Genomic DNA, 72,089 nt, shown 5'->3' with positions numbered 1-72,089 from the left:
AAAGACAAACCTGCTGGAGACAAACCAGAACCTTGAAGGTTAATCCGCACTGAACAAAACTGCTGTGCACCATCAAACCAACACTTGAGAAAAGAGGACAAGTAAAAAAAGTCGGTTTGATGGTACACAGCAGTTTTGTTCAGCGCGGATTAACCTTCAAGGTTCTGTTATGTCTCCAGCAGATATTTTTTGGGCTTTTCAGTTTTATTGATAAAGAATTTAAAAGTCTTAAATATAAACAACTATCTAAAAACCAAGTATTGACGTGTTAGTACTAGTCTATGCCTGGTTTGTGCATAGAAAGCGAGGAACAGAGGAATGTGAACAAACAAAACTATAAACTAAAAATAAATCTAAACACTTATAAGCTAATAAACAAGGTCTACAAAACACAGATGGATGTAATGAGAGGCTGGGATTCTGGGACAAGGGCTTTCTGGTAGGACACTGCCTAGCCGTGCATAAATAAATCATGGGGAATGTCTTCAGCGTTTGAACTACTTGTGCGCTGTGAATGCTAATGATACTTTCTAGGGGAAACCCATGTTCGCGTGTGGGGTTCCCACCCATTTCCACTCCATCTGAATCTGCAGAGCTGCTGAGGCTAATTACAAGGCAGAAACAGCAAGGTCTTCACTTATGGTAGACGCCGAAAGAATCTGTGGCTGACGTTCTTCTCCAACCTTGGGTCTCTTCTGCGGCAGATTTAAGCATTTCCTGTTTTCGAAAAGCAGGAACACAACCAGAACATCCAAGCTGATGGCTAAAAATAAACCCACTACATTTCTGAGATTATTTTATTCCACGATTGAGGCAAAAACGAATCTTTCAAGTTCTTGGAAGCTTCTTCTTTATGTAGCCCCTCCCGCGACAAAAGATCCAAGTAGCCTTGACATCAGGCCCCTGCTGGACTGCCATCCAGGCAAGTGTTATAAACAGCTGTGAGTTCTAATTCACATTCCTGTAATTTGATTTACTTAGGTTTACCAAAGAAACAAGTAGCAAGATTATAACTTGTACAAAGCACAGCTGTTAAAATCACTAAAATATGTTAAAAGATAGGTGAGGTCCTCATTGCTGAGAGAAGGACATGGGCCTCTGATATCTTTCTGTATCTTATTTAAATTACTGACCTTTATTAATAATCTATATGGGAATGGTGCAAACTATATGAGCAATCATGAAAATTTTATATACTCTGCCTGTACATTACGATGAAAATGGTTTGATTAACACTCCCAGAATACAGAGCTTTCAGAGTGATAACAACTAGAAATATAACACTGAAGAACAGGAGACCAAAAAAGAGAAACTGTAATATTATTATATTCAGCAGGAGTTAACTGGGCAGGAGGAGCTTCTGCCCGTTTAACTCATAAGAATATAAGAACAGCCATACTAGGTCAGACCAATGGTCCATCTAGCCCAGTATCCTGCTTCCAACAATGGCCAATCCAGGTCACAAGTACCTGGCAGAAACCCAAAGAGTAGCGATTCCAGAATCCCAAGCAATAACAAGATTCCAGAACCCCAAAGAGTAGCAAGATTTCAGAATCCCAAGCAATAACAAGATTCCGGAACCCCAAAGAGTAGCAAGATTTCAGAATCCCAAACAATAACAAGATTCCGGAACCTCTAAGAGTAGCAACATTCCATGCTACCAGTCCCAGGAATAGGCAGTGGCTTCCCCATGTCTATCTCAATACCAGACTATGGACTTTTCTAAACCTTTTAAAACCTAGATACGTTAACCGCTGTTACCACATCCTCTAGCAATGAGTTCTAGAGCTTAACTATTTTTGAGTGAAAAAACATTTGGTACTTAACCAGATAGTGTGCTGAATATCATGTCTGTTCACCGCAGCACTATCCAGGGGCTGAACAGAGGCAGAGTTATATTCAGCGCCAGTGCTCAGATAACTATTCAAGCAAGGAGGACTCAGTGGTATAGCCAGATGGCTAATTTAGAATAGGCCATTGGGCTACTCCTCTACAGGAGAGATTCTTTTAGGGGTCCTTTTACAAAGGCACACTAGCGTTTTTAGTGTGTGCTAAATGCTAGATACACCCATATATTCCTATGGGCTTCTCTAGCGTTTAGCGTGCGCTAAAATTGCTACCGCGCCTTTGTTAAAAAAAAAAACCCTTAATGTATAAGCCTTTCAGTAGTATTTTCCTATGGTTTGTTTTTGATCAACTGTATAGTGGATTCTCCAGTAGTGTATTATAATCCGTTGCTATATTTGGGTAGCTAGCAAGTTCAATAAAACATCCAATGGAAGACTCCTGATGCAGGCCATTGAGGCTGAAACACGACTCGTGTTGAGTCACAACTTTTTACACATCTTGATCATCGTCTAGCTTCTACTCTTTTGTCACCTTCGCTGTCTTTGGTGTGTCTTTGAGACTTTCAAGGGTTCCTGTTCTTCTGTTTGTATCGACCATTTTTTCAGTGCCATTTACTGAATCTAGTCCATTGTGTTTTTATATAGTAACATAGTAGATGAAGGCAGATAAAGACCTGTATGGTCCATCTAGTCTGCCCAATAAGATAAACTCATTGCATATTTATTTATTTGTTGCATTTGTATCCCACATTTTCCCACCTATTTGCAGGCTCAATGTGGCTTACATAGTACCGTATTGGCGATCGCCAGTTCCGGTCTAACGGTTACAAAGTGAGTAATGGTATAATAAGGTTCATGTGTACAACACACAATAGTGGATCTTAGAGAGGGGGAGTTATGTTTTGTCCATACGCTCTTTGGTTTCGCTTGTGTTGCAGGGTTTAGGTATTTAGGTTGGGTCGGTAGGGTATACCATTTTGAACAGATTAGTTTTTAGTAATTTCCGGAAGTTTAGGTGGTCATACGTTGTTTTTAAGGCTTTAGGTAATGCATTCCATAGTTGTGTGCTTATGTAGGTGAAGCTGGATGCATAAGTTGATTTGTGTTTGAGTCCTTTGCAGTTTGCGTAATGGAGATTCAGGTATGTTCGTGCTGATTTTGTTGTGTTTCTATTTGGCAGGTCTATGAGGTCTGTCATATACCCCGGGGCTTCGCATATGGTATGAAGTGATGCATACACCGCTGTGATCTTATACAATGCTAAGCGGTATAGCAAGTTTAATAAACAAATCATTAACATCATCCGGTATTTTATAAGAGGCCACAAACATTGCAAAAATGACTACATTATTGGCATTTACATACATTTTTAGTGTCTAAAACTAGGTGGCGTCTTATAAAAATGATCCCCAATGAGTTTACAGTCCACCAGAGGAAACATATGTCATCTCTCTTATAAACCTGAACCATCTTTATTCTTTGTTTGAATTGCAATGAGCCAAGGGTTACACATGCATTTCAAATCAAAACTCTACCACTTCAACACTTTACGAGGACCGTGGCTTAATGTCAATATTAAAAACCTGTTAACATTAAACAAAGAGGTGCTGATTTATACAGCTGATTAGATTAACACTTGGAATTTGGTTTTCACTGCCAGAGTTTGGAATGCCTCTTCTGGGCATGCCTCGATGGGTTCTTTGCCAATTTCTAACCCCAAGGATGGCTTAATTTTGTAGGCATGCAGTTCATCACTGAACCATGCTGAGCCCTTTTAACACCTTATATGGACAAAACGTTCATTTGCAAAAGAGACTAGGATAGTATGATGAGAATTAGTGATAGCAGTAGGTCATATACTTAACACAACCTGAGAACATGATCAAAATGAATCTGATTAAAATAATTATGTAAACATTGTGGGGACATATTAAATTTATTATTTGAAGTTTTTCCTGAAAGCTTTTTTTTATTGCCTGTAAATGTCTATTATTGGATACAAGTGGAATCGTCTTCAGGCGTATTCATATGACTTCATGGTTGGCAATGGAGAGAATGGGTATTGATTTCAAGTAAGACTCTCAATGGACTTTTCCCCCAAAAGATTTGGGAAGTGTATTAGTCAACTCTTTCCTCTAGAGCATGAAGTACTCTACTCAATAAGCAATTTTTGGTTTTGACTTGATTTTGCCATAATGATTGAACCTGTGGCTCTCTTGCTTGCATACTGGCTGCATATTGAGGGTGATTTAAGGTGGGAGGTGGGTCGTTATAGAGGAAAGGTTTGTTTTGTGTATGGAATTTTCTTTTGCTCCTTGCTTGTAGGGTTAAGGCGTGTAGGGAACACAGTGATTTACCCTGATTGTTCCTGTATTTTATATTTGTTTTATCAATAAAAAGATTATATTAAAAAATAAATATTGACTATAGGTCAATAACCTGGCACCACTGGATTAGATATTCAAAAGCATTTTATCCAAGTAGGTTTGGCAGTTAACTAGATAAATGTTGATTTTTAAATTTCCCAGGCTGTTAGATGCATTGCTTTTGGCCCAAATAGCTTGATGTCCAGCCAAAACTTATCTGTTTAAACTGAGGAAGAGTTAGTGGCATGGCAAGGGTGGGTTCAAACTTTAATCATCAGGGATATTCAGCCGCTATTCAGTCAAACATATTTGGATAAGTGAATCACAAATGCAGCAGACCTAATATATCTGAATAAAGCTATCTTATTGAGTAGCCCCCACGCTCTGGAATGTACTCCCTGAAAGGCTTCGCTTAACACAAGACTATATCTCTACTTCAGGAAGCAGGTGGACATTGTAACATAGTAGATGACGGCAGATAAAGACCTGCACGGTCTATCCAGTCTGCCCAACAAGATAAACTCATATGTGTATACCTTACCTTGATTTGTACCTGTCTTTTTCAGGGCACAGACCGTATAAGTCTGCCCAGCACTATCCCCTCCTCCCAACCACCAGCCCCGCCTCCCACCACCGGCTCTGGCACAGACCGTATAAGTCTGCCCAGCACTATTCCCCGCCTCCCAACCACCAGCCCCGCCTCCCACCACCGGCTCTGGCACAGACCGTATAAGTCTGCCCAGCACTATTCCCCGCCTCCCAACCACCAGCCCCGCCTCCCACCACCGGCTCTGGCACAGACCGTATAAGTCTGCCCAGCACTATTCCCCGCCTCCCAACCACCAGCCCCGCCTCCCACCACCGGCTCTGGCACAGACCGTATAAGTCTGCCCAGCACTATTCCCCGCCTCCCAACCACCAGTCCCGCCTCCCACCACTGGCTCTGGCACAGACCGTGTAAGTCTGCCCACCACTATCCTCGCCTCCCAACCACCAACCCCTCTTCCCCCCACCGGCTCCGCCACCCAATTTCGGCTAAGCTCCTGAGGATCCATTCCTTCTGCACAGGATTCCTTTGTGAAAGCTTGGCTCTTCAACCAGGCCTTTAATGGAAGAAGTAAATGACACTGGCTACATGTACTATAGCAGGACATGTTTATCCATTCCTACCCTAGCCAAGATAATGTTTAACACCTTTCTGACCTCATTTGTAACTCTCTTTAACTAGTCCCTTCTTTTCTTACTCCTGTTACTCTATCTTACCTATCTATATGTTCCATCTTTGCTTACACTCTATGTTGTCTATTAAAATGTTTTAGTGAATGTTTTATTGAATTCCTTCAAAAAGGTGGTAAATAAATCCTAATAAATAACTAAATTGTGTATTGTGCTGGCATTGTAATGTAGCATACTAGGCCATACTTTGTATTTTTCTTTGAATATCTTTACTGCTGTAATTGTCTATCGTCAGATCGGTTCAAAGTGGGAAATTCTTACAGCTAGGAGACTCCATTATCAGAGGTATTAACTTAGGAACATCTGCCCGCAACCTCAGAGTCATCTTCAACTCCTCCCTCTCCTTCTCTGCCCATATCCAGCAGACAGCCAAGACCTGTCGCTTCTTTCTCTATAACATCAGCAAAATTCGCACCTTCCTCTCCGAGCACACCACCTAAACTCTCATCCACTCTCTCATCACCTCTCGCCTTGACTACTGCAACCTACTTCTCACTGGTCTCCCTCTTAACCATCTATCCCCCCTTCAATCCATTCAGAACTCTGCTGCACGTCTTATCTTCCGCCTGGACCGATATACTCATATCACCCCTCTCCTCAAGTCACTTCACTGGCTTCCGATCATGTACCGCATATAGTTCAAGCTTCTCCTACTAACCTACAAATGCACTTAATCTGTAGCCCCTCATTACCTCTCTACCCTCATCTCTCCATACGCTCCTACCCGTAACCTTCGCTCACAGAACAAATCCCTCCTCTTAGTACCCTTCTCCACCACCGCCAACTCCAGGCTCCACCCTTTCTGCCTCGCCTCACCCTATGCTTGGAATAAACTCCCTCAGCCCATATGCCAAGCCCCCTCCCTGCCCATCTTCAAATCCTTGCTCAAAGCCCACCTCTTCAATGTCGCTTTCAGCACCTAACCATTGTACCTCTATCCAGGAAATCTAGACTGCCCCAATTTGACTGACTGCACTTTTTGTCCTTTAGATTGTAAGCTCCTTTGAGCAGGGACTGTCCTTCTTTGTTAGATTGTACAGCGCTGCATAACCCTGGTAGTGCTTTAGAAATGTTAAATAGTAGTAGTAGTAGTAGTTCAAGGGATCCAAACTAGTGAAATGCCTTCCAGGATCATCAACTACCAGAAGTACTGACCAAATACTGAATGTGATCCAAGAGGAGAGCAAGGATTTTAAAACTGATGTTGCAATCCACCTGGGGAAAATGACCTGGCCAACAATAACAAGTTTAGAGTACAGAGAGTATTCCAGAAGCTTGAGGAGGGACTGAAATCTTTGGTTCAGACTGTAGCTTTTTCTGAAGTAATTCCTACATGTGGGAAGGGAGAGGAAAAACTATGTACATACATAAGTACATAAGTATTGCCATACTGGGACAGACCAAAGGGTCCATCAAGCCCAACATTCTGTTTCCAACAGTGGCCAATCCAGATCACAAGTACCTGGCAAGATCCCAAAAAAGTGGCTTGAATCTTGGTGTAAGGAAGAAGATTATATATATATATATATATAGGAGGATAGGGTAATACCTGGAAAAATAACAGGCTGTACTGTAATGATGGGCTACATCTTTCTGTGACAGGAAAAATGATCCTTGGGGACAAATTTAGACAATATGTTTCTAGAAATTTAAACTAGAGGGGTGGGGTGACAAAAAAAATGAGAGAATTCAGAAAGTTACCTTTTGGAAATTGTTGCTATTACAGAGACATTGTTCAATGATTCCGATGAATGGGATGTAACCATACTGGGCTATAATGGAGTGGAGGAGTGGCCTAGTGGTTAGAGCACCAGTCTTGCAATCCAGAGGTGGCAGGTTCAAATCCCACTGCTGCTCCTTGTGATCTTGGGCAAGTCACTTAACCCTCCATTGCCTCAGGTACAAACTTAGATTGTGAGCCCTCCTGGGACAGAGAAATATCCAGTGTACCTGAATGTATCTCACCTTGAGCTACTACTGAAAAAAGTGTGAGCAAAATCTAAATTGAAGGATAGGGAGGGCCAGAAAAGAGGAGGAATGGTGCTGTATGTGAAAAATAATATCAGAGCAGAACCCAGGGAAAGGAAGAAGCTCCAGGGAAACTCGGTGAAAGGAAGAAGCTATGTGGATTGTCCTGGAAAGAGACGATGGAACCTGTATCCATATGGGTGTTATCTACAGACCTCCGGCACAAATGGAGAAGCTGAACAAGGATATGATAGAAGATATTCAAAAGCTTGGTATGAAAGGGGAGGTGCTATTGCCAGAAGATTTCAACTTACCTGATGTGGATTGGTTGGAACGTGCAGTCGGCAGAATCGGAAAGAAGTAGAGAGATCGTGGATGCCTGTCAAAGTACCGTGCTCAGTCAAATGGTGACGGAACCCACAAGGGTCAATGCTGGATCTAGTGCTCACAAATGGAAGAAGCGTTTCCAATGTCCGTGTGGGTGCCCACCTTTGTAATAGTGATCATCACACGATATGGTTTGATATAAGAGCAAAAAGTGAAGTGCGGACATACAAAACTCAAAGTATTGGATTTCAGACATACTGATTTTGGTGAAATGGGGGAATAGCTGAAGAAGGAACTGGTGGCATGGATAGGTGTAGGTGAAGTGGAAGAGCAGTGGTCGAAGCTGAAAACTGCTATAAATATGGCAACTGATCTTTACACAAGGAAAGTAAACAAAAACGAGAAAGAGGAAGTCTTTATGGTTCTCCAAACAAGTGGCTGAAAAAAATGAGGGCAAACAGGCTTCATTCAAGAAATACAGAAGAATGCAACAAGAGGATCACAGACAAGATTATCAGATTAAATGCAAAGAAGCAAAAGAGGGAAATATGGCTAGCGAAAGCATGGGCGGAAGAAAAAAATCTCTCAAGATGTTAAGAGAGATGATAAGACCTTTTTCAGATATATTGGGGAAAGGAGAAAAGATAGGAATGGAATTGGTAGACTGAAAGATGCTGAGATTAAGAGTGATAAGGATAAAGCGAATGTGCTAAACAAATACTTCTCCTTGGTGTTCACAAAAGAAAATCCTGGAGAAGGACCCCAGTTGTCTGCCGAGAGAGTATCTGGGAAAGGAAAGGATATTGTGCCTTTCACAGAAGAAAACATTTATAATTAGCTTGAGAAACTGAAAGTGGACAAAGCTATGGGGCCAGATGGGATACATCCCAGGATATTGAGGGAGCTCAGAGAAGTCCTGGCGGGACCTCTTAAAGACTTAATAGATATTTAGTGATGGGAGAAGTTCCTCAGGACTGGAGTAGAGCTGATATGGTTCCTCTTCAGAAATGCAGGGACAGGGAAGAAGTGGGAAGCTACAGTCCGGTAAGCCTCACGTTGGTGGTAGGAAAAATAATGGAGTCACTATTGAAGGAAAGGATAGTTAACTTCCTAGAAACCAACAGGTTGCAGGATCCGAGGCAACATGGCTTCACCAAAGGAAAATCCTGCCAAACGAACCTTATTGACTTCTTTGACTGGGTGACCAAGGAATTGGAAGACGGACGTGTGCTAGATGTAATCTACTTGGATTTCAGCAAAGCCTTTGAGACGGTCCCTCACAGAAGACTCATGAATAAGCTGAGAGGACTGAATATAGGACCCAAAGTGGTGAACTGGATTGGAGACTGGTTGACCGACAGGTGGAAAATGGTAAATGGAATCAGCTAGGAGGAAAAGAAGGTGAGTAGTGGAGTGCCTCAGGGGTTGGTGCTGGGGCCAATTCTGTTTAGTAGATTTGTGAGAAACATTGCTGAAGGGTTAGAAGGAAAAATTTGCCTTTTTGTAGATGAAACGAAGATAGCCAATAGAGTGGATACCCTGGAGGGAGTAGAAACCATGAGAAGGGATCTCCAAAAGTTAGAAGAATGGTCAAGGGTCTGGCAGTTAAAATTTAATTTATACAATAAACCTGGGCTCTATGCTATTACACCGATGAAATCACCAAATACTGTTATCTTCACATCGGTAAATAAATTGTAATATTGATGATCTTCTAAATATCTAAAAATATTGTAATATTAGAAAAGGTTTTAAAAACGTTTTAGTGCTCAGTGTATATAAAATGCATACCACCTGAGGTACGATCACGTACTTATGCACTGTATAATGATACTTCATCTCACCAACCCCCCTACCTCCTTGCATATGTGCAAAACTTTCAATGATATCACTATTTTTCAAATCTGTGCTCTGCACTAGTACTACTATTTTGATTCCTTGATGTATCCAAATACTCTGACTGGAAAATAATGATTTGAAAAGTCACTTAGCTCAAAGATCATCTGGGGTTAGTGTATATCCTATTGTGACAGCGGTGGTTTTGACCTCCTGTGGGTTGTGAAGCTTAACCACAATCTCTCCATATTATAGAATCCTATTTATACCCCCTTCTTATTCTCAACGTGGTGCCACACTTCACCATCCAATGGCGTCTTTAGGAGAACGGTATTCTGAAATGGCAACATATTACATAATTTCTACACTGGCACTCTCTCTCTCTCATATATAGTCCAACATCATTTCCAGCTTCAAAATTATTAAAGCATGAGCTTGAGTACCTTTAACAAAATATATTAATGACTCTGTTTTCAGCTTACTTGAATAGACGTCTGTGAGTCTCCTCTCTGCTATCAAAAAACGCCGACGCATGGTCCATTCTGCAACTTCATCCTCAACTAATTGAACAACCACGGATAACGGATACAAGAACTAGCAATGTGGGAGACGTGGAGAGGCATAATCGAACGTCGCCGGCCAAATAGATCGCCGGCGATCTATGTTGGCGGCGGCGCTACAGCTGGCCGGAACCGTATTATCGAAAAAGATGGCCGGCCATCTTTTTTTTCAATAATACGGTTTAGCCCGGCCAAATGCCGTGGAGTTCGCCGGGTTTGAGATGGCCGGGTTTGTTTTTCAGCGATAATGGAAAGTTATGTCGGCCATCTCAAACCCTAGCCAAATTCAAGGCATTTGGCCGTGGGAGGAGCCAGCATTTTTAGTGCACTGGCCCCCCTGACATGCTAGGACACCAACCAGCCACCCTAGGGGTCACTGCGGTGGACTTCAGAAAAGCTCCCACGTGCATAGCTCCCTTACTTTGGGAGCTGAGCCCCCCAACCCCCCCCCCCCCCAAACCCATTACCCACAAATGTACTGCACCCACTAAAATTGCTCCAGAGACCTGCATACAGCCTCTAGGACTTATTGCTGCTGTATAACTTTGGCACACCAGTTCACACCTGAAGATTAATCTCTCTGAAAAAGTCCTTTCTTGAAATAAACACGTTTACTCACAGTTAACTGCAGATCAGAGGTTGTGCCCCACTGGCAAAGAGTCCCCTGGTACTAAGATTAGCAGTAGGTCAGAGCTGGCACAATGGTGTACAATGCCCTCTTTCAGCACCATTCAAGGTAAGAACTACGTTCTCTAATGTGGGTAACACAGGAAAGGGAACTAAAACTGACTTACAAAAATGGCCACTACCGCATGGACTACAACAGGAAACAAAACAGGGCACACTCTGACCCAGTTAGCAGGGGGGAAAAGCACCATGGGAGTAGAGCCCAGTACCCTACACCCACCACAATGCATTGCTAATGTGACTCTGCAGGGCACCTAACAGAAAAGGTGTCACACTCACCCAAGAGCCACATCGCAACCGGGGAAAGGCTGTCGGAGAATACAACACATTCTGCTGTCATGGAGGTAGGTACGGCATTTGAGGCTGGCATACAGGCTGGCAAAAAAGGTTTTTAGTTTTATTTTTTTAGTTTGGAAGGAGATTGGTGACCACTGGGGGAGTATGGGGAGGTCATCCCCCATTCCCTCCAGTGGTCATCTGGTCAGTTGGGGCACGTTTTTGAGGCTTGGTCGTGAAAATAAAAGGACCAAGTAAAGCCGGTGAAATACTGCTTAACGCCATTTTGTTTTCCCATTATCGGCGAAAGCCGGCCATCTGTTAGCCACGCCCATTCCCACCCATGTCCCGCCTTCGCTAATCTACCAACACGCCCCCTTGAACTTTCGCCGGCGAAGCGATGGGAAAGCGGCGATGCTGTCAAAAATACCGCTTTCGATTATACCGATTTCGCCGCTTTTAAGAAATCGCCGGCCATCTCCCGATTTGTGTCGGAAGATGGCCGGCGATCACTTTCGATTATAAGCTGGTTATTGTCCAAGAGTCGGCAAGAAAGCCAGCCCACTCTAATGAAAGGAGGACACAACATTTGTCATCGGTGTGTGTATTGTCAGTATGCTATAATTACTCAATATTTGACCCATCCAAGAACAGGGAAGGAATTTTATTTACAAGACAGTACTAATTGTGATTCAGATCAAGTGGTGTATGGCATCCAGTGCCCCTGTTCCAAATGGTATATTGGTCAGACTCATCGGAAAATCAAACAGAGAATAGGGGATGCCCCGCATGTGGATCATTGGATCGCTCAGAATCATTTGGAAAATTAATTGCAATTTGTATTATTGACAAGGATTCATTTAAGAAGGAACAACGTTTTATATTTGATTGGACAACGGTGTCCTTCAAAGGCTTAAACAGAGAAACTGAATGGATAGTTTGAATGGATAATCAGCACGACAACCAATCAGAACAGAGGACTTCGGAGGTTGGAAGCAGTAAGAGAGAGTGTAAGAAACTTACTGCTTATGCGTCGGCATTTTTTGATAGCAGAGAGGAACTCCTGTCTTCTCCTCTCTTGGGATTATTTACAGATACACTTTTTACCGACTCCTGTCCATGTCTATCCTGGAGAATAATGTCCCAAAGGCTGTGCTCCTCTCAATTTCACAGGTTCAGACCCCCCCCCCTCCATGGCCTGACCTCCTTTCAAGGTGAACTTTACTTTGGATCCATCCTAGTCCTGCGATGGGCACTCCCTGGCTCCGATCTCTCTACTGCCCACCTGTAGCTCTCCACCTTTCCAGTGGGATTCCCCTTTCTCCTCCAGGTCAGTGGCAGGGGATCACCAGGCAACCATTTTATCTCCTTCTAATCTCTCCCCCCCCCCCCTCACTCTTCAGTCTCAGGACACTATCTCTTTGCATTTTTTTTTTCAAATTACTCCCCCTAGGCTGGGCATCGTCTCACCCAGGGACCTCCCAATCACTCCCCTCAGTGACTCTCTATACTCTCCTAGTAATCTCTAATCTAACAGGGGATTACACTTGGTTTGGATGGCTTCCTAAAGGAAACGTCCATAGACCGTTATTAAAATGGACTTGGGGAAAACCCACTACTTATTTCTGGGATAAGCAGAATAAAATGTTTTGTACTTTTTTGGGATCTTGCCAGGTACTTGTGACCTGGATTGGCCACTGTTGGAAACAGGATGCTGGGCTTGATGGACCTTTGGTCTGTCCCAGTGTGGCAATAGTTATGTACTTACTAGTAAAAAAAAGGCCCGTTTCTGAAGCCAATGAAACGGGCACTAGCAAGGCTTTCCTGTGCCCCCCCCCCACCCGTCGTCGATGTTGGTGAATTGCTCCGCCTCCGCCCTCAACGTCATAACGTTTGACGCGAGGGCGGGGCCCAGAGACTGTGATTTTCGAGGCTTCAGAGCTTCGAACATACGAACCTTGGCTTCAGTGACGTCAGAAGCCAATAGAATGTTGAGGGTGAGTTTTATATATATAGATAACCACTCAGATCTGTAAGTTAGCTTGGGCAGCAAAGAGAATTTTAATACACTGTAAACAGCAATAGATGCTTTGCAATAAGGAATCGTGCTGAAACGTACATTTCCCTCATCCATCCGTCCTCCTTCCCCCTCTTCTTCATCCCTTCCATAAAAGACAAAAACTAAAGTAGTGTGAATTTTCCAATAATTTCCTAACCTTTTAGGGGAGGGCTTCAAAGCCAAAGCAGTCGGTAGCAGAGAACATTTTTCTCTCAGTTCTTTCTGACTGCTTTCCGAACCCTGGGAGTCCTGGGGAACATGAAAGGGAGTCTGTACACAATGAACTTGTTGAAACACAACATTCCCAGCAGATCTGACTTGATTTACGGCCCTGCTATGACATCCCCAAGGGTCCTCCGTCTTGCCCCTTGCCTTTCTTTAATTCTTTTCTCTCAGCTTTATTTCCTAAATGGTATTTACTGCAAAGCAGCTGGCAGCAGATTGCCATTGGATGAAGCCAACAGGGCAAAGAGGCACTGTCCATGTCACAATGAATCCCAATGATGTAAAACAGAATGCAGGGCGAATATGAGCTTAGAAAATAGCTTAGTATTTTTTTTTTCCATGTAAACTAGAACAATGTGGAGCGGAGGAGTAGGCCTAATGGTTAGTGGCCATGGGCCGAGAATCAGAGAAATCAGAGATTCAATTCCCACTGCGGCCCCTTGTGTCCCTGGGCAAGTCACTTAACCCTCCATTGCCCCTGGTACAAAAAAAAAAAAATAAAATAAAAATAAAGATTGTGAGGTGACTAGGGACAGAGGAAATATGTATTGTTGTGCCACAGAAAGACAATATATCAAATGCATGACCCACACTTACACCGTCAAAACAAAGGTGGGGGGAGGGGATGATTAAAGAGAGAGGGGAACTCAGAAAACCATGGGGTAATTACAGAAAGCTTTTTATTTATTTATTTATTTATTGCATTTGTATCCCACATTATCCCACCTCTTTGCAGGCTCAATGTGGCTTACAATTCATTGTGGATATTGGAAATAGAAAATAGAAAATATACATTTGGTTTATAGAGAGATTGGGTTACATGGTGGTGTAGTACATGGTTGTATTACAACAAAAGACGTTATGAGACATTCCTATCTATATTAGAGATTGTGCAGATACACGTGTTGATCTTAGTGATATATCTTTTCAAAGAAATAGGTTTTCAGTAGTTTGCGGAAATTGGCCAGTTCATGGACCGTTTTCAGGTTGCGTGGTAGGGCGTTCCATAACTGCGTGCCCATATAGGAGAAGGTGGACGCATGCAACAACTTGTATTTCAAACCTTTACAATTGGGAGGATGAAGATTGAGGAATTTGCGAGAAGATTTTATTGCGTTAGGGAAGGTAAGATCACTGGTAGAAGAGTAGCCTAATGGTTAGTATAGTGAGCTGAGAACCAGTGGGACTGGATTTGATTCCCCTACAGCTCCTTGTGACCCTGAGCAAGTCACTTAATCTTCCATTGCCCATCTAGAAAAGCTTAGATTTTGATCCCACTAGGAAAAGAGAAAGTACCTGTATGCAGTGGCGTAGCCAAGGGTGGGCCGGGATGGGCCCAGGCCCACCCACTTTGGGCTTAGGCCCACCCAGTAGCAGCACACTTATGATGTGACTGGCAGGGATCCCCAAGCCCCACCAGCTGAAAACTCCCAACAACTGTCCCTCCTGCGTACCTTGTAAATAGCAGATCTTCGCCTCCAGTGAGCAGCGACTGATACATACTGCTCGCTCCGGACCCACAGCCTTCCCTCTGATGTATTCCCACCTATGCAGAAACAGGAAGTTGCATCGGAGGGAAGGCTGTGGGGCCAACATGAGCAGTGTGTATTAGTTGCTGCTCGCCAGTGAAAATCTGCTATTTAAAAGGTATGCGGGGGAGGGGGGATGTTTGAGAGACCATATGGCATGCAGGCCAGAGAGGGCGAGACCATATCACTTGTGGGACAAGGCGGAGTTCTGCCCACACATCTTTGGCCCAGGCCCACCCAAAACTGGGTGTCTGGCTACGCCCCTGCCTGTATGTAATATATGTAACCACAGAAACGTGGTATTTCAAGTACATGACCCTTTAAGTTTATACTGTAGGTATAAATTGCTGTGTATAATGGAAGCCAGCACCCTACCTCCCCCTCCCCCCCAACACCTCATGTCAGAGGGAGCTGCTTGGCTCACTGCACCCTTGCCCCAGCACCCATGGCTAGAGACCAAGCAGCCTTCTATGAAATCTGGGCTTTAAGAGAGTGTGATGGAGTTTGTAGGACATTGCCCCTCAACCTTAAGAAAAGTCCCTCTTTAAGTAGCCTGAGCCACCTTAAAAGTGCAGGTCTCGCCCCAGGCCAGGAGGAAGTAAGCCTGGAGGGGCAGAGTCACAAAAGGAAGGGCCAGGCAGCAGAAGTTAAGAGAGCCCAGGGAGGAAAGACATGAATCCCCACTGTGTGCTGCTGAAGTGCCCATTCAATAATTGGGACCTGGCTGAGGTAAGCCACTGTTACTTTTTGAATTGATTTTGGAAGTCTGTTTTGCGATCTGGCAGGAGCCAGACCTGGAGTCCGGAGAGGAACCGGAAACCTTGTAGGCTGTGTTGGGGTGTGGCAACCCCAGACAGCCATGGCCTGTGTTCGGCCTACTGCCAGAGGCCTGCCTAAGACTCTGTTGCTGGACTGCAGAGGATTTCCCACCCTATATCTCGGGCCCTGTGAATGAACAGGCCCGAGAATCTCTTTAAATAAATACTTCCTTTTGTGTTTCATCCGTTTGTCTGACTGTATTATTTCACTGGTCACGCCCAATTCCTGCTCGGGGTGCCACAGAGAGTAATCTTCATAAAATGCACATAGGTACAAAGGCCACAAGTTTTGCCTGCAGTCTTGGCACCAGTTTTACAATGGAATGTACATACATACTTTATCTTTGAAAACTGCTATGGCTTCTAAGTATGTGCGTTTGGTTCATTAGTGTGCCTTAAAAAATATTCATGGCAATTCTAGAAAGTACACACTAACATTCACATGCCAATTACACACCTAGGGATTCAGCCAGTGGCGATCAGCGTTGTCCAGGCACCGGCATTGAATTTCATAGTTTGCGGAGCAGGCTAATGCATAGACGGTTAAGTGTGATCTTCAGCACTTAACCGACTGTGGTTACTGCCAGTGGCATAGCCCAGGGTGGGCCCAGGCCCACCCACTTTAGGCTCAGGCCCACCCAGTAGCAGCACATCTATGATGTGGCTGGCAGGGATCCCAAAGTCCCACCATCCGAAAACTCCCAACAACTGTCCCTCCTGCATACCTTGTAAATAGCAGATCTTCACCTGCAGTGAGCAGCAACCGATGCATACTGCTCACACCAGCACCACAGCCTTTCCTCTGATGTATTCCTGCCTATGCGGAAACAGGAAGTTGCATCAGAGGGAAGGCTGTGGGGCCAACATGAGCAGTGTGTATTAGTTGCTGCTCGCTGTCGGTGAAAATCTGCTATTTAAAAGGTATGCGGGGGTGGGGGTGGGGGGATGAGATACCATATGGCATGCAGGTGAGAGACCAAATCACCTGTGGGATGGGGCATGGTTCTTCTGCCCACCCATCTTGGGCCCAGGCCCACTGAAAATTGGGTGTCTGGCTACGCCCCTGGTTACCGCATAAAGGGGCTCTTTTACTAAGCTGAGGTAGGGCTATCGCGTGACTGGCGTGCTCCAAATTGACCTTACCACCGGGGTAGCACGGGTGCCCGTCAGTAATTCCGAAGTCGGTGCGCGCAATTGTCCCGCGTAAGAAAATAATTTTAGATTTTCTACCGCAGGGGGGGCGTTTCCGGTGGTAATCTACAGTGCTGACACATTCCCGAGCGTTGCCTGATTAATGCACGAGTAGCGTGTGAGCCCTGGCGGTAAGGGCTCAGGCAGTAAATAGCCACGTGCTACTTTTAATATTAGTGCATGGCTATTTACTGCCCCAAAGGCCTTTTTACCGCAGCTTAGTAAAATGGCCCCAAATAGAGGACTGACATTTATCCTGTCCTATTTATGTGGTTCACCTGGCTGGTTAAGTGCTGAATATCAAACTCTTTACCGGTCAAGTGCCAGAATCTGCCCTGGAACATCCCCCAAATAGCTGGTTTTCAGTTCGGCACTAGCTGATTGTTTTCAGCGGCATTAACCGGTTAAATGCAGCTGACGATTTAACCAGCCAGAAGCCGTTTTAAACTGGTTAAGAATATCAACCGCCTAATTCATTAGAATAATGGCATATATGTGCATAAGTGTGCACATTTTATTTTTATTTATTTAATACATTTGTACCCCACATTTTCCCACTAGTTGTAGGCTCAATGTGGCTTACATAGAACTGGAGGGAAGACTACAGTACGGAAAAGTACAATTAAACCAATGGCGTAGCTACATGGGGCCTGGGCCCCCGTAGATTTGGCTCTGGCCCCCTGCTGATGAGCCCCTTGGACCCCCCTCCCCCCACCAACTCTCCCCCGCCATCGCCGCCCGCCCCGCCGCCGCATCAGATACCGTTTGCTGGCGGGGGTCCTCGAACCCCGCCAGCCAAAGAGAGTCTTCTTCAGCGCCGGAGTAGCGCCTTCGTTCAACGAAGTTCCTGGTGCGATCAGCTGTTTCTGACGCCTTACGTCCTGCACCGTGCATGTAGCCCCATGCAGGACGCAAGGTGTCAGAAACAGCTGATCGCACCAGGAACTTCATTGAACGAAGGCGCTACTCCGGCGCTGAAGAAGACTCTCTTCGGCTGGCGGAGTTCGGGGACCCCCGCCAGCAAACAAGGTATCTGATGTGGCAACGGGGCGGGCGGCGACGGCAGGGGAGGGTTGCTGGCGGGAGGGGGTTCAAGGGGGTCGTCGGCAGGCTGGCAGGGGGGGTCCAATGTGGCGGCAGCGGCTCGGGGGGGGGGGGTGGCTAAACAGTGCCCCCCCACCTCGGACTCTGGCCCCCTTCCCGGTGAGGTCTGGCTACGCCCCTGAATTAAACAATGTAAGAGTACGGTAATAGACAAATAGGTATCATTTAAACAAGTAAGTTAGCAAAAGATAATACAAAGTTACACGTTAATAAGGTCGATGAATCTTGCTGAAAACCAGGAATGGGTGGGTTAGGTTGAGTCAGGAAAGTAAGCCTTCTTGAACAGGATGGTCTTCAATAATTTTCTAAAATTTAGATAGTTCTGGGTTGATTTTACGGATTTGGGTAAAGCATTCCACAGTTGTGTGCCTACGTAGGAGATGATGGAGGCGTAGGTAGATTTATATTTAAGGCCATTACAATCGGGATAATGTAAATTTAGGTAGGATCGGGTGAAACTGGAACTGTTTCTAGCTGGTAGGTCAACCAGATCAAGCATGTATTCGTGAACTACTTGTCTATCAATGATTTATTGATAGACAAGTCAATGCCAATATTACAGCTAAGCGCTATTTCTGACACTCAGGCTGCATTCTTATGCCAGTTCTGTGGTTGATCAGTGCTTGCACCTAAGTTTCAGGCATGTATTATCTCTGTTATTCTAGTACTCTCTAAGGAAAAACAGGCATGTAGGTTCCCTTGTAAAACAGGCTCGTATTTATTTATTTTTATTTTTTTTACACCACCTACCTTCTAGGCAGTTTCCAGTTGAAAATACATAATTACAACAATAAAAAAAACATAGTCAAAAATACATTCACATATAAAATAAATCAATACTACTCCTGCTACCCAAATCAAAGTTGTTGCAAAAAGCTCTGGGGCCGATATTCAGACCACGGGCGTTAGACTGGCTAACTCCTGCGGTCAGTGCTGAACCCGGATATTACTACTACTACTACTTATCATTTCGATAGCACTACTAGACGTACGCAGCGCTGTACACTTGAACATGAAGAGACAGTCCCTGCTCCACAGAGCTTACAATCTAATTAGGACAGACAAACAGGACAAACAAGAGATAAGGGAATATTAAAGTGAGGATGATAAAATAAGGGTTCTCAACAAGTGAATAAGGGTTAGGAGTTAAAAGCAGCATCAAAAAGGTGGGCTTTTAGCTTAGATTTGAAGACGGCCTTAGATGGAGCTTGACATACTGGCTCAGGAAGTCTATTCCAGGCATATGGTGCAGCAAGATAAAAGGAACGGAGTCTGGAGTTAGCGGTGGAGGAGAAGGGTGCAGATAAGAGAGATTTACCCAGTGAACGGAGTTCCCGGGGAGGAGTGTAGGGAGAGATGAGAGTGGAGAGGTACTGAGGAGCTGCAGAGTGAATGCACTTATAAGTCAATAAGAAGAGTTTGAACTGTATGCGGAAACGGTTATTCAGTTTATTTTTGACTGGTTTAAAGATACACGGCTAAGTCAATATTCAGACTTAGTGGGTTATCTTTAAACTAGGCAAAGATATTCCACGTTTTCATGCGGCCAAATAGGGCCATTAAACCGGCTTTTAAAATCAGAGGATAGCCGGTTATATCGGCAAATATAACTTGCTAGCTGCTAACTGGGAATATTCAGTGGGGGGATAGACAGTTATCTCCCGCTGAATATCGGTGGATAGCTGGTTAAGCACTATTTAACCAGCCAGCAGCCGTTCTGGCCAGTTAAATAGCCCTGTCTTCAAAAGCTTCTGAAACAGAGGTACATTGGCAAAAGTGTAGCCAGGTTGAGGGTGCAAGGGGAATGAGAGAGGCCTGCTGATAGCGCCAGCCAGGGGCGTATCTGAAAGTCAGCGGTAGCGGGGGCCAGAGCCAGAGTGAGGGGGCACATTATAGCCCCCCCTGCCGCCGCTGCCGCCATTTTCTACCCCCCCCCCCCTGCTGCCGTTACCTACCTTTGCTGGCGGGGGATCCCAACCCCCGCCAGCAGAGGTCTGCTTCCTCCTGCCGCTTTTAAGTTCTTCTTCGTCCTAGGCTCCGTCACTCCGTGCTGTTCAAAGAAGCTGGCGCTGCTACCTCAATCCACTTTCGGAATCTGACATCACTGCACATTGTACAGAAACAGAGTCTGACGTCCTGCATGTACAATGTGCAGCGACGTCAGACTCCGAAAGTGGATTGAGGTAGCAGCGCCAGCTTCTTTGAACAGCACGGAGTGACGGAGCCTAGGATGAAGAAGAACTTAAAAGCGGCAGGAGGAAGCGGACCTCGGCTGGCGGGGGTTGGGGTCCCCCGCCAGCAAAGGTACCCACAGCAATGGCGGGGAGGGTTGGTGGCGGAAGGGGGTCCCGGGCGAAATCTGCGGGGGCCCAGGCCCCTGTGGCCCCATGTGCCGGCGCTTAATTTAATTGTGACAAATTGTGTCAAAAATAGTATATGTATTTTTACATGTATGGATTTTATATGTATGTGTATGTATATGTATGTATATGTATATATATATATATATATATATGTGTATGTATATATGTATGTATGTATATATATGTATATTTGTATATATATTATAGCATTTCTGCAATACTAATAATAATTTTTTTACAAATTTTTTTTTATAAAAAATGTTTTTATTAATTTTTTAATTCTACATGGAATTTATGTTTATCACACATTTAACGTTCTACATTTATTTTACTTTTGTTCTGCATGTTTGTTATATTACCATTGTTTGGTTTTATTTCATAGACTCCTGAAGAAGGCGTCTGTAGCGCCGAAACACGGCTGTGTTGAGTCGAGTGTATATTTAAATAAAGAGATTGTTCCTATCTACGTCGCCTACTGGTGTTGTTCAAGAGCCTACTCCTCCTACTCCCCCTTTCCTCAGTGTCAAGAATAGGCGCCATTGCTGTCGGAAGTCCATTTGGGGGAGTGGCCGCTCCCCTGGCAACCCACCTAGCTACACCTCTGTACATTTAGCACACAGACGTCTCAAACCTGGAAGTTCATTCCACATCAAAACCCGCTGCCACTGAAAAAGTCGAGGCTCTCCTTTTAGCATAGGGTGACCTTACCACCAAATCCAATGATAACCAGTTATAGAATTAACCCAGTATTCTAGGTACCTAAAGTGGCACATGCAGATTTGGCAGTGTGGCCAAACTGCACGCGCAACCTAATTGGTTTAATGGGCCAATTGGCGCCAATAATTGGCAAATAAGCCATTATCGGCACTAATTGACACTAATTAGAATTTAGGTGTACAACTATCTAAGCATATTATGTAAAGTGGTGCGCATAAATTCTAACTTGTGGATCTGAAAAGGGGGTGTGGCCATGGGAGGGGCTGGGGCATGGACATTCCTAAAAGTTACATGCACTGTTATAGAATATGACCGATTCTCACCTAACTCCCCCCCCCCCATTTACTAAGCCGTGCTAGCATTTGCCACACCGCAATTCCAACACAGCCCATTCAAAGTGAACGGGATGTGTTGGCATTAGCACACGGCAGCCGCTAGTGCAGCTTAGTAAACAGGGGAGTAATTTAGGAGTGGGCATTTATACTAGGTTTTAGTGTGTGCGTGGGGGGGGGGGGTTGCACCAATTTTTTTAGCACCCTATATAGCATTAACCCATAGTGTGCACAAAATCGATTTAATGAAATAATGCATGTTAAGTTGGTTTGTGTTCATTAAAAAAATCCAGTATGTAGCGAACCTTGTATTTAAACAGATGTGCAACATGAACTGAAAAAGTCCACAAATTGAGAAAAAGGATCAAGCAAATCAACATTTGTGCCAGCTACAAAGTTCGTACAGACTCAACTGATTCGATGTGGGTGTCAAGCCTCTTAAGTCTTGTTAACTGTAAAGTCTCAATATCTTGAAGTATAACCTTAGCACACCAGCACACACCTGAAGTCTCTTTATTTTTCTGAAGTTTCCTTTATTGAATAAACACAGATAATTTACTCACAGTCAGATGTTCAGAAGTGTGGCCCCAGGGCACAGAGACTCTGTAATTCTGAGAGCTGTATCAGTGGTTGGAGGTAGAAATCTGAAGAGAGGCAGCTTTATTGCAGAGGTGAGAAAATAGTTGAACAGGTAGAAGTGGCTCAGAGCTGGGTGACTGGAGAGTGCAATATCTCATTAGGAAGACGTATTCAGGGTAAAAAACCAAGTTCATTCCAAGGAGTGAAGCAGAAGTGCTGTCTGAAGCAAGATGGAGAATGCCTCATGGAGAGAGAGACAGGGAGGTCAAGAAGACTCACACAGGCCCAGGGAAGAGGAGGTAAAGACCAATGGGGACAGAGCCTGCCACCAGGTGTAAAGGGTGGTCCTAGAGGACAGCCCTCGATTGGAGGGAAAGGTCATACCTGGCTGACCTCTCAGGACAGAGATAGTAAGAATGACCAGGAAATGATAGCAGGTAGACAAAGGAGCCAAGCTTGGCTGAGAAAGAGAAGAGGACTAGGCAGCAGCACAAACCAATAGTAATAGTTCTTATACAGACAGGCAAGTGTGGCTGCATTGCCTGTGAACTACATTACACACAATGCAATGCTCACGTATCTTTGCAGTGAGAGCTGTAGCAATGAAAATTTCCTCCCCCTGATCAAACTGTGCCGCCCAGGAACTCCTCCTTTTTGTACTGGCAAAAACCAACATGCATGCTTTTAATGGCAATGACGTCAAGCAGTTTTCAGATGGGTGATTTACACAGATGCTGTCACGATTGTGGCTGTGACCCCTCTTTTGACTCACCTTATTTCTGCTGGTTAGCTCATGTGCTGGCTTCTATCTGCATTGTTGTGTTTGTCCTGTGTGTTTCAAGCCTCACTTTGGTGTTCAGTGTGTAGGGTTTCTACTTCCTGTGTGTTTCAAGTCTCTCTTTGGTGTTATTCATTTCCTACCTCTGTCCTGTAGTTGTGACATCATTAGTGAGGGCCTTTATAAGGAAGTGGTTGACTTTCATTCAGGGCCTTTGCAATGCCAAAGTGGAGGAGTGGCTTAGTGGTTAGGGTGGTGGACTTTGGTTCTGGGGAACTGAGCTCAATTCCCACTTCAGGCACAGGCAGCTCCTTGTGACTCTGGGCAAGTCACTTAACCTTCCATTGCCCGCCGCATTGAGCCTGCCATGAGTGGGAAAGCGCGGGGTACAAATGTAACAAAAAAAAACAAAACAAAGGTCCCCAGGTTAGTCTGTGTGCTTGTGAGCACTTCTGCCTTGTTCTTAGTCTGTGTGTTTGTGGACACTTCTGCCTTGATTCTTGTTGCTTTGTTCATAGCCTGTGTGCCCGTGGGCACTTCTGTTTCTGTTCTTCTCTGTTTGTTTGTTTTGTGTCCTGCCTAGTCTGCCTTGCTGTTCTAGTCTCCTCTACCTGTAGCTTCAGCCATAGTTCTGTTGTTTGTCTGTGTGGGCCAGCTTTGTATCCTGCTTGTCTCTGCCCTGTTTGTCTTCAGCTCCAGTTAGCTTCTGTTCCCCTCCTGTTTATATCTGCCCTGTCTGTCTCTAGCTTCAGTTCCCTTCCTGCTTGTCTCTGCCTTGCAAGCCTTCAGCTTTGGTTCTGTCCCTGCTTGTCTGTCTTTACCCTGGTAGTCTTTAGCTCCAGCCCTGAATCTTGCTTGAGTATCCTGAATCCAGTTCCAGTCCAGTCAAGCAAGCTTGTTCCTCAATCCAGTTCCAGTCCAGGCAAGCCAAGCTTATTCCTGAATCCAGTTCCAGTCCAGTCAAGCCCAGCTTGTTCCAGAATCTGGTTCCAGTCCAGTCAAGCCTAGTCCGTTCCAGAATCCGGTTCCGGTCCAGTCAAGCCAAGCTTGTTCCAGAATCCGGTTCCAGTCCAGCCAAGCCAAGTCCGTTCCAGTCTCCTGTTGTTCCAGTCTGTCTGTTCCAGCCCTGCCTGTCTACAGCTCCCGTCCTGTTAGTCCAGTCTTGTTTGGGGGGATTTTGCCTCCTGCTGCCGCTCGTCGACAGTAGGCCAAGGGCTCACGTTGTTCCGGAGTCCGTGACTGTTTGTTCAAAGCCTGGGATCTTGACAGATTTCCAACAGTGTTTTTAGTTCTTTCCCTCCATTCGAAAGTCTGCCCCCCTAGGTTAGCACTGGAAGAGTGTGTTCATGTGTCCTTCTTGTAGCAGCTGAGTGGGTGTGAAGGCTGATATCCATCCCAGCAAGGATGTGTTTAGGTTTGGGAAAGAAAAGAAATGCTTTACCTTCAGTGATGTAGAACAGTTTACACTAAAATGCCTACAAGAAAAGCCATTATAATTTCAGAGGCAGATCTTTCCTCAATTATTCTACTGTTTCCAATTAAGTGCAAAACCCAGAGATTATACAGTTTTCTGGCTCTGCAAGAAACCGTTTTCTTTTACTAACAAAGGATTCACTGCCTGTAAACCCTTCAGCTGCGCTTTTCAACTGTTTATTTCCATCTGAGAGCAATTTCACTTCCTGCTTTGATGGCAGCACTTTCCGTTCAGATTAAAGTTTGCAGCGTTCTCGATTCTGCTCAATTTTATTATTTACTTACCCCCAAATTCTGTATATGGCATCTTAAGTTGTGCATGCCAGTTTGGCTGAATGGCCAAATTGCCCACACAATGTAATTGATTAACAAGCCAATCAGCGCTGATAACTGGTACTTAACCAATTAGCATCTCTGCATATGTCTTGTAGCGCTATAGAAATAATAATTAGTAGTAGTAGTAGTAGTAGTAGTAGTAGTAATTGGGGGGCGTGTCAAGATGGCGCCGAGAGCGGACGTCTAGAGAGACTGCTCCAGCCAGTTCAGCTAACTTTTGTTATTCTTGGAAATATGCCTCATTCTAAAAGAAAGGGAACAGTCCGGGTGGTTCCCCCACCTACCGGGACGTCCACGCCAGCGAGAACTGGTTTGGAGCGTTTCTTTCCCGCTCTTTCTCAAGCAGTAAGCGGGGTGGATTCCTTGGCGGGAGTATCGGGTGGAGCGGCACTCTCGCCGGAATGTGAAATATCTCTTTCCCCCCCGCCGTTCTCTCAGATTCCTCCAAGCCCAGCAGTTGGTGTGAGTCGGCAGGAGAAACTGACGGACACCGGAAGGGTGGAAGTTCGTGGTTCCAGTGGGGTGACTGACTCACCGATAACATCTAAACTTGCAGGGAAGGAAACGGAGGTTAACCTAGAGACAATTTGGCTGAAATTACTAGAAATGGATAAAACCCTTCAATACTCATCGGGTGAGGTAAAATCCTTAGGTGATAAGATTCAAGAATTGAAGGACGCTGTTGATATGAATAAGCAAGATTTTTCACAGAAAATTGAGAGCTTACAAAAAGAGAGGGACCAAACAAACGAATTTAAAGTTGCCGTGATAAAGGATAGTGTGGATATTAGACGAAAACTAGAAAATATCGAAAACTATAATAGAAGATTGAACTTGAGACTGCTTAATTTTCCTAAACTGTGTGGGGTTTCTCCCCATGAATTATTCGCTAGATTCCTTAAAGAAAATTTAAAATATCCTCAAGAAGCGATTCCTCCATTAGATAAAATTTACTTCATACCAAATACGACTAAAAAAATAGAGGAGCCAGTAAATGTTCAATCTGGAAATGAAATAGATGTGGGAAATCTAACGGCGATTTTGGAACAATCAATAGACTCTGCCACTGAAAGGGCAACTTTGTTGGTGACTTTTCTTTTCCAACAGGACTTGAATGCTGTAATGAGACTTTACTTTAAATCAACGAATCACAATTTTGGTGGAGAAAAAATATGGTTGTACCCAGATGTAACGAAAGAGACTCAACAAAAGCGAAAACAGTTTCTTTTAATGAGATTAAAAACAGTGGAACTGGGAGGTTCCTTTCTGTTAGCCTATCCATGTAAATGTATTGTGAGGTTTAATAATACCAAAAACGTCTTTTATGTTCCTGATCAGCTTAAGTTGTTTCTAGATTCAAAACAACGTTAGAGATAAATAATAATAGATTGAGAATGCGGTGTCATTAGTTTCTTATAAATTGTTATATAAAGGTAACTTCACTTATTCTAAACCCCCCAAATTATTGAGGTCTAAGAAAGCCATTTAAAGTGTAATGTTAAAAGAATAAGTAAGAAATGTTTTCTTTTTGGCTGTTTTTCACTTGACAGTATATTTCTGTTTAAGTTTAATATAAACCAATAAAAATTATGAAACATAAAAAAAAAGTAGTAATTGACTTTAATTAGCATGCCCGGGCACACCTTTCTAGGCATATTCTATAACGCAGTGCGTGTAAATTCTAATGCATGCAGTTGAAAAGGAGGCATAGCCATGGGCAGGTTGTGGGTGTTCCAAAAAAACTATGCGCACTATTATGGAACACACCCAATCTGTGCCTGGTTTTAGGTGGCCAAAATGGCTGTACCTAAATTTTAGTCGAACAGCAAAGCAGATAGGAAAAAGTCCAAGCAATTCTTTATTGAATGAGTTTCAGTCCCGACCTGGCCACGTTTCGCCAAATAGGCTGCATCAGGGGAATCAACCAACATTCAAGATGATTTTACTTCTTGATCAGACCTTCTTGGTTCCACTGTGAAGCTGGCGTTCTGCTGTAGTCTGTCTCCGAGAAGGCTTGGAGAAGTGATTAAGAAGTGAAGTCATCTTGAATGTTGGTTGATTCCAGGGAAGAAATTGTTTTTCCCTGGTTAGTTGTCAATATTATCCCTGATGCAGCCTATTTGGGAAAGGGGAAAAGGAATTGGGATTTGATATACCGCCTTTCTGAGGTTTTTTTGCAACTACATTCAAAGCAGTTTACAGGCACTTATTTTGTACCTGGGGCAATGGAGGGTTAAGTGACTTGCCCAGAGTCACAAGGAAATGCAGTGGGAATCCAACTCAGTTCCCCAGGATCAAAGTCCACTGCACTAACCACTAGGCTACTCCTGCACTCCACTTTGGTGAAACATGGCCACGTTGGGATTGGAACTCATTCAGGGGCCCTTTTACTAAGGTGCGTAGGCGCCTACACGTGCACAACGCGTGAAAAAAAATTAGAACTACTGCCTGGCTACTGCGTGCCTTTGGCGGAAATTTTAATTTCTACACCGTCCAATACGCATGGCAGAAAACAATTTCTATTTTCTATCGCTTGGCGCTAACTGGGCGGTAATCGGCAGTGTATGTGTGCTGATAATTACCGCCCGGTTAATGCGTGAGACCTTACTGCTAAGTCAATGGGTGGCAGTAAGGTCTCAGGCCCAAAATGGCCGCACACTGATTTTTATTTTGCCACACGTCTATTTTCGGCAAAAAAGGGAAAGGGAAATGGGACTTGATACACTGCCTTTCTGAGGTTTTTGCAACTACATTCAAAGCGGTTTACATATATTCAGGTATTTATTTTGTACCAGGGGCAATAGAGGGTTAAGTGACTTGCCCAGAGTCATAAGGAGCTGCAGTGGGAATTGAACTCAGTTCCCCAGGATCAAAGTCCACTGCACTAACCACTAGGCCAGTGGTCGGCAAACTGCGGCTCGCGAGCCACATGCGGCTCTTTGGCCCCTTGAGTGTGGCTCTTCCCGCAAGTCCGCTCCCCGCCACTGTGCGGCGCTCACAGTCAGTCCACAGGCGCCTGCCCTCAGCTCCCCAACAGCCCTCCGTCCTTTTTCCGTTCCTGTCGGTGGCCGCCCAGTGTTTAAATTTCTTTATTTTAAGTTGCAGCGACGGGCCGACGGCTCACCTCCTCCAGCCTTTCACTTCCCGCTCAATGCCCCGCCTTCCCGATGAGGTATTTCCTGTTTCCGCGAGGGCGGGCGGGAGTCACTGAGCGGGAAAGGAAAAGCTGGAGCCTGGAAGTGAGCCGTCGGTCACTGTGACTTAAAATAAAAAGGTAAGGTTTAAACCCTGGGTGGCCACGGCCGGCAGGAATGGAGAGAGGAGGGCTGTTGGGGAGCAAAGGGTGGTGGGCAGGTGGGGGCGGGGCTGGGTAGCAGTGTACCTCAAACTCATGCTGCATGGGGTAGGGGAGGAGTTATACAGTTTCCTTGAATGGTTGGTTTTAATGCTGTAATTCTATTAAAAGTAGTGAATGGTAGATACTGTTTGCACAAGTTCCTTGCCAAGACAACTGAGTGAGTTCAGTCCTACTGCACAATGCTGGCCAGGACTGAGTTTTTAGCAAAGGCTAGCTTAGGAGTACGCTAATTAAGTTAATAACAATGTACCTACCTATATAGTTTAAGTTAAAAAAATTTGGCTCTCAAAAGAAATTTCAATCGTTGTACTGTTGATATTTGGCTCTGTTGACTAATGAGTTTGCTGACCACTGCACTAGGCTACTCCTCCACTAAAAGCCTTTTTTGCAGGTGTGCTGAAAAATGGACCTGCGTGCGTCCAATACACGCGTCTACACCAGCGCAGGCCATTTTTCAGCGCACCTTAGTAAAAGGACCCCTCAACAAAAAATTTGTTTGGACTTTTTCCTGTCTGCTTTGCTGTTTGCTGTTGCAGACAAAATAAGCCTCTTTTGGTTTCCCCTAAATTTTAGTTGCAAGAATGGCATGTCCGCATATTTTATAAACTAAGTGTAACTTTAGGTGTAGTTTATAGAATCACACTAGCTGCATATATATATTTTTTTTGGCTAAATCCACCCAAGCCAGACGGAGGCCACTGCATGCAGATCTCTCTCATGAATATTCATTGTGGATATCCTGAAAACCTGCAAAGAAATGTAAAGTGATGCACTTAGGGAGTAGAAATCCACGGGAGACGTATGTGTTAGGCGGTGAGAGTCTGATATGTACAGACAGGGAGAGGGATCTTGGGGTGATAGTATCTGAGGATCTGAAAGTGACGAAACATTGTGACAAGGCGGTGGCTGTAGCTAGAAGGTTGCTAGGCTGTATAGAGAGATGTGTGACCAGCAGAAGAAAAGAGGTTTTAATGCCCCTGTATAAGTCGTTGGTGAGGCCCCACCTGGAGTATTGTGTTCAGTTTTGGAGGCCGTATCTTGCTAAGGATGTAAAAAGAATTGAAGCGGTGCAAAGCTACAAGAATGGTATGGGGTTTGCGTTACAAGACGTATGAGGAGAGACTTGCTGACCTGAACATGTATACCCCGGAGGAAAGGAGAAACAGGGGTGATATGATACAGACGTTCAAATATTTGAAAGGTATTAATCTGCAAACGAATCTTTTCCGGAGATGGGAAGGCAGTAGAATGAGAGGACATGAAACGAGATTGAAGGGGGGCAGACTCAAGAAAAATGTCAGGAAGTATTTTTTCACGGAGAGAGTGGTGGATACTTGGAATGCCCTCCAGCGGGAGGTGGTGGAGATGAAAACGGTAACGGAATTCAAACATGCGTGGGATAAACATAAAGGAATCCTGTTCAGAAGGAATGGATCCTCAGAAGCTTAGCCAAGATTGGGTGGCAGAGCCGGTGGGGGGAGGCGGGGCTGGTGGTTGGGAGGCGGGGATAGTGCTGGGCAGACTTCTACGGTCTGTGCCCGGAAAATGGCAGATACAAATCAAGGTAAGGTATACACAAAAAGTAGCACCTATGAGTTTATCTTGTTGGGCACACTGGATGGACTGTGCAGGTCTTTTTCTGCCATCATCTACTATGTTACTATGGCTGGGGTGCCTCCAGGACCAGATTTGGGAACACTGCCTTAGGGCCGGACTCAGTAAATAGCACTCACAGATCAATGCCAGAAAAATATCGGCCCCACCAGATTTAAATGGACTTGGGGAAAATCCACTATTTCTGGGATAAGCAGTATAAAATGTTTTGTACTTTTTTGGGACCTTGCCGGGTATTTGTGACCTGGATTGGCCACTGTTGGAAACAGGATGCTGGGCTCGATGGACCTTTGGTCTTTCCCAGTATGGCAATACTTATGTACTTACTAGCAGTGGCATAGCCAGACAACCAATTTTGGGTGGGCCTGAGCACAAAGTGGGTGGGCACAAAATTTTCTCTCTCCCCCCTCTCCCCCAGCACTTCCCAACTCAAAATATAAATACTTTAGCTGATGAGGATCCCCAATCTCCGTCAGCTGGGGACCTCCACCAGAGATGGCCAGAACTCCTCCCCGCCAAGCCCAGCAGGCAGTAGCAACTCCTCAAGCCACTTATGCCAGCACCCCATACGTGCTTAGTTGTCAGTGGCTCCAGGATGCTGCCCCCATCTGCCATGCTCAGCGGAAGGCAGCTCCGGCCAGTCCCGGAACAGATCCCCAGCTGGCAGGGCTTGGGGATCCCCACTAGCCACAGCAAGGGTCAGGGCTACTGTTAACCATGCTGGTGACCAGGGCAGAAAATAAAGAAGCCCCTCCCCCAATTCCCTTTCTTCTCCAATCTCTTCATCTGCAGTTACAGTCACACTGACAGACCCTCACAAATTACAGAACAAGGGATCACAAATTAGAAATAAAAATATGTAGACAAAATTGAACTGGGAACCTCAGCATGTACTGCAACACTGGAGGAAAAAAAAACACAAAAGCACATTTCCTTTTCTACTTAACACAATAAAAAGACATCCACTATGCACATTTCCCCAAAGCTAACATATTCCATTTAAAACATTCAAAATAAAATGATTTTTCTACCTTTACTGTCTGGACATTTTATTTTTCCATCATGTTGGTTCCAATTTCTCTTTCCCGCTTTCCTGTCTGTCTTCTGCTAATTCTTCAAGCGGCTGTCCATTTGTCTTTTTTCTCCTGTCATTTCATTTCCTCACTATACCTGCCTTTGAAATATTGATCTTTCCATTTTAGCTCTTTCCTTTCTTTTTTCTTTTCTGCCTCTGTACACTCAAATTTCATCCTCTTTCTAAATCTTTTCTTTCTTTTTACTTTTCAGATATCTATCACATTTCCATTTCCTTTCATCCACTAGCTCTCCCATTCCCCATCTCTCTCTTTCTCAGCCTTCCATTCTCTTCCATCTTCGATCTACGCGCCATTACCATATATCTACCTCGCCGCCAGCCACCCGCTGCAGTTTTACCTCCTAGCCACCCGATCCAGTTCTTCACATCTACAATGGCGCCGAATCCGTCAGCACGCTGCTGCTACACGACTGCTTCCTTCTGGGCTGGCCTCACCTCCAATACTCTCTGAAGAGGTGGGGCCAGCGCAGAAGAAGCACTCGTAGCAGCGTGCGCACCGGAGGGCGCTGCGAGGCTCGAGCTAGCACCGCTGCCAGAAGGGGATGACAGGGGAGGGAACAAAACCTTCTGCGCTCCGGCGGGTGGCTGGGACTGGAGGAGGGAAAGCTGAAATCGTGGATTGGTTCTCTATAAGATGCACCGTTGCTGGGTGGGCCCGAGCCCAAAGTGGGTGGGCCCAGGCCCATCCGTGGCTATGCCCCTGCTTACTAGTAAAAAAGGCCCGTTTCTGGCTGAAATGAAACGGGCGCTAGCAAGGTTTTGCGCGGAGTGTGTATGTTTGAGAGAGTGTCTGTGAGAGTGACTGTGTGAGAGTGAGAATGTGCAAGTGTGTGTGTGTGACAGAGAGTGGGTGTGAGTGTGTCTGTGAGAGAGCGTGTGTGTATGTGAGAATGAGTGTGTGCGAGTGAGTATGTGAGACAGTGAGTGTCCTTCCCTGTCCCCCCTGTCAGGTGTCAGGACTGGGGGGAGTGTGGACAGTCATGAAGGCAGCCCCTACCAAAATAATGAAAGCAAGACCATTTGTATAATAATCACTGCATTCCAGAGAACAAAATGGAGCAAGTTCCCACATGCTATCTTTTGCTTTCTGTATTCAGTAGCTGACAGGCTTGCTAGACTTACCTAAGTGGCTGCAGCTGCAATACACTGAAAAGAAAGCAAGGAAACTTATGAGCAGGTTGCCAGGTGGAAAATTTTTTTCCCACCCAATCCAGCCTAAAAACAGCCCAAAACCCGCCCAAACTCAAACCCCGCCCCTGACACCCCCACCCCCGCGTCATCACCCCCGCCCCCGCCGTCACCGGCCCTCGCCTCCCCCATCACCGGCCCCGCCTCCCCCATCATCGGCTCCGCCCAGAACGTCACTAACCCCGCCCAAAACGTCACTAACCCCGCCCCCCGCGGCCGAAAAAACCGCCCGAAAAACCGCGGAAAAGAAAAAAAAGAAGCCCAAAAAACCGCGACCCGCCGCGGGCAAAACTTTCCCGCGGCGGGTCGCGGAAAACCGCCCAATTGGGAGGTAAAACCGCCCACCTGGCAACACTGCTTATGAGACGTAGATACGGCCGTCCCCTTGGCCTCTGACGCTCCTCCCTTCTTCTATGTGACTTGCCTCTGATAGGTCCATCATTCGGTGTGACGCTCCTCCCTCTTCCTGTTTCAGTTCCCTTTGATAGGTCAGAGCGGTGCAGCTGTGACACTCCTCCCTTCTCTGATAGGTCAGGGCGGGGCAGAGATGTAGTGTGCTTAAAAATGGTTACAGAGCTTCGAGCATACGAACTGTTGAAGCCTCAGAGTGTGCTTTAGAACGTTGAGGGTGCTTTTTATGTGCAGATGGGGCGTGGCCTACGGCCCAGATGGGCGTGGCTGAGACTGAGGGTGAGTAGTCTGAATAGCCTAGCCTACCAGGAGGACAGGAGTTCAGGACAGATGGAGTGAGCTTCAGAACGTCTGAGGGGGGATTTTATTTATATAGATATGTACCCAGTTTTTTGGTGACCTATACAGAATTTACCTCTCTGCATATAGAGTAGGCAATTTACAAAAGCCCTTTTCTCTCTGTAACACATTGCTTTATCTGTTTAAATAACTTAAAAAATGCCCCTTCATGTGTGTTGCTGGAGAGGAGTTATGCAACTATTGATCCTAATATGACCTCCTAAAGAGCTCCAATGTTCTGACAACGTTCTCTTATTCATGTACCTTTCATCCACTCATAATGTATGTGGTATCACCCTGGATATTAGGGTGACATGGAGGGGCATAATCGACCAGAAACGCCTATCTCCATGGGCGTTAATCTCCGAGAACGGGTCCGTGAAGGGGCGGAGTGAACCGTATTTTTTAAAAAAATAGACGCCCATGTTTTATTCGCTGGGCGTTTTTGCTTTTCACCGATAATGGAAAATGAAATCGCCCAGCTCAAAAACGAATAAATCCAAGGCATTTGTTCGTGGGAGGGGCCAGGATTCATAGTGCACTGGTCCCCCTCACATGCCAGGACACCAACCGGGCACCCTAGGGGGCACTTTTACAAAAACAAAAAAAAAGGTAAAAGAGCTCCCAGGTGCATAGCACCCTTCCCTTGGGTGTTGAGCCCCCAAATCCCCCTCAAAACCCACTGCCCACAAGTCTACACCATTACTATAGCCCTAAGAGGTGAAGGGGGGCACCTACATGTGGGTACAGTGGGTTTGGGGGGGGTTGGACGACTAGTAGCATTAAGCAGCACAATTGTAACAGGTAGGGGGGGGATGGGCCTGGGTCCACCTGCCTGACGTCCACTGCACCCCCTAACAACTGCTCCAGGGACCTGCATACTGCTGCTTGGGAGGAGGATATGACATTTGAGGGTGAAAGTAAAAAGTTGTGAAACATCATTTGTTGTGGTGGGAGGGGGTTAGTGACCACTGGGGGAATCAGGGGAGGTCATCCCCGACTCCCTCTGGGGGTCATCTGGTCATTTAGGGCACTTTTTGGGGCCTTATTCGTCAAAAAACAGGGTCCAGGAAAAGTGCCCTAAATTCTAGCTACAAACGCATCCATTATCGGCGAAGGGCGCCCATCTCTGTTCGGGTGATAACCACGCCCCAGTTCCGCCTTCACCATGCCTCCGACACTCCCCCGTCAACTTTGTCCGCATCCGCGACGGAGTGCAGTTGAAAGCGTCCAAAGTTCGGCTTTCGATTATGCCGCTTTATTTGTTTTTGTGAGAAGAACGCCCATCTCCCGATTTAGGTCGGAACTTGGGCGTTATTCTCGTTCGATTATAAGCTGGATAGTAACATAGTAGATGACGGCAGAAAAAGACCTGCATGGTCCATCTAGTCTGCCCAACAAGATAAACTCACATGTGCTACTTTTTGTGTATACCTTACCTTGATTTGTACCTGTCCTTTTCAGGGCACAGACCGTATAAGTCTGCCCAGCACTATCCCCGCCTCCCAACCACCAGTCCCGCCTCCCACCACCGGCTCTGGCACAGACCGTATAAGTCTGCCCAGCACTATCCCCGCCTCCCAACCACCAGTCCCGCCTCCCACCACCGGCTCTGGCACAGACCGTATAAGTCTGCCCAGCACTATCCCCGCCTCCCAACCACCAGTCCCGCCTCCCCCCACCGGCTCTGGTACAGACCGTATAAGTCTGCCCCGCACTATCCCCGCCTCCCAACCTCCAGCCCCGCCTCCCACTACCGGCTCTGCTATCCAACCTCTGTTAAGCTCCTGAGGATCCATTCCTTCTGAACAGGATTCCTTTATGTTTATCCCACGCATGTTTGAATTCCGTTACCGTTTTCATTTCCACCACCTCCCGCGGGAGAGCAATTTATCACCAGCCCATGCCTCCAAAAAGTTAAAAAGCAATATTGGCCAACTCTCCATAGTCAGCATACATATCATAAAAATCATGTTATGTAAAATTCAACATAAACATTATAAAGTCTTTATGCTGATGACACCCAGCTATACCTCTCCACACCTGACATCACCGCGGAGACCCAGGCCAAGGTATCGGCCTGTTTATCCGACATTGCGGCATGGATGTCCAACCGCCACCTGAAGCTGAACATGTCCAAGACCGAGCTCCTCGTCTTTCCTCCTAAACCCACTTCTCCTCTTCCTCCACTCTCTATCTCAGTTGATAACACCCTCATCCTCCCCGTCCCATCTGCCCGCAACCTCGGAGTCATCTTCGACTCCTCCCTCTCCTTCGCTGCGCATATCCAACAGACTGCCAAGACCTGTCGCTTCTTCCTCTTCAACATCAGCAAAATTCGCCCTTTCCTCTCTGAGCACACCACCAGAACTCTCGTCCACGCTCTTATTACCTCTCGCCTTGATTACTGCAACTTACTCTTCACCGGCCTCCCACTCAGCCATCTATCCCCCCTTCAATCCGTTCAGAACGCTGCCGCACGTCTTATATTCCGCCAGAACCGATATACTCATATCACCCCTCTCCTCAAGTCACTTCATTGGCTTCCGATCAGATATCGCATACAATTCAAGCTCCTCCTCCTTACCTACAAATGCACTCAGTCTGCGGCTCCTCACTACCTCTCCACCCTCATCTCCCCCTATGTTCCCGCCCGTAACCTCCGCTCACAGGACAAAGCCCTTCTCTCAGTACCCTTCTCCACCACTGCCAACTCCAGGCTCCGCTCATTCTGCCTTGCCTCACCCTATGCCTGGAACAATCTTCCTTTACCCATACGCCTTGCCCCCTCCCTACCCATCTTCAAATCTCTGCTTAAAACTCACCTCTTTAATGCTGCCTTCGGCACCTAACCGCTTGAGAAATATAGAATCCCCCAATCTATCCACCCTATCAGATTAACTCGTCCTCTAGATTGTTCACTTGTCTTTTAGATTGTAAGCTCTCTGAGCAGGGACTGTCCTTCTATGTTTAAATTGTACAGTGCTGCGTAACCCTAGTAGCGCTCTAGAAATGTTAAGTAGTAGTAGTAGTAGTAGTATTACATGTAGCAGTGATTTAACCAGAGCTGAGATTGTGATGTCATAATGCCTCATTCCACCAATGCCTAAGAGCCAACCTCATCAGTGATGTCACAATGGCTTGATTGTCCTATATTTGTCTCACTCTTATCTATTAGATTGTAAGCTCTTTGAGCAGGGACTGTCCTTCTATGTTTAAATTGTACAGTGCTGCGTAACCCTAGTAGCGCTTTAGAAATGTTAGTTAGTAGTAGTAGTAGAAATGCCCTTTCAATGATGCAAGAAATAAAAAATAATAAAGAAGCTTTCCAGCAACAAAAGAAAATCCCTCAGGCACTGATTACCTTTCATAAAAGGAACATGACCTGTGTGGGGCTCCACAGGAAGCTTCATAATGGAAGTACAGTTTTTATTTTAACTTAAAATTTCCTGGGCAGGGTCTTTAGGTTAAAAATTGATTTCTGTGGAGGTACAACACAGGCAAAATAACCTTCAGGTCTGATCAAAGATCACATACCAACTGCCACAAAGCAAAGAAGTAGAAAATATGCTTCACAGACCAAAGAGACTATGAAAGCTTTAATCATATTTATGCGCCTGAAACATAGCAAGACAGAATGGACTGCAAGGACTTTCTATCCCCAGAAAATGGGAGGAGTAGCCTAGTGGTTAGTGCAATGGATTTTGAGGCTGGGGAAATGAGTTCAATTCCCACTGCAGCTCCTTGTGACTCTGGGCAAGTCACTTAACCCTCCATTGCCCCTGGTACAAAAATAAGTACCTGAATATATGTAAACCCTAAGTACATAAGTAATGCCACACTGGGAAAAGACCAAGGGTCCATCAAGCCCAGCATCCTGTCCACGACAGCAGCCAATCCAGGCCAAGCGCACCTGGTAAGCTTCCCAAACGTACAAACATTCTATATGTGTTATTCCCGGAATTGTGGATTTTTCCGAAATCCATTTAGTAGCGGTTTATGTACTTGTCCTTTAGGAAACCGTCTAACCCTTTTTTAAACTCTGCCAAGCTAACCGCCTTCACCACGTTCTCCGGCAACGAATTCCAGAGTTTAATTACGCATTGGGTGAAGAAAGATTTTCTCCGATTTGTTTTAAATTTACTACACTGTAGTTTCATCGCATGCCCCCTAGTCCTAGTATTTTTGGAAAGCGTGAACAGACGCTTCACATCCACCTGTTCCACTCCACTCATTATTTTATATACCTCTATCATGTCTCCCCTCAGCCGTCTCTTCTCCAAGCTGAGAAGCCCTAGCCTCCTTAGTCTTTCTTCATAGGGAAGTCGTCCCATCCCCGCTATCATTTTAGTCGCCCTTCACTGCACCTTTTCCAATTCCACTATATCTTTCTTGAGTATTGGACACTGAGTTCAATTCCCACTGCAGCTCCTTACGACTCTGGGCAAAACCCTCCATTTCCCCAGGTACATCAAGTACCTGTATAACCTGTATATACTATATAAACCCATTTACTCATGCATTAACAGGGCTGTAATGGTCTACGCAGCTTTAATGCCAATTGCCGGGTCAGATACCCTTAGGAAGTAGATATCCAAGGGAGACAAAGAAAAACCATGATCAAGTATGTCATATCGTGTTCGTTGTTGATTTAAATCTTCAATTGATAATGAATGTGACTGTTGGGCACACTGGATGGATCATTCAGGTCTTTATCTGCTGTCACTTACTATGTAAAACTAAATACACTGTAGCCCTTGGAGTCAACACCACCCACAGTTCACCAAGGGGCCAGCTTTAGCAACAGGGGGTGAAATTTGTGCTCAGAAACTTCAATAGCTTGAAATCCTGCAAAGTCTTATGTGTTCGTTCAGCTGGTTACCATATATTTACAATAGAAAAAAAAAAAGGAATTACCCAACCAATCAACATCAACTAATGAAAGGTCAACCTATTACAAAAAAAGTATACCAATAAAACAATACAAATAAATATAAAAGTAACCTAATGTAAAATACACATTTAAAATAATTCCTAGTAAAAAGGCTCATGCACTACATGCTCAGTACTCATGCAGGGTGCGCCAATGTGGCCGCGCTGCTGATTACCGCCAGGAATGCACCCATGGTAGAAAAATATTTTCTACCGCAGGAAACAGTGTGCACCAACTTCAAAATTACCACCGGGTGGGCGCACTAACCGGGCGATAGTTTTGATTTGCTGTGTTCTACATGCATGATAGCCCTACTGCTGCTTTGTCAAGGCCCCCTTAGCTAACAATGCTTCTAGTCACAGCATGCTGGCATGGTTTGCAGGGCAGCTCTCAGAGGGAGAGACCAGAATGCCTGCTTTTGATGGGGGAGCGGGATGAGTGAACATTTTGTTATTTTATTTATTTTTTAAATATTTGATTTCTTTTTTCAAATGATCAGAAAATTAAACGAAAATTTAAAAAATTAGGTCTGTGCACTGCATTCTGCTAAGAAGCATATGCTGGGAGGCCCTGCCCCTTGCTCACATTTCTTACATAGAATAAGGATTTAAGCTGTGTAGAGAACGGACCAGAGTACTTTCCCTGATTATCACTTATTTGAGGTTTCCTATAGAGGGAGTGCCTTCCACAGAATTTACAGCACTGCCTATGGATGAACAGTAAACAGAAACTCCCAGACCAGAGCGTTACTGCCCCTTTCTCCCTTTAAACATGAAGAAGCTGGTTAGTCATATGACAGTGGCTGGTTGAAACTTGTTGCTTCTATCTATATTTTTTAACACTAATTGAGAATCCTATGTGATAGTACACATGTATTCTACAGAGCAGTGAGGAGTAGAAAGTGCAAGGTGTTCTGAACTGCTGACCATTGCCTGGGTTGAAGCTCTCCAGTTTTTGCAGAAAGAAAATACAGGGTATCAGACCTTTCCCTAGGGGTTTTGCAACTATTGAAACAATAAACTTATTAAGACTTGCAGAGCTAATTTTCGCAGTGGCTCCTTGGTCTAGTGGTATGATTCTTGGGTTGGGTCTGAGAGGTCCCAGGTTCGATTCCTGGAGGAGCACCATTTTTGTCTGAGCCCCTAAAATTAAAAAAATATATATTTCAGAATCTTTCTTATCCATAGCATTACTTTCTGAAAGTTTTTCAATTTGAAGCACTCAAAATTATTTTAAGAGGGGAAAAAAACAATGAAAGAACGCTAAAGTTAACCGTGTTGAAATAACCGTGGTATAGGGATGGAAAACAAAAACTTTGAAATACAATTTACAAATGGAATGGGGAAGGCAAAATGGAGGGAAGAAAGAGACGGAAATTAAAAGCCAAGAGGGAGGAAGAGGGTAGGAGAGAAGGTGAGGTGATGAAATCAATGGATGGGCAGTGAGTTCCTGTAGCGGAGAGAGGTAGGGGGTGAGGGAAAAGATTAGGAAGGGACAGGGCTAGGAAGAGAATGTGAATAGGGGCCATAAACGATTGAGGTACTTTAGCAACTGGGAAGAAGATTAGATATAAAGAGAAAAATGCCCTGGCACCTAGAGCGGATGTCCTGAGTGGATCGGAGTGGACCTGGGTGTCACCCCGGAGAAGGCTGTAAGGATATGCAGATGAGCTGCAAGTCCTTCACAGCACCTGAAAGGCAGCCAGTGGTAGAGCTGGGCACCTCTCAGCTGAGGAAAGGCTTACCAGGGGTTAGGCCGAAGCCAACATTCCTCCCCCTGAGGGTCGCCTGATCCTAGCCAAAAAGCACCTGGAAACTCTGTGCTCTTGGAGCGAAGGCCCTGGGAAGATCGGGGTGGAACTGGAGTCACCCCGGATACAGCTGTGAGGAAATGCAGAAGGGCTGCAAGTCCTCCACAGCACCTGGTGGGAGCGCTGGGCACCTAGAGCGGAGGCCCTGAGTGGATCGGAGTGGACCTGGGTGTCACCCCGGAGAAGGCTGTAAGGATATGCAGATGAGCTGCAAGTCCTCCACAGCACCTGAAAGGCAGCCGGTGGTAGAGCTGGGCACCTCTCAGCTGAGGAAAGGCTTACCAGGGGTTAGGCCAAAGCCAGCATTCCTCCCCCTAAATTAATTAGTTTTCTTTGTATCACACAATCTGAAACGTGGCCTTTAAAAGAAACACACACATAAAGGCTTTGCTGCCGAAGAGCGACAAAGCGACACTGAAAAACCAAAAAGCCTGTAGTGGGAGGGGTGACATTCTCCCTGCTGCGAGACACCAAAGTGCTCACGTACATTCAAACGTGGCCGCCTATATACACAGAGCACTGAGAGGACCGGTGGGAACTGTGAGGTGGTGAAAGCGAGATGGCGCGAGCTCTGGGGCGGGAACCTGCGGTCGTGAAGAGCACGCGAGGTGGGGTGGGAACCTGCGGCTTGGAGAACTTAAGAGCCCGCTAGCTAGGCTGCGGCGTAGCATTGTCACTCCTCAGTTAGAGGTATAATTAAAACTATCGAAGAATTATACATACCAGAAACGTTAGAGTCATAGGCGGTTGGTGGCCCAACTGTTTGGGGAGGCTAAAGGGGGTGGGGTTAGAGGTGGGGCTGGGGGTGGAGCTTAAATCCACAATTGTCTGATAACACACAGAAAAAAAATAATAAATAAATGTGACAATAAATACGTTTTATTAAATTTAGATATTAGATATGTATCATATGTCAAAGAATAAAGTGGTTGCTCAAAGCATAAACTAACCACAATCGCTGAACTGCAAAACACTATGCACACCTTTGTGCAAAAACACACTCAGAACCTTACTGTACCATAAATATTACACTGGGCAGAACCTAATACACCAATATACCACCCATACGGAAAATACAGACCGTCAACAATATGAAACAAGGCATCATATCATCACAATTCTCATGTAGAGCCACAAAACACCCTAATTCATGTTTAAATTGCGATAAAGTGCCATAAATAAGTAAATAAATATAAGCTTTTAATGTTGAGCACCTGATTCTCAAAGTGGACATATTCCAAACACTATAATGAAAATAAAACGATCTTTTCTACCTTTGTTGTCTGGTGACTTTTTCTGATCATGCTGGCTCAGTATCCGATTCTGCTGCTATCTGTCCTCAGTGCAGGTCAGGAAGTCATCCTTGTTAAATATCTCCCTGTCAACCCAGGACACCTCCAGTCAACCCCCCCCCCTGCTCTCCCAGCAGTAAGGTAAACAAATTAAACCATAAACCAATTTCTACAACTGGTTACACAAGGCTAGAGGGCTTTCACTGCAGCTCCTGCTGTGAGGATGGAGGTAAAGCAACAATTTAAACCCCTCAGCGCAGCAGGACTCCACAGTTGGTCCATCCTGCTGCAGCAGGGAAGGCCTAGCCTCCCCAAGCCTCTTATACCAGGTGCTTACGTATGCTGGCATGGTTTGCAGGGCAGCTCTCAGAGGGAGAGACCAGAATGCCTCCGGATGTGTGAACATTTTGTTATTTTATTTATTTTAAAAAATATTTGATTTCTTTTTTCAAATGATCACAAAATTAAACAAAAATTTAAAAAATTAGGTCTGTGCACTGCATTCTGCTAAGAAGCATATGCCAGGAGGCCCTGCCCCTTGCTCACATTTCTTACATAGAATAAGGTTTTAAGCTGTGTAGAGAACGGACCAGGGCAGTTTTCCTGATTATCACTTATTTGAGGTTTCCTATAGAGGGAGCGCCTTCCACAGAATTTACAGCACTGCCTATGGATGAACAGTAAACAGAAACTCCCAGACCAGAGCGTTACTGCCCCTTTCTCCCTTTAAACATGAAGAAGCTGGTTAGTCATATGACAGTGGCTGGTTGAAACTTGTAGCTTCTATATATATTTTTTAACACTAATTGAGAATCCTATGTGATAGTACACATGTATTCTACAGAGCAGTGAGGAGTAGAAAGTGCAAGGTGTTCTGAACTGCTGACCATTGCCTGGGTTGAAGCTCTCCAGTTTTTGCAGAAAGAAAATACAGGGTATCAGACCTTTCCCTGGGTGTTTTGCAACTATTGAAACAATAAACTGATTAAGACTTGCAGGGCTGCTTTTCACAGTGGCTCCTTGGTCTAGTGGTATGATTCTTGGGTTGGGTCTGAGAGGTCCCAGGTTCGATTCCTGGAGGAGCACCATTTTTGTCTGAGCCCCTAAAATTAAAAAAATATATATTTCAGAATCTTTCTTATCCATAGCATTACTTTCTGAAAGTTTTTCAATTTGAAGCACTCAAAATTATTTTAAGGGGGGAAAAAAAGAATGAAAGAACGCTAAAGTTAACCGTGTTGAAATAACCATGGTGTAGGGATGGAAAACAAAAACTTTGAAATACAATTTACAAATGAGAAAAGACAATCACTCACACCCTAAGTGAGAATCATACCCCTAGACCAATGAGTCAGCTCTGTAGCAACCTTCTCCAGTTCAATACTACAACATTTAGAAGCGCTTATTCTTCTTATATGTATAGTACTACTACTATTTACTACTATTTAGCATTTCTATAGCGCTACACGGCGTACGCAGCGCTGCACAAACATAGAAGAAAGACAGTCCCTGCTCAAAGAGCTTACAATCTAATAGACAAAAAAAAAAAATAAAGTAAGCAAATTAAATCAATTAATGTGAACGGGAAGGAAGAGAGGAGGGTAGGTGGAGGCGAGTGGTTACAAGTGGTTACGAGTCAAAAGCAATGTTAAAGAGGTGGGCTTTCAGTCTAGATTTAAAGGTGGCCAAGGATGGGGCAAGACATAGGGGCTCAGGAAGTTTATTCCAGGCGTAGGGTGCAGCGAGACAGAAGGCGCGAAGTCTGGAGTTGGCAGTAGTGGAAAAGGGAACAGATAAGAAGGATTTATCCATGGAGCGGAGTGCACGGGAAGGGGTGTAGGGAAGGACGAGTGTGGAGAGATACTGGGGAGCAGCAGAGTGAGTACATTTATAGGTTAGTAGAAGAAGTTTGAATAGGATGCGAAAACGGATAGGGAGCCAGTGAAGGGTCTTGAGGAGAGGGGTAGTATGAGTAAAGCGACCCTGGCGGAAGATGAGACGGGCAGCAGAGTTTTGAACCGACTGGAGAGGGGAGAGGTGACTAAGTGGGAGGCCAGCAAGAAACAGATTGCAGTAGTCTAAACGAGAGGTGACAAGGGTGTGGATGAGGGTTTTGGTAGAGTGCTCGGAAAGAAAGGGGCGGATTTTACGGATGTTGTAAAGAAAGTTGAGTGGAGAGGGCGAAAACCAGATTGTAGTGGGTCAAGAATAGCATGTGAGGAGCGAAAATCAAGGCAGCGGCGGTGAACAGCACGCTCAAGTAATTTGGAGAGAAAAGGAAGGAGGGAGATGGGTCGGTAATTAGAGGGACAAGTAGGGTCGAGTGAAGGCTTCTTAAGGAGAGGTGTGACCACAGCATGTTTAAAGGCAGCAGGGACAGTCGCAGTGGAAAGTGAGAGGTTGAGAATGTGACAGATAAAAGGAATAAGAGCAGGAGAGATGGCATTAAGAAGGTGGGTGGGAATGGGATCAGAGGAACAGGTGGTACATTTTGAGGAAGAAAGGAGAAGTGTAGTTTCCTCAATAGTAACTTCAGGAAAGGAGGAAAGGGAATGAGGGGAAGGAGAGAGAGGGGAACGGACTAGTGGAGGGAGAGGTGGTGAGGTAGAGAAAGCAAGGTGTATCTTTTGAACCTTGTTGTGGGGGAGGGGGCACCTTGAGGAGAGAGTTCAATGTGGTGAAGAGAAGTCGAGGATTAGAGCCAAGAGAGTTGGTCAGTTGGATATAATAATCCTGTTTGGCACGTAAAAGAGCAGATTGGAAGGAGGTCAGCATGAACTTAAAGTGTAAGAAATCAGCAAGGCCCGAGATTTCCGCCAGAGGCGTTCGACGGAGCGGGTACAGGAACGTAGGTAGCGGATATTAGAAGTCAGCCAAGGTTGGGGTTTTGTACGCCTTACAGGGCGGGTCATCAAAGGTGCAAGAGTGTCTAAGGCAGAGTATTGTTGTAAGAAGAAACAGCCTCGTTGACAGACTTGGATGGTGCCACAGTAGAGAGGAGGTTTGAAACATGGGAGGATAGAGATGAAGGGTCAATATCGTGAAGATTCCTAGATAAATTAGATAAGATAGGATAGGACTGGGAGGGAGGAGATTTAAGTGTGAAAGTTATAAGATGGTGATCAGAGGAGGGAAGATCAGAGGCAAGGAAACTAGAGGGTGAACAGTTGGAGGAGAAGATGAGATCAAGACAGTGACCATTTTGATGAGTGGGGGAGGTGGAGCATAGTTGGAGATTAAAGGAGGACGTTAAAGCGAGTAACTTGGAAATATAAGAGTTGGAAGGATCATTAGCAGGAATATTAAAGTCACCAAGGATGAGAGAGGGGGAGGAAGGATCATGGAAGAAGGCAAGCCAGGCGTCAAAGTCACTGAGAAAGGATGAAAGGGACTTATCAGGGGGACGATAAATGACCGCTATTCGAAGAGGCAGAGGAGAGAAAAGGCGGATAGAGTGGACTTCAAAGGAGGAAAAACAGTGAGATTGAGGTGGAAGAAGGGGTTGAAATCTGGAGGAGGGAGAGAGAAGTAGTCCAACAATTCCCCACGGCCAGCAGGGCGAGGAGTATGTGAAAATAGATAACCGCCATGGCACAGGGCTGCGACTGAAGCAGAGTCATCAGGGCAGAGCCAGGTTTCTGTTATGGCGAGCAGATGGAGGTGACGCGAGATAAAGAGGTCCTGGATATAGGCGAGTTTGTTACAGATAGAGCAGGCATTCCATAGGGCGCAAGAAAAGGGCAGAGAAGAGGAGGGGAGTAGAGAAATAGAGATGAGGTTAGAGAGGTCGCGGTGAGATCTGTAGAGTTGGGATAATAGTTGGTGAGGGGGGCCAGGATTGGGATTGATGTCACCGGCTGAGAGTAAGAGAAGGAGTAAAAGAGAGCGGAGGAGAGTAGGAGAGGTGTGGCCACGAAGGCGAGAGGTATTTAGGTGGAATGGGGAAGGCAGAATGGAGGGAAGAAAGAGACGGAGATTAAAAGCCAAGAGGGAGGAAGAGGGTAGGAGAGAAGGTGAGGTGATGAAGTCAATGGATGGGCAGTGAATTCCTGTAGAGGAGAGAGGTAGGGGGTGAGGGAAAAGATTAGGAAGGGACAGGGCTAGGACGAGAATGTGAATAGGGGTGGGGCCGGGGGTGGATCTTAAATCCACAATTGTCTGATAACACACAGAAAAATAAATAAATAAAAGTGAAAATTAATACCTTTTATTAAATTTAGATATTAGATATGTATCATATGTCAAAGAATAAAGTGGTTGTTCAAAGCATAAACTAACCACAATCGCTGAACTGCAAAACACTATGCACAACTTTGTGCAAAAACACACTCAGAACCTTACTGTACCATAAATATTACACTGGGCAGAACCTAATACACCAATATACCACCCATACGGAAAATGCAGGCCGTCAACAATATGAAACAAGGCATCATATCATCACAATTCTCATGTAGAGCCACAAAACACCCTAACTCATGTTTAATGTGGGATAATATGCCATAAATAAGTAAATAAATATAAACTTTTAATGTTGAGCTCCTGATTCTCAAAGTGGACATATTCCAAACACTATAATGAAAATAAAATGATCTTTTCTACCTTTGTTGTCTGGTGACTTTTTCTGATCATGCTGGCTCAGTATCCGATTCTGCTGCTATCTGTCCTCAGTGCAGGTCAGGAAGTCATCCTTGTTAAATATCTCCCTGGCAACCCAGGACACCTCCAGTCAACCCCCCCCCCCCCCCTGCTCTCCCAGCAGTAAGGTAAACAAATTAAACCATAAACCAATTTCTACAACTGGTTACACAAGGCTAGAGGGCTTTCACTGCAGCTCCTGCTGTGAGGATGGAGGTAAAGGAACAATTTAAACCCCTCAGAGCAACAGGACTCCACAGCTGATCCATCCTGCTGCAGCAGGGAAGGCCTAGCCTCCCCAAGCCTCTTATACCGGATGCTTATGTATGCTGGCATGGTTTGCAGGGCAGCTCTCAGAGGGAGAGACCAGAATGCCTCCTTTTGATGGGGGAGCGGGATGAGTGAACATTTTGTTATTTTATTTATTTTAAAAATATTTATTTTTAAATTTATTTTTAAAATGTTTGACTTCGTTTTTCAAATGTTCAGAAAATTAAACGAAAATTAAAAAATTAAGTCTGTGCACTGCATTGTGCTAAGAAGCATATGCTGGGAGGCCCTGCCCCTTGCTCACATTTCTTACATAGAATAAGGATTTAAGCTGTGTAGAGAACGGACCAGGGCAGTTTTCCTGATTATCACTTATTTGAGGTTTCCTATAGAGGGAGCACCTTCCACAGAATTTGCAGCACTGCCTATGGATGAACAGTAAACAGAAACTCCCAGACCAGAGCGTTACTGCCCATTTCTCCCTTTAAACATGAAGAAGCTGGTTAGTCATATGACAGTGGCTGGTTGAAACTTGTTGCTTCTATCTATATTTTTTAACACTAATTGAGAATCCTATGTGATAGTACACATGTATTCTACAGAGCAGTGAGGAGTAGAAAGTGCAAGGTGTTCTGAACTGCTGACCATTGCCTGGGTTGAAGCTCTCCAGTTTTTGCAGAAAGAAAATACAGGGTATCAGACCTTTCCCTGGGTGTTTTGCAACTATTGAAACAATAAACTGATTAAGACTTGCAGGGCTGCTTTTCACAGTGGCTCCTTGGTCTAGTGGTATGATTCTTGGGTTGGGTCTGAGAGGTCCCAGGTTTGATTCCTGGAGGAGCACCATTTTTGTCTGAGCTCCTAAAATTAAAAAAATATATATTTCAGAATCTTTCTTATCAATAGCATTACTTTCTGAAAGTTTTTCAATTTGAAGCACTCAAAATTATTTTAAGGGGGGAAAAAAAGAATGAAAGTTAACCATGTTAAAATAACCGTGGTGTAGGGATGGAAAACAAAAACTTTGAAATACAATTTACAAATGAGAAAAGACAATCACTCACACCCTAAGTGAGAATCATACCCCTAGACCAACGAGCCAGCTCTGTAGCAATCTTCTCCAGTTCAATACTAGAACATTTAGAAGCGCTTATTCTTCTTATATGGATATATTTTATTCAACTTTATTTTCTATTTCTAAATGTACTAGTTTTCTTTGTAACACACAACCTGAAACATGGCCTTTAAAAGAAACACACACATAAAGGCTTTGCTGCCGAAGAGCGACAAAGCGACACTGAAAAAACAAAAAGCCTGCAGTGGGAGGGGTGACATTCTACCTGCCGCGAGACGCCGAAGTGCTCACGTACAAATGTTATGGTATAAGCCAATCATCAGAATTAAATGTGTAGCATGATGTTGTGTTGGATCAGATACATATATATACACCAATATATTTGTGCAGCTTTTAAAAATATATTTTTGACACTGCAGCAGAGAAAATAGTTTCATTTCAAGCCCCTCTCTCCCTATCCCTTTTTCTGGGAACTTCTGATAGCAGGGATAGTCAATTAAAACACTTAACAAAGACAAAAGAGAGATATATAACTCTCTCTGCCCTCCCACCTAAAAAGACTGAACAAAAGCTTGACTAAGGTGGGTACCTGGACGCTCATCAGGACATCTCTGAAAACCAAAGACCCAAGAGACAGAAAGTCTGGAGAAGCCATTGAAGACAAAGAACTCAGAGGAAAAGCATAAACAGGACATTTGCTTGTCAAAAGTATACCTGCCCCTCCCATCATCTATCAGACAAATGGACGCCAGGACATCTGCAGAAAGAAGGACTTATAATGTGGTCATGTGAACAGACTACATTAACCATAATGCCTTGCAAAATATCCAGGACATGCACACACCATGCTTCTCTGCTAACATTATAAAAGGCCTGGAAACAGCCCAGCTCGCTCTCTTGGAACCTGCCTCCTCTTGGGAACTGCTGCTCTCTTTGGGGTCCGCTGATGCCTTGCTCCTGAACATGTGCTCATCAATCAGCTGGACCACAGCATGCTTGTAACAAGGACTTGTAAGTTAACCTACCTGCTACTTTGTTCTATTTTATGCACAAATTCTCTGTTCTAAGATCCTTTTAAAACCTACCTCTCGTGTGCAATTGTATATTAAATCAACCTTTTTGAAGCTAAAAATACGGTCTCTTTGTGTTCTGAGTATATGGTATCTTTTATATATACTTAATTTATTTAATTTATTGCAATTATCACCTTTGGTGATTGGTGGAGAAATTAATATCCTAAAACCTATAAATACAGCACCTGCTCTTAAATTATAAATAGTAGCGAGTGCTCTAGAGCTCTTTCCCCCAAGATAAATCATTTCTTGTAACAGAAACAAACGCGGCCGCGTATATACGCAGAGCACTGAGAGGACCGGTGGGAACTGTGAGGTGGTGAAAGCGAGATAGTGCGAGCTCTGGGGCGGGAACCTGCGGTCGTGAAGAGCGCTGCGAGGTGGGATGGGAACCTGCGGCTTGGAGAACTTAAGAGCCCGCTAGCTAGGCTGCGGCGTAGCATTGTCACTCCTCAGTTAGAGGTATAATTAAAACTATCGAAGAATTATACATACCAGAAACGTTAGAGTCATAGGCGGTTGGTGGCCCAACTGTTTGGGGAGGCTAAAGGGGGTGGGATGGAACTTAAATCCATAATTGTCTGATAACACACAGAAAAATAAATAAATAAAAGTGACAATTAATACCTTTTATTAAATTTAGATATTAGATATGTATCATATGTCAAAGAATAAAGTGGTTGCTCAAAGCATAAACTAACCACAATCGCTGAACTGCAAAACACTATGCACACCTTTGTGCAAAAACACACTCAGACCCTTACTGTACCATAAATATTACACTGGGCAGAACCTAATACACCAATATACCACCCATACGGAAAATACAGACCGTCAACAATATGAAACAAGGCATCATATCATCACAATTCTCATGTAGAGCCACAAAACACCCTAATTCATGTTTAAATTGCGATAAAATGCCATAAATAAGTAAATAAATAAATATAAACTTTTAATGTTGAGCACCTGATTCTCAAAGTGGACATATTCCAAACACTATAATGAAAATAAAATGATCTTTTCTACCTTTGTTGTCTGGTGACTTTTTCTGATCATGCTGGCTCAGTATCCGATTCTGCTGCTATCTGTCCTCAGTGCAGGTCAGGAAGTCATCCTTGTTAAATATCTCCCTGGCAACCCAAGATACCTCCAGTCAACCCCCCCCCCCCCCTGCTCTCCCAGCAGTAAGGTAAACAAATTAAACCAGAAACCAATTTCTACAACTGGTTACACAAGGCTAGAGGGCTTTCACTGCAGCTCCTGCTGTGAGGATGGAGGTAAAGCAACAATTTAAACTCCTCAGAGCAACAGGACTCCACAGCTGATCCATCCTGCTGCAGCAGGGAAGGCCTAGCCTCCCCAAGCCTCTTATACTGGGTGCTTATGTATGCTGGCATGGTTTGCAGGGCAGCTCTCAGAGGGAGAGACCAGAATGTCTCCTTTTGATGGGGGAGCGGGATGAGTGAACATTTTGTTATTTTATTTATTTTTAAAAATATTTATTTTTAAATTTATTTTTAAAATATTTGACTTCGTTTTTCAAATGATCAGAAAATTAAACGAAAATTTAAAAATTAAGTCTGTGCACTGCATTGTGCTAAGAAGCATATGCTGGGAGGCCCTGCCCCTTGCTCAGATTTCTAAGGTAGCGGGAAGCGTACATAGACTAAGGATTTAAGCTGTGTAGAGAACGGACCAGGGTACTTTTCCTGATTATCACTTATTTGAGGTTTCCTATAGTGTGGGAGCGCCTTCCACAGAATTTACAGCACTGCCTATGGATGAACAGTAAACAGAAACTCCCAGACCTTTCCCTGGGTGTTTTGCAACTATTGAAACAATAAACTGATTAAGACTTGCAGGACTGCTTTCACAGTGGCTCCTTGGTCTAGTGGTATGATTCTTGGGTTGGGTCTGAGAGGTCCCAGGTTCGATTCCTGGAGGAGCACCATTTTTGTCTGAGCCCCTAAAATTAAAAAAATATATATTTCAGAATCTTTCTTATCCATAGCATTACTTTCTGAAAGTTTTTCAATTTGAAGCACTCAAAATTATTTTAAGGGGGGAAAAAAAGAATGAAAGAACGCTAAAGTTAACCGTGTTGAAATAACCATGGTGTAGGGATGGAAAACAAAAACTTTGAAATACAATTTACAAATGAGAAAAGACAATCACTCACACCCTAAGTGAGAATCATACCCCTAGACCAATGAGTCAGCTCTGTAGCAACCTTCTCCAGTACTACAACATTTAGAAGCGCTTATTCTTCTTATATGTATAGTACTACTACTATTTACTACTATTTAGCATTTCTATAGCGCTACACGGCGTACGCAGCGCTGCACAAACATAGAAGAAAGACAGTCCCTGCTCAAAGAGCTTACAATCTAATAGACAAAAAAAAAAAATAAAGTAAGCAAATCAAATCAATTAATGTGAACGGGAAGGAAGAGAGGAGGGTAGGTGGAGGCGAGTGGTTACAAGTGGTTACGAGTCAAAAGCAATGTTAAAGAGGTGGGCTTTCAGTCTAGATTTAAAGGTGGCCAAGGATGGGGCAAGACATAGGGGCTCAGGAAGTTTATTCCAGGCGTAGGGTGCAGCGAGACAGAAGGCGCAAAGTCTGGAGTTGGCAGTAGTGGAGAAGGGAACAGATAAGAAGGATTTATCCATGGAGCGGAGTGCACGGGAAGGGGTGTAGGGAAGGACGAGTGTGGAGAGATACTGGGGAGCAGCAGAGTGAGTACATTTATAGGTTAGTAGAAGAAGTTTGAATAGGATGCAAAAACGGATAGGGAGCCAGTGAAGGGTCTTGAGGAGAGGGGTAGTATGAGTAAAGCGACCCTGGCGGAAGATGAGACGGGCAGCAGAGTTTTGAACCGACTGGAGAGGGGAGAGGTGACTAAGTGGGAGGCCAGCAAGAAACAGATTGCAGTAGTCTAAACGAGAGGTGACAAGGGTGTGGATGAGGGTTTTGGTAGAGTGCTCGGAAAGAAAGGGGCGGATTTTATGGGTGTTGTAAAGAAAGTTGAGTGGAGAGGGCGAAAACCAGATTGTAGTGGGTCAAGAATAGCATGTGAGGAGCGAAAATCAAGGCAGCGGCGGTGAACAGCACGCTCAAGTAATTTGGAGAGAAAAGGAAGGAGGGAGATGGGTCGGTAATTAGAGGGACAAGTAGGGTCGAGTGAAGGCTTCTTAAGGAGAGGTGTGACCACAGCATGTTTAAAGGCAGCAGGGACAGTCGCAGTGGAAAGTGAGAGGTTGAGAATGTGACAGATAAAAGGAATAAGAGCAGGAGAGATGGCATTAAGAAGGTGGGTGGGAATGGGATCAGAGGAACAGGTGGTACATTTGAGGAAGAAAGGAGAAGTGTAGTTTCCTCAATAGTAACTTCAGGAAAGGAGGAAAGGGAATGAGGGGAAGGAGAGAGAGGGGAACGGACTAGTGGAGGGAGAGGTGGTGAGGTAGAGAAAGCAAGGTGTATCTTTTGAACCTTGTTGTGGGGGAGGGGGCACCTTGAGGAGAGAGTTCAATGTGGTGAAGAGAAGTCGAGGATTAGAGCCAAGAGAGTTGGTCAGTTGGATATAATAATCCTGTTTGGCACGTAAAAGAGCAGATTGGAAGGAGGTCAGCATGAACTTAAAGTGTAAGAAATCAGCAAGGCTCGAGATTTCCGCCAGAGGCGTTCGACGGAGCGGGTACAGGAACGTAGGTAGCGGATATTAGAAGTCAGCCAAGGTTGGGGTTTTGTACGCCTTACAGGGCGGGTCATCAAAGGTGCAAGAGTGTCTAAGGCAGAGTATTGTTGTAAGAAGAAACAGCCTCGTTGACAGACTTGGATGGTGCCACAGTAGAGAGGAGGTTTGAAACATGGGAGGATAGAGATGAAGGGTCAATATCGTGAAGATTCCTAGATAAATTAGATAAGATAGGATAGGACTGGGAGGGAGGAGATTTAAGTGTGAAAGTTATAAGATGGTGATCAGAGGAGGGAAGATCAGAGGCAAGGAAACTAGAGGGTGAACAGTTGGAGGAGAAGATGAGATCAAGACAGTGACCATTTTGATGAGTGGGGGAGGTGGAGCATAGTTGGAGATTAAAGGAGGACGTTAAAGCGAGTAACTTGGAAATATAAGAGTTGGAAGGATCATTAGCAGGAATATTAAAGTCACCAAGGATGAGAGAGGGGGAGGAAGGATCATGGAAGAAGGCAAGCCAGGCGTCAAAGTCACTGAGAAAGGATGAAAGGGACTTATCAGGGGGACGATAAATGACCGCTATTCGAAGAGGCAGAGGAGAGAAAAGGCGGATAGAGTGGACTTCAAAGGAGGAAAAACAGTGAGATTGAGGTGGAAGAAGGGGTTGAAATCTGGAGGAGGGAGAGAGAAGTAGTCCAACAATTCCCCACGGCCAGCAGGGCGAGGAGTATGTGAAAATAGATAACCGCCATGGCACAGGGCTGCGACTGAAGCAGAGTCATCAGGGCAGAGCCAGGTTTCTGTTATGGCGAGCAGATGGAGGTGACGCGAGATAAAGAGGTCCTGGATATAGGCGAGTTTGTTACAGATAGAGCAGGCATTCCATAGGGCGCAAGAAAAGGGCAGAGAAGAGGAGGGGAGTAGAGAAATAGAGATGAGGTTAGAGAGGTCGCGGTGAGATCTGTAGAGTTGGGATAATAGTTGGTGAGGGGGGCCAGGATTGGGATTGATGTCACCGGCTGAGAGTAAGAGAAGGAGTAAAAGAGAGCGGAGGAGAGTAGGAGAGGTGTGGCCACGAAGGCGAGAGGTATTTAGGTGGAATGGGGAAGGCAGAATGGAGGGAAGAAAGAGACGGAGATTAAAAGCCAAGAGGGAGGAAGAGGGTAGGAGAGAAGGTGAGGTGATGAAGTCAATGGATGGGCAGTGAGTTCCTGTAGAGGAGAGAGGTAGGGGGTGAGGGAAAAGATTAGGAAGGGACAGGGCTAGGACGAGAATGTGAATAGGGGTGGGGCCGGGGGTGGATCTTAAATCCATAATTGTCTGATAACACACAGAAAAATAAATAAATAAAAGTGAAAATTAATACCTTTTATTAAATTTAGATATTAGATATGTATCATATGTCAAAGAATAAAGTGGTTGTTCAAAGCATAAACTAACCACAATCGCTGAACTGCAAAACACTATGCACAACTTTGTGCAAAAACACACTCAGAACCTTACTGTACCATAAATATTACACTGGGCAGAACCTAATACACCAATATACCACCCATACGGAAAATGCAGGCCGTCAACAATATGAAACAAGGCATCATATCATCACAATTCTCATGTAGAGCCACAAAACACCCTAACTCATGTTTAATGTGGGATAATATGCCATAAATAAGTAAATAAATATAAACTTTTAATGTTGAGCTCCTGATTCTCAAAGTGGACATATTCCAAACACTATAATGAAAATAAAATGATCTTTTCTACCTTGTTGTCTGGTGACTTTTTCTGATCATGCTGGCTCAGTATCCGATTCTGCTGCTATCTGTCCTCAGTGCAGGTCAGGAAGTCATCCTTGTTAAATATCTCCCTGGCAACACAGGACACCTCCAGTCAACCCCCCCCCCCCCCCCCCCCCCCCCCCCCCCCGCTCTCCCAGCAGTAAGGTAAACAAATTAAACCATAAACCAATTTCTACAACTGGTTACACAAGGCTAGAGGGCTTTCACTGCAGCTCCTGCTGTGAGGATGGAGGTAAAGGAACAATTTAAACCCCTCAGAGCAACAGGACTCCACAGCTGATCCATCCTGCTGCAGCAGGGAAGGCCTAGCCTCCCCAAGCTTCTTATACCAGGTGCTTATGTATGCTGGCATGGTTTGCAGGGCAGCTCTCAGAGGGAGAGACCAGAATGCCTCCTTTTGATGGGGGAGCGGGATGAGTGAACATTTTGTTATTTTATTTATTTTTAAAAATATTTATTTTTAAATTTATTTTTAAAATGTTTGACTTCGTTTTTCAAATGTTCAGAAAATTAAACGAAAATTAAAAAATTAAGTCTGTGCACTGCATTGTGCTAAGAAGCATATGCTGGGAGGCCCTGCCCGTTGCTCAGATTTCTTAGGTAGCAGGAAACGTACATAGACTAAGGATTTAAGCTGTGTAGAGAACGGACCAGAGTACTTTCCCTGATTATCACTTATTTGAGGTTTCCTATAGAGGGAGTGCCTTCCACAGAATTTACAGCACTGCCTATGGATGAACAGTAACAGAAACTCCCAGACCAGAGCGTTACTGCCCATTTCTCCCTTTAAACATGAAGAAGCTGGTTAGTCATATGACAGTGGCTGGTTGAAACTTGTTGCTTCTATCTATATTTTTTAACACTAATTGAGAATCCTATGTGATAGTACACATGTATTCTACAGAGCAGTGAGGAGTAGAAAGTGCAAGGTGTTCTGAACTGCTGACCATTGCCTGGGTTGAAGCTCTCCAGTTTTTGCAGAAAGAAAATACAGGGTATCAGACCTTTCCCTGGGTGTTTTGCAACTATTGAAACAATAAACTGATTAAGACTTGCAGGGCTGCTTTTCACAGTGGCTCCTTGGTCTAGTGGTATGATTCTTGGGTTGGGTCTGAGAGGTCCCAGGTTCGATTCCTGGAGGAGCACCATTTTTGTCTGAGCTCCTAAAATTAAAAAAATATATATTTCAGAATCTTTCTTATCAATAGCATTACTTTCTGAAAGTTTTTCAATTTGAAGCACTCAAAATTATTTTAAGGGGGGAAAAAAAGAATGAAAGTTAACCATGTTAAAATAACCGTGGTGTAGGGATGGAAAACAAAAACTTTGAAATACAATTTACAAATGAGAAAAGACAATCACTCACACCCTAAGTGAGAATCATACCCCTAGACCAACGAGCCAGCTCTGTAGCAATCTTCTCCAGTTCAATACTAGAACATTTAGAAGCGCTTATTCTTCTTATATGGATATATTTTATTCAACTTTATTTTCTATTTCTAAATGTACTAGTTTTCTTTGTAACACACAACCTGAAACATGGCCTTTAAAAGAAACACACACATAAAGGCTTTGCTGCCGAAGAGCGACAAAGCGACACTGAAAAAACAAAAAGCCTGCAGTGGGAGGGGTGACATTCTACCTGCTGCGAGACGCCGAAGTGCTCACGTACAAATGTTATGGTATAAGCCAATCATCAGAATTAAATGTGTAGCATGATGTTGTGTTGGATCAGATACATATATATACACCAATATATTTGTGCAGCTTTTAAAAATATATTTTTGACACTGCAGCAGAGAAAATAGTTTCATTTCAAGCCCCTCTCTCCCTATCCCTTTTTCTGGGAACTTCTGATAGCAGGGATAGTCAATTAAAACACTTAACAAAGACAAAAGAGAGATATATAACTCTCTCTGCCCTCCCACCTAAAAAGACTGAACAAAAGCTTGACTAAGGTGGGTACCTGGACGCTCATCAGGACATCTCTGAAAACCAAAGACCCAAGAGACAGAAAGTCTGGAGAAGCCATTGAAGACAAAGAACTCAGAGGAAAAGCATAAACAGGACATTTGCTTGTCAAAAGTATACCTGCCCCTCCCATCATTTATCAGACAAATGGACGCCAGGACATCTGCAGAAAGAAGGACTTATAATGTGGTCATGTGAACAGACTACATTAACCATAATGCCTTGCAAAATATCCAGGACATGCGCACACCATGCTTCTCTGCTAACATTATAAAAGGCCTGGAAACAGCCCAGCTCGCTCTCTTGGAACCTGCCTCCTCTTGGGACCTGCTGCTCTCTTTGGGGTCCGCTGATGCCTTGCTCCTGAACATGTGCTCATCAATCAGCTGGACCACAGCATGCTTGTAACAAGGACTTGTAAGTTAACCTACCTGCTACTTTGTTCTATTTTATGCACAAATTCTCTGTTCTAAGATCCTTTTAAAACCTACCTCTCGTGTGCAATTGTATATTAAATCAACCTTTTTGAAGCTAAAAATACGGTCTCTTTGTGTTCTGAGTATATGGTATCTTTTATATATACTTAATTTATTTAATTTATTGCAATTATCACCTTTGGTGATTGGTGGAGAAATTAATATCCTAAAACCTATAAATACAGCACCTGCTCTTAAATTATAAATAGTAGCGAGTGCTCTAGAGCTCTTTCCCCCAAGATAAATCATTTCTTGTAACAGAAACAAACGCGGCCGCGTATATACGCAGAGCACTGAGAGGACCGGCGGGAACTGTGAGGTGGTGAAAGCGAGATAGTGCGAGCTCTGGGGCGGGAACCTGCGGTCGTGAAGAGCGCTGCGAGGTGGGATGGGAACCTGCGGCTTGGAGAACTTAAGAGCCCGCTAGCTAGGCTGCGGCGTAGCATTGTCACTCCTCAGTTAGAGGTATAATTAAAACTATCGAAGAATTATACATACCAGAAACGTTAGAGTCATAGGCGGTTGGTGGCCCAACTGTTTGGGGAGGCTAAAGGGGGTGGGATGGAACTTAAATCCATAATTGTCTGATAACACACAGAAAAATAAATAAATAAAAGTGACAATTAATACCTTTTATTAAATTTAGATATTAGATATGTATCATATGTCAAAGAATAAAGTGGTTGCTCAAAGCATAAACTAACCACAATCGCTGAACTGCAAAACACTATGCACAACTTTGTGCAAAAACACACTCAGAACCTTACTGTACCATAAATATTACACTGGGCAGAACCTAATACACCAATATACCACCCATACGGAAAATACAGACCGTCAACAATATGAAACAAGGCATCATATCATCACAATTCTCATGTAGAGCCACCAAACACCCTAATTCATGTTTAAATTGCGATAAAATGCCATAAATAAGTAAATAAATAAATATAAACTTTTAATGTTGAGCACCTGATTCTCAAAGTGGACATATTCCAAACACTATAATGAAAATAAAATGATCTTTTCTACCTTTGTTGTCTGGTGACTTTTTCTGATCATGCTGGCTCAGTATCCGATTCTGCTGCTATCTGTCCTCAGTGCAGGTCAGGAAGTCATCCCTGTTAAATATCTCCCTGGCAATCCAGGACACCTCCAGTCAACCCCCCTTGCTCTCCCAGCAGTAAGGTAAACAAATTAAACCAGAAACCAATTTCTACAACTGGTTACACAAGGCTAGAGGGCTTTCACTGCAGCTCCTGCTGTGAGGATGGAGGTAAAGCAACAATTTAAACCCCTCAGAGCAACAGGACTCCACAGCTGATCCATCCTGCTGCAGCAGGGAAGGCCTAGCCTCCCCAAGCCTCTTATACCGGATGCTTATGTATGCTGGCATGGTTTGCAGGGCAGCTCTCAGAGGGAGAGACCAGAATGCCTCCTTTTGATGGGGGAGCGGGATGAGTGAACATTTTGTTATTTTGTTTATTTTAAAAAATATTTATTTCAACATTTATTTTTTAAATATTTGATTTCTTTTTTCAAATGATCAGAAAAGTAAACGAAAATTAAAAAATTAAGTCTGTGCACTGCATTCTGCTAAGAAGCATATGCCGGGAGGCCCTGCCCCTTGCTCACATTTCTTACATAGAATAAGGATTTAAGCTGTGTAGAGAACGGACCAGGGTAGTTTTCCTGATTATCACTTATTTGAGGTTTCCTATAGTGTGGGAGCGCCTTCCACAGAATTTGCAGCACTGCCTATGGATGAACAGTAAACAGAAACTCCCAGACCAGAGCGTTACTGCCCCTTTCTCCCTTTAAACATGAAGAAGCTGGTTAGTCATATGACAGTGGCTGGTTGAAACTTGTTGCTTCTATCTATATTTTTTAACACTAATTGAGAATCCTATGTGATAGTACACATGTATTCTACAGAGCAGTGAGGAGTAGAAAGTGCAAGGTGTTCTGAACTGCTGACCATTGCCTGGGTTGAAGCTCTCCTGTTTTTGCAGAAAGAAAATACAGGGTATCAGACCTTTCCCTAGGTGTTTTGCAACTATTGAAACAATAAACTGATTAAGATTTGCAGGACTGCTTTCACAGTGGCTCCTTGGTCTAGTGGTATGATTCTTGGGTTGGGTCTGAGAGGTCCCAGGTTCGATTCCTGGAGGAGCACCATTTTTGTCTGAGCCCCTAAAATTAAAAAAATATATATTTCAGAATCTTTCTTATCAATAGCATTACTTTCTGAAAGTTTTTCAATTTGAAGCACTCAAAATTATTTTAAGGGGGGAAAAAAAGAATGAAAGAACGCTAAAGTTAACCGTGTTGAAATAACCATGGTGTAGGGATGGAAAACAAAAACTTTGAAATACAATTTACAAATGAGAAAAGACAATCGCTCACACCCTATGTGAGAATCATACCCCTAGACCAATGAGTCAGCTCGGTACCAACCTTCTCCAGTTCAATACTAGAACATTTAGAAGCGCTTATTCTTCTTATATGTATATTACTACTACTATTTACTACTATTTAGAATTTCTATAGCGCTACACGGCGTACACAGCGCTGCACAAACATAGAAGAAAGACAGTCCCTGCTCAAAGAGCTTACAATCTAATAGACAAAAAAAAAAAATAAAGTAAGCAAATCAAATCAATTAATGTGAACGGGAAGGAAGAGAGGAGGGTAGGTGGAGGCGAGTGGTTACAAGTGGTTACGAGTGAAAAGCAATGTTAAAGAGGTGGGCTTTCAGTCTAGATTTAAAGGTGGCCAAGGATGGGGCAAGACGTAGGGGCTCAGGAAGTTTATTCCAGGCGTAGGGTGCAGCGAGACAGAAGGCGCGAAGTCTGGAGTTGGCAGTAGTGGAAAAGGGAACAGATAAGAAGGATTTATCCATGGAGCGGAGTGCACGGGAAGGGGTGTAGGGAAGGACGAGTGTGGAGAGATACTGGGGAGCAGCAGAGTGAGTACATTTATAGGTTAGTAGAAGAAGTTTGAATAGGATGCGAAAACGGATAGGGAGCCAGTGAAGGGTCTTGAGGAGAGGGGTAGTATGAGTAAAGCGACCCTGGCGGAAGATGAGACGGGCAGCAGAGTTTTGAACCGACTGGAGAGGGGAGAGGTGACTAAGTGGGAGGCCAGCAAGAAACAGATTGCAGTAGTCTAAACGAGAGGTGACAAGGGTGTGGATGAGGGTTTTGGTAGAGTGCTCGGAAAGAAAGGGGCGGATTTTACGGATGTTGTAAAGAAAGTTGAGTGGAGAGGGCGAAAACCAGATTGTAGTGGGTCAAGAATAGCATGTGAGGAGCGAAAATCAAGGCAGCGGCGATGAACAGCACGCTCAAGTAATTTGGAGAGAAAAGGAAGGAGGGAGATGGGTCAGTAATTAGAGGGACAAGTAGGGTCGAGTGAAGGCTTCTTAAGGAGAGGTGTGACCACAGCATGTTTAAAGGCAGCAGGGACAGTCGCAGTGGAAAGTGAGAGGTTGAGAATGTGACAGATAAAAGGAATAAGAGCAGGAGAGATGGCATTAAGAAGGTGGGTGGGAATGGGATCAGAGGAACAGGTGGTACATTTTGAGGAAGAAAGGAGAAGTGTAGTTTCCTCAATAGTAACTTCAGGAAAGGAGGAAAGGGAATGAGGGGAAGGAGAGAGAGGGGAACGGACTAGTGGAGGGAGAGGTGGTGAGGTAGAGAAAGCAAGGTGTATCTTTTGAACCTTGTTGTGAAAGAATTCAGCAAGGGTCTGAGGAGATAATGAAGGGGGAGTTGGGGGAGGGGGCACCTTGAGGAGAGAGTTCAATGTGGTGAAGAGAAGTCGAGGATTAGAGCCAAGAGAGTTGGTCAGTTGGATATAATAATCCTGTTTGGCACGTAAAAGAGCAGATTGGAAGGAGGTCAGCATGATCTTAAAGTGTAAGAAATCAGCAAGGCCCGAGATTTCCGCCAGAGGCGTTCGACGGAGCGGGTACAGGAACGTAGGTAGCGGATATTAGAAGTCAGCCAAGGTTGGGGTTTTGTACGCCTTACAGGGCGGGTCATCAAAGGTGCAAGAGTGTCTAAGGCAGAGTATAGAGTATTGTTGTAAGAAGAAACAGCCTCGTTGACAGACGTGGATGGTGCCACAGTAGAGAGGAGGTTTGAAACATGGGAGGATAGAGATGAAGGGTCAATATCGTGAAGATTCCTAGATAAATTAGATAAGATAGGATGGGACTGGGAGGGAGGAGATTTAAGTGTGAAAGTTATAAGATGGTGATCAGAGGAGGGAAGATCAGAGGCAAGGAAACTAGAGGGTGAACAGTTGGAGGAGAAGATGAGATCAAGACAGTGACCATTTTGATGAGTGGGGGAGGTGGAGCATAGTTGGAGATTAAAGGAGGACGTTAAAGCGAGTAACTTGGAAATATAAGAGTTGGAAGGATCATTAGCAGGAATATTAAAGTCACCAAGGATGAGAGAGGGGGAGGAAGGATCATGGAAGAAGGCAAGCCAGGCGTCAAAGTCACTGAGAAAGGATGAAAGGGACTTATCAGGGGGACGATAAATGACCGCTATTCGAAGAGGCAGAGGAGAGAAAAGGCGGATAGAGTGGACTTCAAAGGAGGAAAAACAGTGAGATTGAGGTGGAAGAAGGGGTTGAAATCTGGAGGAGGGAGAGAGAAGTAGTCCAACACCGCCCCCACGGCCAGAAGGGCGAGGAGTATGTGAAAATAGATAACCGCCATGGCACAGGACTGTGACTGAAGCAGAGTCATCAGGGCAGAGCCAGGTTTCTGTTATGGCAAGCAGATGGAGGTGACGCGAGATAAAGAGGTCCTGGATATAGGCGAGTTTGTTACAGATAGAGCGGGCATTCCATAGGGCGCAAGAGAAGGGCAGAGAAGAGGAGGGGAGTAGATAAATAGAGATGAGGTTAGAGAGGTCGCGGTAAGATCTGTACAGTTGGGATAATAGTTGGTGAGGGGGGCCAGGATTGGGATTGATGTCATCGGCTGAGAGTAAGAGAAGGAGTAAAAGAGAGTGGAGGAGAGTAGGAGAGGTGTGGCCACGAAGGCGAGAGGTATTTAGGTGGAATGGGAAGGCAAAATGGAGGGAAGAAAGAGACAGAGATTAAAAGCCAAGAGGGAGGAAGAGGGTAGGAGAGAAGGTGAGGTGATGAAGTCAATGGATGGGCAGTGAGTTCCTGTAGCGGAGAGAGGTAGGGGGTGAGGGAAAAGATTAGGAAGGGACAGGGCTAGGAAGAGAATGTGAATAGGGGCCATAAATGATTGAGGTACTTTAGCAACTGGGAAGAAGATTAGATATAAAGAGAAAAATGCCCTGGCACCTAGAGTGGAGGCCCTGAGTGGATCGGAGTGGACCTGGGTGTCACACCGGAGAAGGCTGTAAGGATATGCAGATGAGCTACAAGTCCTTCACAGCACCTGAAAGGCAGCCAGTGGTAGAGCTGGGCACCTCTCAGCTGAGGAAAGGCTTACCAGGGGTTAGGCCGAAGCCAGCATTCCTCCCCCTGAGGGTCACCTGATCCTAGTCAAAAAGCACCTGGAAACTCTGTGCTCTTGGAGCGAAGGCCCTGGGAAGATCGGGGTGGAACTGGAGTCACCCCGGATACAGCTGTGAGGAAATGCAGAAGGGCTGCAAGTCCTCCACAGCACCTGGTGGGAGCGCTGGGCACCTAGAGCGGAGGCCCTGAGTGGATCGGAGTGAACCTGGGTGTCACCCCGGAGAAGGCTGTAAGGATATGCAGATGAGCTGCAAGCCTTCCACAGCACCTGAAAGGCAGCCGGTGGTAGAGCTGGGCACCTCTCAGCTGAGGAAAGGCTTACCAGGGGTTAGGGCAAAGCCAGCATTCCTCCCCCTAAATGTATTAGTTTTCTTTGTAATACACAACCTGAAACATGGCCTTTAAAAGAAACACACACATAAAGGCTTTGCTGCCGAAGAGCGACAAAGCGACACTGAAAATACAAAAAGCCTGCAGTGGGAGGGGTGACATTCTCCCTGCCGCGAGACGCCAAAGTGCTCACGTACATACAAACGCGGCCGCCTATATACGCAGAGCACTGAGAGGACCGGCGGGAACTGTGAGGTGGTGAAAGCGAGATGGCGCGAGCTCTGGGGTGGGAACCTGCGGTCGTGAAGAGCGCGAGAGGTGGGGTGGGAACCTGCGGCTTGGAGAACTTAAGAGCCCGCTAGCTAGGCTGCGGCGTAGCATTGTCACTCCTCAGTTAGAGGTATAATTAAAACTATTGAAGAATTATACATACCAGAAACGTTAGAGTCATAGGCAGTTGGTGGCCCAACTGTTTGGGGAGGCTAAAGGGGGTGGGGTTAGGGGGTGGAGCTTAAATCCATAATTGTCTGATAACACACAGAAAAATAAATAAATAAAAGTGACAATTAATACCTTTATTAAATGTAGACATTAGATATGTATCATATGTCAAAGAATAATGTGGTTGCTCAAAGCATAAACTAACCACAATCCCTGAACTGCAAAACACTATGCACAACTTTGTGCAAAAACATACTCAGAACCTTCCTGTACCATAAATATTACACTGGGCAGAACCTAATACACCAATGTACCACCCATACGGAAAATGCAGACCGTCAACAATATGAAACAAGGCATCATATCATCACAATTCTCATGTAGAGCCACAAAACACCCTAATTCATGTTTAATGTGGGATAAAATGCCATAAATAAGTAAATAAATATAAACTTTTAATGTTGAGCACCTGATTCTCAAAGTGGACATATCCCAAACACTATAATGAAAATAAAATGATCTTTTCTACCTTTGTTGTCTGGTGACTTTTTCTGATCATGCTGGCTCAGTATCCGATTCTGCTGCTATCTGTCCTCAGTGCAGGTCAGGAAGTCATCCTTGTTAAATATCTCCCTGGCAACCCAGGACACCTCCAGTCAACCCCCCCTGCTCTCCCAGCAGTAAAGTAAACAAATTAAACCATAAACCGATTTCTACAACTGGTTACACAAGGCTAGAGGGCTTTCACTGCAGCTCCTGCTGTGAGGATGGAGGTAAAGCAACAATTTAAACCCCTCAGAGCAACAGGACTCCACAGCTGATCCATCCTGCTGCAGCAGGGAAGGCCTAGCCTCCCCAAGCCTCTTATACCGGATGCTTATGTATGCTGGCATGGTTTGCAGGGCAGCTCTCAGAGGGAGAGACCAGAATGCCTCCTTTTGATGGGGGAGCGGGATGAGTGAACATTTTGTTATTTTGTTTATTTAAAAAATATTTATTTCAACATTTATTTTTTAAATATTTGATTTCTTTTTTCAAATGATCAGAAAAGTAAACGAAAATTAAAAAATTAAGTCTGTGCACTGCATTCTGCTAAGAAGCATATGCCGGGAGGCCCTGCCCCTTGCTCACATTTCTTACATAGAATAAGGATTTAAGCTGTGTAGAGAACGGACCAGGGTAGTTTTCCTGATTATCACTTATTTGAGGTTTCCTATAGTGTGGGAGCGCCTTCCACAGAATTTGCAGCACTGCCTATGGATGAACAGTAAACAGAAACTCCCAGACCAGAGCGTTACTGCCCCTTTCTCCCTTTAAACATGAAGAAGCTGGTTAGTCATATGACAGTGGCTGGTTTGAAACTTGTTGCTTCTATCTATATTTTTAACACTAATTGAGAATCCTATGTGATAGTACACATGTATTCTACAGAGCAGTGAGGAGTAGAAAGTGCAAGGTGTTCTGAACTGCTGACCATTGCCTGGGTTGAAGCTCTCCTGTTTTTGCAGAAAGAAAATACAGGGTATCAGACCTTTCCCTGGGTGTTTTGCAACTATTGAAACAATAAACTGATTAAGACTTGCAGGGCTGCTTTTCACAGTGGCTCCTTGGTCTAGTGGTATGATTCTTGGGTTGGGTCTGAGAGGTCCCAGGTTCGATTCCTGGAGGAGCACCATTTTTGTCTGAGCCCCTAAAATTAAAAAAATATATATTTCAGAATCTTTCTTATCAATAGCATTACTTTCTGAAAGTTTTTCAATTTGAAGCACTCAAAATTATTTTAAGGGGGGAAAAAAAGAATGAAAGAACGCTAAAGTTAACCGTGTTGAAATAACCATGGTGTAGGGATGGAAAACAAAAACTTTGAAATACAATTTACAAATGAGAAAAGACAATCGCTCACACCCTATGTGAGAATCATACCCCTAGACCAATGAGTCAGCTCGGTACCAACCTTCTCCAGTTCAATACTAGAACATTTAGAAGCGCTTATTCTTCTTATATGTATATTACTACTACTATTTACTACTATTTAGAATTTCTATAGCGCTACAACGGCGTACACAGCGCTGCACAAACAAAGAAGAAAGACAGTCCCTGCTCAAAGAGCTTACAATCTAATAGACAAAAAAAAAAAATAAAGTAAGCAAATCAAATCAATTAATGTGAACGGGAAGGAAGAGAGGAGGGTAAGTGGAGGCGAGTGGTTACAAGTGGTTACGAGTGAAAAGCAATGTTAAAGAGGTGGGCTTTCAGTCTAGATTTAAAGGTGGCCAAGGATGGGGCAAGACGTAGGGGCTCAGGAAGTTTATTCCAGGCGTAGGGTGCAGCGAGACAGAAGGCGCGAAGTCTGGAGTTGGCAGTAGTGGAAAAGGGAACAGATAAGAAGGATTTATCCATGGAGCGGAGTGCACGGGAAGGGGTGTAGGGAAGGACGAGTGTGGAGAGATACTGGGGAGCAGCAGAGTGAGTACATTTATAGGTTAGTAGAAGAAGTTTGAATAGGATGCGAAAACGGATAGGGAGCCAGTGAAGGGTCTTGAGGAGAGGGGTAGTATGAGTAAAGCGACCCTGGCGGAAGATGAGACGGGCAGCAGAGTTTTGAACCGACTGGAGAGGGGAGAGGTGACTAAGTGGGAGGCCAGCAAGAAACAGATTGCAGTAGTCTAAACGAGAGGTGACAAGGGTGTGGATGAGGGTTTTGGTAGAGTGCTCGGAAAGAAAGGGGCGGATTTTACGGATGTTGTAAAGAAAGTTGAGTGGAGAGGGCGAAAACCAGATTGTAGTGGGTCAAGAATAGCATGTGAGGAGCGAAAATCAAGGCAGCGGCGGTGAACAGCACGCTCAAGTAATTTGGAGAGAAAAGGAAGGAGGGAGATGGGTCGGTAATTAGAGGGACAAGTAGGGTCGAGTGAAGGCTTCTTAAGGAGAGGTGTGACCACAGCATGTTTAAAGGCAGCAGGGACAGTCGCAGTGGAAAGTGAGAGGTTGAGAATGTGACAGATAAAAGGAATAAGAGCAGGAGAGATGGCATTAAGAAGGTGGGTGGGAATGGGATCAGAGGAACAGGTGGTACATTTTGAGGAAGAAAGGAGAAGTGTAGTTTCCTCAATAGTAACTTCAGGAAAGGAGGAAAGGGAATGAGGGGAAGGAGAGAGAGGGGAACGGACTAGTGGAGGGAGAGGTGGTGAGGTAGATAAAGCAAGGTGTATCTTTTGAACCTTGTTGTGAAAGAATTCAGCAAGGGTCTGAGGAGATAATGAAGGGGGAGTTGGGGGAGGGGGCACCTTGAGGAGAGAGTTCAATGTGGTGAAGAGAAGTCGAGGATTAGAGCCAAGAGAGTTGGTCAGTTGGATATAATAATCCTGTTTGGCACGTAAAAGAGCAGATTGGAAGGAGGTCAGCATGATCTTAAAGTGTAAGAAATCAGCAAGGCCCGAGATTTCCGCCAGAGGCGTTCGACGGAGCGGGTACAGGAACGTAGGTAGCGGATATTAGAAGTCAGCCAAGGTTGGGGTTTTGTACGCCTTACAGGGCGGGTCATCAAAGGTGCAAGAGTGTCTAAGGCAGAGTATTGTTGTAAGAAGAAACAGCCTCGTTGACAGACGTGGATGGTGCCACAGTAGAGAGGAGGTTTGAAACATGGGAGGATAGAGATGAAGGGTCAATATCGTGAAGATTCCTAGATAAATTAGATAAGATAGGATGGGACTGGGAGGGAGGAGATTTAAGTGTGAAAGTTATAAGATGGTGATCAGAGGAGGGAAGATCAGAGGCAAGGAAACTAGAGGGTGAACAGTTGGAGGAGAAGATGAGATCAAGACAGTGACCATTTTGATGAGTGGGGGAGGTGGAGCATAGTTGGAGATTAAAGGAGGACGTTAAAGCGAGTAACTTGGAAATATAAGAGTTGGAAGGATCATTAGCAGGAATATTAAAGTCACCAAGGATGAGAGAGGGGGAGGAAGGATCATGGAAGAAGGCAAGCCAGGCGTCAAAGTCACTGAGAAAGGATGAAAGGGACTTATCAGGGGGACGATAAATGACCGCTATTCGAAGAGGCAGAGGAGAGAAAAGGCGGATAGAGTGGACTTCAAAGGAGGAAAAACAGTGAGATTGAGGTGGAAGAAGGGGTTGAAATCTGGAGGAGGGAGAGAGAAGTAGTCCAACACCGCCCCCACGGCCAGAAGGGCGAGGAGTATGTGAAAATAGATAACCGCCATGGCACAGGACTGTGACTGAAGCAGAGTCATCAGGGCAGAGCCAGGTTTCTGTTATGGCAAGCAGATGGAGGTGACGCGAGATAAAGAGGTCCTGGATATAGGCGAGTTTGTTACAGATAGAGCGGGCATTCCATAGGGCGCAAGAGAAGGGCAGAGAAGAGGAGGGGAGTAGATAAATAGAGATGAGGTTAGAGAGGTCGCGGTAAGATCTGTACAGTTGGGATAATAGTTGGTGAGGGGGGCCAGGATTGGGATTGATGTCATCGGCTGAGAGTAAGAGAAGGAGTAAAAGAGAGTGGAGGAGAGTAGGAGAGGTGTGGCCACGAAGGCGAGAGGTATTTAGGTGGAATGGGGAAGGCAAAATGGAGGGAAGAAAGAGACAGAGATTAAAAGCCAAGAGGGAGGAAGAGGGTAGGAGAGAAGGTGAGGTGATGAAGTCAATGGATGGGCAGTGAGTTCCTGTAGCGGAGAGAGGTAGGGGGTGAGGGAAAAGATTAGGAAGGGACAGGGCTAGGAAGAGAATGTGAATAGGGGCCATAAATGATTGAGGTACTTTAGCAACTGGGAAGAAGATTAGATATAAAGAGAAAAATGCCCTGGCACCTAGAGTGGAGGCCCTGAGTGGATCGGAGTGGACCTGGGTGTCACACCGGAGAAGGCTGTAAGGATAAGCAGATGAGCTACAAGTCCTTCACAGCACCTGAAAGGCAGCCAGTGGTAGAGCTGGGCACCTCTCAGCTGAGGAAAGGCTTACCAGGGGTTAGGCCGAAGCCAGCATTCCTCCCCTTGAGGGTCACCTGATCCTAGTCAAAAAGCACCTGGAAACTCTGTGCTCTTGGAGCGAAGGACCTGGGAAGATCGGGGTGGAACTGGAGTCACCCCGGATACAGCTGTGAGGAAATGCAGAAGGGCTGCAAGTCCTCCACAGCACCTGGTGGGAGCGCTGGGCACCTAGAGCGGAGGCCCTGAGTGGATCGGAGTGAACCTGGGTGTCACCCCGGAGAAGGCTGTAAGGATATGCAGATGAGCTGCAAGCCTTCCACAGCACCTGAAAGGCAGCCGGTGGTAGAGCTGGGCACCTCTCAGCTGAGGAAAGGCTTACCAGGGGTTAGGGCAAAGCCAGCATTCCTCCCCCTAAATGTATTAGTTTTCTTTGTAATACACAACCTGAAACATGGCCTTTAAAAGAAACACACACATAAAGGCTTTGCTGCCGAAGAGCGACAAAGCGACACTGAAAATACAAAAAGCCTGCAGTGGGAGGGGTGACATTCTCCCTGCCGCGAGACGCCAAAGTGCTCACGTACATACAAACGCGGCCGCCTATATACGCAGAGCACTGAGAGGACCGGCGGGAACTGTGAGGTGGTGAAAGCGAGATGGCGCGAGCTCTGGGGTGGGAACCTGCGGTCGTGAAGAGCGCGAGAGGTGGGGTGGGAACCTGCGGCTTGGAGAACTTAAGAGCCCGCTAGCTAGGCTGCGGCGTAGCATTGTCACTCCTCAGTTAGAGGTATAATTAAAACTATTGAAGAATTATACATACCAGAAACGTTAGAGTCATAGGCAGTTGGTGGCCCAACTGTTTGGGGAGGCTAAAGGGGGTGGGGTTAGGGGGTGGAGCTTAAATCCATAATTGTCTGATAACACACAGAAAAATAAATAAATAAAAGTGACAATTAATACCTTTTATTAAATGTAGACATTAGATATGTATCATATGTCAAAGAATAATGTGGTTGCTCAAAGCATAAACTAACCACAATCCCTGAACTGCAAAACACTATGCACAACTTTGTGCAAAAACATACTCAGAACCTTCCTGTACCATAAATATTACACTGGGCAGAACCTAATACACCAATGTACCACCCATACGGAAAATGCAGACCGTCAACAATATGAAACAAGGCATCATATCATCACAATTCTCATGTAGAGCCACAAAACACCCTAATTCATGTTTAATGTGGGATAAAATGCCATAAATAAGTAAATAAATATAAACTTTTAATGTTGAGCACCTGATTCTCAAAGTGGACATATCCCAAACACTATAATGAAAATAAAATGATCTTTTCTACCTTTGTTGTCTGGTGACTTTTTCTGATCATGCTGGCTCAGTATCCGATTCTGCTGCTATCTGTCCTCAGTGCAGGTCAGGAAGTCATCCTTGTTAAATATCTCCCTGGCAACCCAGGACACCTCCAGTCAACCCCCCCTGCTCTCCCAGCAGTAAAGTAAACAAATTAAACCATAAACCGATTTCTACAACTGGTTACACAAGGCTAGAGGGCTTTCACTGCAGCTCCTGCTGTGAGGATGGAGGTAAAGCAACAATTTAAACCCCTCAGAGCAACAGGACTCCACAGCTGATCCATCCTGCTGCAGCAGGGAAGGCCTAGCCTCCCCAAGCCTCTTATACCGGGTGCTTATGTATGCTGGCATGGTTTGCAGGGCAGCTCTCAGAGGGAGAGACCAGAATGCCTCCTTTTGATGGGGGAGCTGGATGAGTGAACATTTTGTTATTTTGTTTATTTTAAAAAATATTTATTTCAACATTTATTTTTTAAATATTTGATTTCTTTTTTCAAATGATCAGAAAAGTAAACGAAAATTAAAAAATTAAGTCTGTGCACTGCATTCTGCTAAGAAGCATATGCCGGGAGGCCCTGCCCCTTGCTCACATTTCTTACATAGAATAAGGATTTAAGCTGTGTAGAGAACGGACCAGGGTAGTTTTCCTGATTATCACTTATTTGAGGTTTCCTATAGTGTGGGAGCGCCTTCCACAGAATTTACAGCACTGCCTATGGATGAACAGTAAACAGAAACTCCCAGACCAGAGCGTTACTGCCCCTTTCTCCCTTTAAACATGAAGAAGCTGGTTAGTCATATGACAGTGGCTGGTTGAAACTTGTTGCTTCTATCTATATTTTTTAACACTAATTGAGAATCCTATGTGATAGTACACATGTATTCTACAGAGCAGTGAGGAGTAGAAAGTGCAAGGTGTTCTGAACTGCTGACCATTGCCTGGGTTGAAGCTCTCCAGTTTTTGCAGAAAGAAAATACAGGGTATCAGACCTTTCCCTAGGTGTTTTGCAACTATTGAAACAATAAACTGATTAAGACATGCAGGGCTAGTTTTCACAGTGGCTCCTTGGTCTAGTGGTATGATTCTTGGGTTGGGTCTGAGAGGTCCCAGGTTCGATTCCTGGAGGAGCACCATTTTTGTCTGAGCCCCTAAAATTAAAAAAATATATATTTCAGAATCTTTCTTATCCATAGCATTACTTTCTGAAAGTTTTTCAATTTGAAGCACTCAAAATTATTTTAAGGGGGGAAAAAAAAGAATGAAAGAACGCTAAAGTTAACCGTGTTGAAATAACCGTGGTGTAGGGATGGAAAACAAAAACTTTGAAATACAATTTACAAATGAGAAAAGACAATCGCTCACACCCTAAGTGAGAATCATACCCCTAGACCAATGAGTCAGCTCTGTAGCAACCTTCTTCAATTCAATACTAGAACATTTAGAAGCGCTTATTCTTCTTATCTATATAAATAAAATCCCCCCTCAGACGTTCTGAAGCTCACTCCATCTGTCCTGAACTCCTGTCCTCCTGGTAGGCTAGGCTATTCGGACTACTCACCCTCAGTCTCAGCCACGCCCATCTGGGCCGTAGGCCACGCCCCATCTGCACATAAAAAGCACCCTCAACATTCTAAAGCACACTCTGAGGCTTCAACAGTTCGTATGTTCGAAGCTCTGTAACCATTTTTAAGCACACTACATCTCTGCCCCGCCCTGACCTATCAGAGAAGGGAGGAGTGTCACAGCTGCACCGCTCTGACCTATCAAAGGGAACTGAAACAGGAAAAGGGAGGAGCGTCACACCGAATGATGGACCTATCAGAGGGAAGTCAAATAGAAGAAGGGAGGAGCATCAGAGGCCAAGGGGACTGCCATATCTAGGTCTCATAGGTTTCCTTGCTTTCTTTTCAGTGTATTGCAGCTGCAGCCACTTAGGTAAGTCTAGCAAGTCTGTCAGGTACTGAATACAGAAAGAAATCATAGCATGTGGGAACTTGCTCCATTTTGTTCTCTGGAATGCAGTGATTATTATACAAATGGTGGTGAAAGCGAGATGGCGCGAGCTCTGGGGCGGGAACCTGCGGTCGTGAAGAGCGCGCGAGGTGGGGTGGGAACCTGCGGCTTGGAGAACTTAAGAGCCTGCTAGCTAGGCTGTGGCGTAGCATTGTCACTCCTCAGTTAGAGGTATAATTAAAACTATCGAAGAATTATACATACCAGAAACGATAGAGTCATAGGCAGTTGGTGGCCCAACTGTTTGGGGAGGCTAAAGGGGGTGGGGTGGAGCTTAAATCCATAATTGTCTGATAACACACAGAAAAATAAATAAATAAAAGTGACAATTAATACCTTTTATTAAATTTAGATATTTGCTTAATTAATTAATTTGCCCTGTGAAACCTCTTATTTTCTTTCTTTCTCTTCCTGCCAAGCTCTGATAGAGAGGGAGGCTGCATTGCATTGTAATTGAGGCTCTAAAGTTCATTTGACATTGTTGAAACTGATATAATTATTGGGAATATCTGGATTTATATTACAACAAGGAAAGTTTTTTATATTCTAGGGCAATTTTGAAAGTTAAATCATTTGAAAATTCTTTGACCAGACTGTACCATTCCTGGTCCCATCCAGAGAATTGCCTTGATAACAGCATTTAGCTGACCCATTGGGACTTATAATCCCATCCACCCTCCCCACATCCCACCTACCCCAGGGTTTTCCACTCATTTATAGACAAACCAAACCTCTTTAACTTTACTCAATCATACACAGGCAGTCTTACAGACTGTTAACCCCAACTAAGTACACCTGTTCATACCCATTTCAACCAATGAGGATGACTTTTATTCTCTGCAATAATTGTGGTGCTTTAGTTTCAAGGCCAATCATCTGGAGACTTAAAGCTTGTCTTATCTGTCTTCAGCTATCTAGTTTAAAACAAGAGCTCAGTAAAGTAATGCAAGAATTGGATACAATTAAAGCAGCTTCTAGGACTACACACAATAAAAACTTCTCACCACTGCCTCAAAGAAAACCACATAAGAACAGATGGTTCACAGTAGGCTCAGGCAGACTTCGTCAGGTGACACAGAAGCATCCACCCACACAAGTGTTGCCACTAAAGAATTCTTTTGCTCCATTACAGCACTGTGATGCTCCTAAAAATAAAACTGAGGCAGAGGAAAAAGCAATAAAGTTGGAACAAAAAGATATGAAGGTACCCAAAGTGAACAGACACCCCCAAATCACTAATGTTGAAACACATACCAGGAAATATAGATGGAAAGCGATGGCACAAATGCTCGTAGTCTAAGCAATAAAGTACATGACCTTCAAGCCCTGATGTTGGAGGCAGACTTAGACGTTGTTGCAATCACGGAGACGTGGCTCAATGGTTGCAAACATACCAGGCTATAATCTATTTAGGAAGGATAGAGAGGGTCAAAAAGTTGGAGGAGTAGCTCTGTATGTAAAGAATAATATCATGGCGACTGAAATGACAGGGACCTGGGGAAAAGAAGAAGCGATATGGATCACCTTAAAAAGAAAGGATAGAACCTCTGTCCACGTGGGTGTTGTCTACAGACCCCCGACACAATTAGAGGAACTAGATAAAGATCTGATTGCAGATATTCAAAAATTAGGAAAGAAAAAAGAGATTCTCTTGATGGGAGATTTCAATCTGCCGGATGTAGATTGGAAGGTTCCGTCTGCAAAATCAGAAAGAAGTAGAGAGATCGTGGATGCTTTCCAAAGTGCTCTGCTCAGACAGATGGTGACGGAACCCATGAGGGAGGGAGCGATGCTGGATCTGGTGCTCACAAATGGGGATAGTGTGTCA

The 72,089-nt window shown here is 44.7% G+C and overlaps 7 non-coding genes across 7 annotated transcripts; all 7 read left to right on the top strand.

Moving 5' to 3' along the window:
- The first annotated feature begins 38,599 nt into the window (after nucleotides 1-38,599).
- Nucleotides 38,600-38,671, top strand: TRNAP-UGG. Its single transcript has one exon. It is a non-coding gene; the product is annotated as a tRNA-Pro (tRNA).
- Nucleotides 38,672-41,662: 2,991 nt separating this feature from the next.
- TRNAP-UGG lies at nucleotides 41,663-41,734 on the top strand. Its single transcript has one exon. It is a non-coding gene; the product is annotated as a tRNA-Pro (tRNA).
- Nucleotides 41,735-49,584: 7,850 nt separating this feature from the next.
- Nucleotides 49,585-49,656, top strand: TRNAP-UGG. Its single transcript has one exon. It is a non-coding gene; the product is annotated as a tRNA-Pro (tRNA).
- Nucleotides 49,657-54,275: 4,619 nt separating this feature from the next.
- TRNAP-UGG lies at nucleotides 54,276-54,347 on the top strand. The gene has a single exon. It is a non-coding gene; the product is annotated as a tRNA-Pro (tRNA).
- Nucleotides 54,348-57,752: 3,405 nt separating this feature from the next.
- Nucleotides 57,753-57,824, top strand: TRNAP-UGG. The gene has a single exon. It is a non-coding gene; the product is annotated as a tRNA-Pro (tRNA).
- Nucleotides 57,825-63,531: 5,707 nt separating this feature from the next.
- On the top strand, nucleotides 63,532-63,603 carry TRNAP-UGG. The gene has a single exon. It is a non-coding gene; the product is annotated as a tRNA-Pro (tRNA).
- Nucleotides 63,604-69,307: 5,704 nt separating this feature from the next.
- Nucleotides 69,308-69,379, top strand: TRNAP-UGG. The gene has a single exon. It is a non-coding gene; the product is annotated as a tRNA-Pro (tRNA).
- Nucleotides 69,380-72,089: the final 2,710 nt, after the last annotated feature.

The sequence above is a fragment of the Microcaecilia unicolor genome, chromosome 4 (assembly GCF_901765095.1).
Source record: "Microcaecilia unicolor chromosome 4, aMicUni1.1, whole genome shotgun sequence".
Taxonomy (NCBI): domain Eukaryota; kingdom Metazoa; phylum Chordata; class Amphibia; order Gymnophiona; family Siphonopidae; genus Microcaecilia; species Microcaecilia unicolor.
The sequence above is the reverse complement of the archived record's forward strand: the minus strand, read 5'-3'. Positions and strand labels throughout refer to the sequence as shown.